Genomic DNA, 60,760 nt, shown 5'->3' on the forward strand with positions numbered 1-60,760 from the left:
GGTGATTGACGAGATGCTTGACGAGATCGGCCGGATCTCAACACTGAGCTTGCAACCTCAACGTGTCAGCGCTGACGATTTAAAAAAAAATAAAAATAATAATTCACAAATAAATTTAGTTTGGTCCTGTTAATGGCTACATTATCCCTTATAGGGGAACTAAAATTCAGCTTCCAACTCAAAGTGCTTAAACAGGACAGCACAACAAACAGATAAGCACTTGAAAGACTGACATTAAAAAGACCTAACTATATGCAAAGTTTGTAGAAACCTAATGTTAAAAGATCTGGGATAGTTGCTAAATAGTAGGTATCATGATTATATAAAAAAAAAAAAAAAAAAAAAAAAAAGTAACATGATCATTGTTGAAATAATAACATATTGGCAAATGAGACTCTATAACAGGTCTGTGTATGCTGCATTAAAAATCTTTTTTTTTGGTTTTGGAAAATGAAAAACAATGAAAATGATGAAATATCGATGTTTCAAAATGTTAAATATTTACAATAAGTCTCATTTAGAGTTTCGGGACAAGAATTCGGAAGTTATTTGGTTTTGTAGTACTCCTAAACAAAGTAAAAGTAAAAAACTGATTAACTACCAGCGCATAATCCATTGGTGGTTTCATCCACGAACTGTGAAGTTTATATGGATCACTGCATGCTTTTCAAAAGTAACAACAGAGTGACAGTAAATGGGAGTCCGAAACATGAGCTCTTCTTACAACAGTAGCTGTGCAAATAAAACCCTCGGACAATCATTGAAGAACATCCCCACCCTGCTCTACACCGCCCCGTCCCACCCTACCCACGTTCTACTACACTGTCTGTGCCTTCTGAGAATGTTGTTCTAGTTTGTCTCATGTTATTGATCATTTGTGCAAATGGCTCCAGAGTGGACATTTCTTCCTGAGAAAAGACCACCAATGAGATTCCCTTTTACTTTCAGTTAAGGATTATTACACTGAAAGTATTATGAACCTTTTTTCTATTGTGTGCATTGATCATATTTGGTAAATGTGAGATTATGATCACTACACTTTGTGGGATTAAACACAGAGAAATTAAGTCAATTTTCTGCTTTCAATATAAAATTAATAAAAAGGATGAAGGCATCGTAATTCACGATTTGTTTTTCAACTGCCAATCAAACAACAAATGAACACAATGTACACGAACTACGAACAAAAACATTGAACCTTTGCCCGCTGAACACATCGCTTCTTAAAAGGCTATTTTCAAGCTTTTTTTGTTGATCACAGAATGTAATGTTTAAAAATGGAAAAAAAACCATCATGCCTTAGCTGCACCCCCTTATGTATACATTCAAAACATGTGTGTTTGAACAAGCGCACACACGCAGACACACACGCACACACACACACACACACACAACCCTACAAGTTTTCACTCAGAGGTGAGACTTCTTTTGCAGGTTGTTAGTTTTCCTCCTCCTTTGCCTGGGCGATGGCTTTCTCTGCACTAGCTGAGCCCTCAAAGCGCTGTGAGGCGATGGCAGCTTGATGGGACATGCTCTTCCTCACAATGTCCCCCTTCCTCCATAACGTGATCTCCTGCACAACCAGGACAGAACACATCGAATTCAATTGAAATGGTCAATAAGTGTAAATTGATCAATCAGTAAACCAGATGCAGACATTATATTAATACATTTAAAAAGTCTGAAATTTGGAAACATGTTTAACATACACCACAAATGTACCCGATTTTTCATAACTACCATTATGTGGCATGTCATACACGCAATGTTACTGGCTTGTTGCCCTAATGAGTTTAAAATATGATCCAAAAGCAACAGTCATCTCAACTGTTTTGCAATATCTTCACTAACTCTGCATCTCCTCCAGGAGGAGAAAGACCACATGAGGATGATGTGTTTGTGGTTCTCGGATACATTTAAAACTGCATGTCAAATTGTAGCGAGGTTACAGTTAAAAAAAAAAAAAAAAACTCATGCCCAAGTGTTTAATTCCTTTTTAATGGCAAAAAGATACTTTTAAAAATAAAGAATGACATGTTTGGATTTAATGTTGAAAAGCATCTATAAAGCAAGATAGCTCCTGTTATGTGCTCACAGTAGAGTAGGTATGAACAGATATGATTGTTTTTTTTGTTTTTTTTTATTGATCATGTTTCAGAAAAATTGGTGTAATGCAATGACTTCCTTTTCACTAATAATAAAAACATAACCACCAACATCGACAAGCATACATTTCTCTTTTACATTAAGGGGTCTCAGATTTCAACAGTGCTGTGGTATACCTGTGTGTTACCTGTATGCTAGTGGGTACCTGAATGTTCACCAAATGGACATGACAAAAATGACATTTTTCTGAAGCTTCTCTTCAGTCCAGAAAAAGATTCTATATTCATCTTTTAGAGTATTAAAACAAATTAAACACAAAATAATTTATGATGCATCTGTCCCCAAATTAAACAGAGGTGAGAGGGTTCTGAATTCTTTACACAAGAATTTGAGTTGAAGTCCATATAAACCTTGATTTGTAAAACAATTTTGAGACATTGTAAAAGGTTTAGGCAATTATCAAGCACCGGAATCCAGAGCCCAGATCTAAAAACAACTTGTACCTGTTGTTTGAAGTAACGCCGCTCTTCTTCATCAATGAGCACCAGGTTGAGGTAATAGCGAACAGAGAACTTTTTGTTGATGTCTCTCATTGTGGGTGTCATTTCATAGCCGGCCAAGAAGAGTCGGATTGGAATTGATTCACCTGGAAATCAAAAAGTCATGAGAATCTTGAGAAAGAGAAGCTGTACAACACTTTTAAGGGGTAAATACTTTACTTATGAAAATAATAAGGCATTCAATTCTGGACTGATATTTATGCAAATGCACTCATTATAAACCCAATCATTTTGTTTTTATGTTATCAGACAGTATTCGATGTGGCACTCATTATCTTTTACATTTGGGAGTATTTTCTAGACCTTTAACTGGCAATAATCTTACACCCTGACAAATTACTCAATGACTTAACATTACTTATGTCATTTGTACATGTTGAACAATCTGCTATCTGGTACCTGAATAGGCTCTAAACACATGCTTGTGCCATGTTATCAGCTAAGACAAGTATTTAAAAGCACAACCTCACTAGGAACAAAACATAACTCTAAAATGAAATGTAACTGCAACAATGGCAACGAATATTTCTCAATCATTGCTTCTCTGTACCTCGGACTGGTGCTCCATCCATGATTTCATACTTTGCAATGGTGTCATTTTCATGGTAAACATTGGGCCCTGTTCCTGTCGTCTCTCTCTTGATGATGTCGATCTCCATATGCTTGATTTTAATCCGCACCAAAAGGAAATAGATTTTCCCAACTATCACATCTTTGAGATGGTACCTAAAAGACAAGTGGATGTGTGTATAATTACTTAGATTACATGTACCTTCTAACAAACTAGTCATCTTTTCATAACTTAAATGAGAAGCAATTTTTTTCCAATTGTGAACATCATACCTGTCTATCTAATGCCTATAAATGTCTATACAAATGTATAAAGATACTCTCTTAATCGTTAATAATCTCTTATTCCACTAGGGGGCATAAAAGAACAATGAACTTAACCCAATTAAGTGAAGTTAAAGCTAAATACCTAGGAACTCTAATATCTTTTATCTAATATATAAACTGTATTCATCCATTGTTTCATGGAATATGATAAAAATAAAAAAAAATAAAAACATTTAAATTCCAGATTGTATCACTCAATTGTGGGAAAGAAAAAACAATGCTGTTAATGCAAGCTCAATCTGTTTGCATGTTCATGATATACATTTCAGCACATGTGGTATAGATTAATAAACTTAAGGTATTGGTTAATACACTGGCTCTAGTTGACTTGACACTTGACACTTTTTTTGCAGTTGCTCCAAAATGAAATTACGTGCATGTCTACTAGACTTTCTTCGATGGTTGATTTCTGGGACGATCAAGTATCTGCAAAAATTTATACCGATAGTTTTTCCGGGTTTTGTTATAGAGTACGAGAGCGGCCTCTAATGGCAAATAACTGAAGCCATGTGCTGTTTATTTGAAGTGTCTTTGTTATTCATTTTAGATGCAACTCTTTATTAATTTGGACCATTAATTTTTAAATCAGTTTAAATGCATGTCCCTCCTTTTTTGCACATTATTCAGAGCTGTTTTTATTTATGTAATATTGTTTAGTACTATTTTATATGGAATGGTTTTTTTTTTTTTTTCCCCCAGTAATTATCCATCGCTTGATTAATTGGTTATTGGCAAGAATTACAAAAATCAATATAAAACTCTAAATCTTTACTTTTGATTAAATGACTATTTTTGTAGAACTGACTATTCGTTTAAAGAGATAATATAATTAACACATTAAGCAACCTGTGTATGTTCTTTTCCTTTAGTAAACTGGCTGTCAGATGAATTTTAGTTACTACAATTTTGATCTAAGCAGAAAAGCAGGATTAAAGCATTTCCTGTGTCAAAGGGTGAAGAACGAATACTGGTTCACTCTAGCTTTTTTCAAGAGAAGAAGTCTCTAACCTTTTGTATACCAAGGACCACTTTCTTGTTGAAAATGTGTGTGTATCAGTTCACACCATATGTAAATTTGGATAGTGGCTTTTAAAGTGCGAAATGCCCCAAGAAAAATTATACAATGTTATATGCTATAGACATTTTCCTCAAAACATGACCCAGTAGCAATTCTTCCACAAAATGGTAGTGGGTCATGACCTGGTGGGTGGGGACCTCTGAATTAGAGAAACTGTAACTGTTGGTTAAACAGTGAGCTCAATGTTTTGCAAAAGATCCTATTACAGGGTAGTTGTTTCCTCATTTTGTTCTGATTTCATAATTCATAATTCTAAGACTTACTTGGACTTGTTGTATTCAAACTCGATGTGCAGGCAGTCCTCAATCCCAACTTCCATCTTAATAGAGGAGTTCAGCTCTGGATATGTGCTGAGCGTGTGCACAACAATGTCCATCTCTTTGCTGATGTCATTTAGTCTTTTGCTCACAGTTGCTCGGAGGAAATAGCTTTGAAATAAAAAAATTAATAATAAAAAAATTATAAAACCAACTAAAGAGTAAGTGTCAGATTAAAGAGTGAGCTACAAACATCACAATCTAACCTCTATTCCAATAAAATACTTAAACATGACTAATCCTCTATGAAGATGGTGTTTATATGATATGGACACATTCATACCGGAGTTTGACGTTCTGGCCTGTGTACGACTCGTATGGTTTCTCCACATGTGTGAACTCAAAATCAAATGTCTGAGATTGGCTCATCTCACCCGGCCGAGCCAAGTCCTTCACCAGAGATACAAACTCATGATGGTTCCCTCGGTCATAGTACAACTCTGAAACACAAAATAGGGAGCAAGAGAAAATCAGCGATTTATGGAAGATTTGATATTAATTAGTGCATACGTCAGGAGCCATTTTCACATCAAATACTAAAGATGACTAAATCAAGCATCTAACTGTCTGATATACTGAGATATATATATATATATATATATATATATATATATATATATATATATATATATATATATATATATTGAGATATAGATATATATTAGCACACCTACCCCGCTGGTGTACGGAGGCAAAATGAGTTGTGGGTTACATAAAGTACTATGCAAAAGTCTTAAGCCATCATTATATTTGTTGTCTTAGGCCGCCATTGGCAATCATATAATGACTGTAGAGTTAGGCATTTAGGGTTGTTTGTGGTATTGAGACTGGAAGAAAATTTTCAAAATCTGATGAGAAGTTTCTCAGAATTTCTTCTTTGAGCAACCAGAATTCATCCAACAAGGGCCTGGAACAGCATCTGCAGTTTCACCGGGATGTCCCAAGGGGATCATGCCATTCCTTTAGAATTACATTAAATTACAAAAATCCTAAGAGGCTGTGCATACATATATATATATATATATATATCCTAAATGTCTGTAGGAGCGATACATAAGGTGTTTTCTCCCTGCTGCTATGAGACTTTACAATCTGCTCCCAGTAAACAGTTACCAACAATAACACTAATTTAAAGGTGAACAATATTACCCATGTATGTGCAACTACTTATTATCTACATATGTTTAAAAGTGCAACTACTAATTGGTTGTCTCTTTTTCTTTTGTCTTTATACACTGTAATGGAATTTTATTTGTACATTTGCACATTTCTTTTTCTTTGCTGCTGTAATATAGCACTCTGTTAACAACGGTTAATATCCATGATACTGCGAAGATGCCGAAGACACAGAAAAATTGTCGCAAGAAAATTAAGTTATGATCACAACAAAATAACATTTTTATGTTGAGAAAGAAAAACAACAAGAAAACAAGAACGAAAGGGAATAAAAAAAAAAAAAGCTGATAAAACACATATACCTGAGAATTACTTCAGAGAACTGGGGACAATCTCCCCAGAGTTTGAAACATGTTTAGTCCACTATATACTATATACGATTTTTTGTTTTTAATTTTGTGTACATATTTCCTGTATTTTCTGTTTGTATCTTTATAGAGACCAAAAAGTCAAATGGACAGTCAATACAACTTTACATAAACAACAAAGCTGGAGGGGCCCAAGACTTTTGCACAGTACTGTATGTACAGCGAATTTCAATATCATATTGGGGTGTCTGTGGAACACTGCTATGTCTAAGAAGGTTTTTGTTATTATTTAGTCAAAAGATTGGGGTCATTAGTTGCTGATACATGGGCTATTAATATTAGAAATGTCTAATTAGCACAAATGACTAATAGTTAAAACTACAACTGGGGTTTCCAGTATTATCTGATCTGGTCTATCAGTCTTTCTAGCAGTAAAAAGTAAGACAGGCAAACGGGAAATATGAAGAGGCCACCAAACACCAACAGTTAGCTTGACGATATTAAACACTATATGTAGTAAATAGTGTATTTGGACCTTGAAAAACATGATTGTATTAATGAGTAACAGAAACGTTGCTGCACTGAGGAAGAAGCAAGGCGTCACGTGACACAGGCCAAAGGCCGACTAATCATAGCGCGCTCTTTCTTTTCCCACCCGGATGTCACATGTCACGGGACAGCAGCAGGCATCTTACCAACATCTCAATGAATTCAATAAACCTCCATCTTCAATCCACCTGCCAACACAGCTCATATAACTTACCTACTACATAATCCATCCACATTTTGCCAAACTGTAGCGTTTTCTGTGCCACGTATATTAAAAAATGCTGCATTGCTGATTATGTTATGACATGCTTTATTATGCATATGATGTGCGCATGTTTACTCACCAATCTGCCCTATAAACTCAATCTTGATGCCCTGGTGCTCGAGTCTTTTGCCCGGGTTTTTGAGCGTGATGTTGACTTTGCCAGAAACCGTCTCTCCGTCGTAAAATAAGAAGTACTTATCTTTTTTTCCATCTTCGCTCTTGTGTTCTACTTTCTTCCGCGTTTCGGCGTCATTCAAAACTATGTCGATTTCAGCACTTTGACCAAAACCGAAAAAGCTCATTCCGGCACCGTGTCGATGGAAAAAAAAACCTTTAATGTCTTTATATCAGCACCTGATCCAACTCACCATGTAGACAGCACGTCCCGATGACTGAGCACCTACTCCGACTATTTTAAAACATACAGATTTCTAACTAACTATTATTGTTTTAAATAATGAACCCACATTAAAAAAGCCTATCCACCAGCACTATCGGCAACCCAGCTGAAGATTTTCTGCTACAAACACGGTGAAAAGAGGAACGTTAGGAAACCGACAAGAAGCTCCACCGGAAGTGATTGTTCATAAAATAAAAGTCTTTGGTTGTAAGTATGTCGGGGAGGTCGAATTAAATAGATCCAACAAAATGGCCTATTAAAAAATCCTATAAAATGACTATCAGTTATTTATAAATAAAACAAATATTTGTAAAGGTTTGACAAACTATTTAAATTATTTAAATATTCATGACTTAATTGTATAAGATATTTCGTGGGGGGATGTTGGTGTGTGTTTTTTTTTTTCGGGTTTTTTTTGTACATTTCTGACTTTTCCACTCAAAGAATACAACTGTGTTTAAAATAAAGTCACTATGTCCTTCCATTTACATGCATTAACGTTTTTCTTAGTTGCTTTGGAGCGTTTCTCAGATCAGAAATGTAATTCTCAAAACTACTTGTTCAACCTCCACATCATTTAGTCATTTGTGCTAATCATAAGAACATTTCTTGTTGTTTTGATACAATTGCGATTGCTTTGGTACATCATTTAATTGATTGTGTACAATTGTCTGCTATTTCCTACACAATCAGCTGTTTATGCCATGTTAATAAAAATATATTATACTGGTTTCACCTGAATAGTTTTATCCCCCAAAACATCTCAGCATCAGTTCATTGTATAAGTCGTTGAATGCAATTACTTATACAATGTCATGGTACATTTTGTCTTCCGGTGGAGCTTCTTGTCGGTTTCCTAACGTTTCCTAAAGTGTTAATTTAATAACACTTCCTTATTCCAGACTTTTACTGTCCCAACCCAGCTATTTTCAGACGTGTTGCAGCCATCAAATTAAAATATTTCCTTATTTTTTCCTTAAAATGGTACATTTTATGGTACACTTAAAATGGTTTGAACATTTGATATTTTCTTTCTGTTCTATTGTGAATAAAACATGAGTTCAATCAAATATTGGAATAATACTTCAACTAACAGATCTGTATCTACCCAAACTAACAGATTTACCCATTTAATACTAAGAGACCTTCTTACCTCAACTAACAGCTCCAGTTATCACAACTAAAAGCTCTAGTTATCACAAATAACAGCTCTAGTTATCACAACTAACAGCTCTAGTTATCACAAATAACAGCTCTAGTTATCACAACTAAAAGCTCCAGTTATCACAACTAACAGCTCTAGTTACTTCAACTAATAGACCTATTTACCTCAACTAACAGACCTTGCCATATCTCTCTCATCTGAACAAGTAAAATTTACGAAAAAAGGTAAATAGAAATTTTAGATGACAGATGATGAAACCGACAAGAAGCTCCACCGGAAGACAAAATGTACCAGTTCATTGTATAAGTCATTGAATGCAATGACTTATACAATGTCATGGTACATTTTGTCTTCCGGTGGAGCTTCTTGTCGGTTTCCTAACATTCCTCTTTTCACCAGTTGTCATCATCTGTCATCTAAAATTTCTATTTACCTTTTTTTTTTCGTAAATTTTACTTGTTCAGATGAGAGAGATATGGCAAGGTCTGTTAGTTGAGGTAAATAGGTCTATTAGTTGAAGTAACTAGAGCTGTTAGTTGTGATAACTGGAGCTTTTAGTTGTGATAACTGGAGCTGTTAGTTGTGATAACTGGAGCTGTTAGTTGAGGTAAGAAGGTCTCTTAGTATTAAATGGGTAAATCTGTTAGTTTGGGTAGATACAGATCTGTTAGTTGAAGTATTATTCCAATATTTGATTGAACTCATGTTTTATTCACAATAGAACAGAAAGAAAATATCAAATGTTCAAACCATTTTAAGTGTACCATAAAATGTACCATTTTAAGGAAAGAATAAGGAAATATTTTAATTTGATGGCTGCAACACGTCTGAAAATAGCTGGGTTGGGACAGTAAAAGTCTGGAATAAGGAAGTGTTATTAAATTCAACAGTTGGAGAAACATCTTGCAATTAAGTAGGGTTAATTAACAAGATTGGGGTTTAATTCGAGTATTCAGAGCTTCACCAATTTGTGAAAAACTGTGTCTACAAATTATGGAACAATCTTTAAATATGTTCCTCAACAAAAAAATCAAGACAGAAATCTCTGTGCACGATTTGACTCATTAACATCAGCATGGACTCATTAACACCTCCAGAAATCAGTTTCTGTGAACATAGTTTTCGGTGTCATTAATAAATGCAGATTAAATCTCTATCATTCAAAGAAAGCAGCATGCATGAACAGCTCATTTACTGGTTTTGACTTATGCTCGTTTATGCCCATTTGCTTTGTCCCTTGTGCTGAGTTTGAATGGCTGGTTTTAAATAAGAAAAAATACAATCATATAAAAAGAAAAGTAGTTCTATTAAATATTTTAAATTAAGAAAAGAAAATAGAAAGCAAGAGAGAGTTGAATATATTATTTGCATGCACAATTTAAATAGTTAATATTAGGTATTTTCCCATAATATTCCCTACACCCAGTGTTCAGATGGATGAGTGTTTCTTTTTACACATACACACACGCGCGCGCGTATCCTTGTCTCCCTCTATAGACTGACAAGAGGAACGATTTAAGGTGGTTTCCATGGCAACAGTATCAATACAAACCCAGGAACAACAATCAGTGTGCGCGTGAACCAAGCAACTGTGAGGATAAACTTCCTCATCGAGAAACAATTGACAAGTGTTTTTTTTATTGTATTTTTTTTACAAAGTTGACGAGTAGAACAACGTGCACGAGGCAATATGGGCAAAAAAACCAAAGAAAAGAAAGTTCAAATAGCCGAAGCTTTCATCCAGTTACAGTAAGTTAATAAACAATACATAAAATTAATATTTATTTGGAAATGTATTTAAAGCTTTAAATTGCCATACAAGTAAACTGATCATGATCACTTCTACTTAGAATTGAAGTTAAAATGAAAGAGATTGAAGAATTTGAAAATGAAATAAAGGAACTGGAAGCCAAGAAGCAACGCCTTGTTGAACTGGTAAGACTCCAGTGAAATGATTAAAACACAGCTCGGTCTTTGTATTCGTGCTGATTTAATCTTATTTAAAGATGATTAGGGATGGGTGATGCATCAAATATTAGCAATATTATCGTGATCATTTGGCTGAAGATGTAAAATTGTCGTAATATTTTAAATATCAAATAATATTGAAAACTAACTGCACTTTTCTAAACAGCAGATATAGTTCATGCACCAATTTACTGAAAAGGATTGTACACCATTTACATTTTCTTTACTTTATATTGATATATTTAAACACATGTTTGTTTCAAATGTCCCTTTTGTGTGCTCACTAGGTCTAGATAGTGTTTAAAATGTTGCATTAAATATTTTGTATGTGCTTTGTTACAACATCTATTGAATCCAAATCATGTTTTTTTTTTTTTTATCCAATTTTTAAATGGAAACAAAAAAAAAATCTTGAAACTATTCTAAACAAATGAAATAAATATCGAGATTTACATATTGAACAGTGGAAAGAAGAAGAAGACATATTGAATTGTCCATGTTATTTAATATTTTAATAGGATGTCAAATATTTTCAGTAATATCACCCAGCCCTACCTAGGATCATCAATGCTGCAGTGATTAGAAAATTAATACAGTATGTAAGAGATGTATAGTGAAGATGATGGTAATGTATTTCAGAGAGATCAGTTGCAAAAGGAGCAAAGGAAACACTTCTGTGTGCTAAATCAGGAAGTAAGGAAGCATGAGAAAGTGCTCAATGAGGAAGAAATAGCTAGTGAAAAACAAATAAAACAGGCACTTCGGCACAACCGAGAGCTCATGCATACCTACCAAGAAGAGCTGACAGGTACTAATCCACTCAGCCACATTTAGGAAGCTGGATATAAGCAGATTGATTTGTAAATCACTTGTAGAAATATAGTATTTTGTGTGTAAATGTACTCATTAGTAGATGAACTAATGCAAACCTCGAAAAAATCAGCTTCAGATTATTTCAGTTACTGTTTAGTTATTCAGTGTATATACTGTATATAGTAGTGTATAATGCTAATATCTTTGGTAAAATGTGGACCTGTATATTTCTGACTAGCATCAGCATTATTATAGCAAAGGAAGAGCTTATTCAGATTTTAGAGCATGAGTATGTGTACATTAGAGTTGAGCAGGCACCTGGAGAACATACAGGTCCGGGCTGTGGAACTGCAGGGGCAGAGAAAAGATTGGCAACATTATGAGAATGTGGAGAGAGTTGAGAAGCAACAGAAGATGCAAAATCTCAAGGCAGAACTCGACTGTATGCAGAGGAATTTTCAAGAAATGTCAGGTGAGCTTTGTTTGTCCGATTAGATTTATTTTACCTCAGATTTTAGCAAAAGATAGCTAAATCTTTTCCAGGCATTTACAGCAGCTAATTACAGTTTTTCTGAACGTAAAACGAATGCTCACTGGAGTTAAGGTTTGTTGACTGGCTTGGATATTATAAAAACTTTCCACTTTTTCCACCCTGATGAAGTCCTTTCTTGTGTTTTGCAATTTACAGTATTTCTTACAAAGTGCCATGATGCTACCTCCACCATATTTTACAGATAAACTTATTATCCAACACAGTCTCAAGGCATTTCGTGATATAGTCACATACTTTAATCTACTCATTCGTGTTTATGGACACGAATTTCCCTCTTTTTTGTGTCACTCAGCACAACTGCCTCAGTCTGGCTCGGTCTCCATAGCAATGGAGACAGAGGATCATGGGTAATGCTGGCAGAAATGCCAAAGATAATCAGAGAGTAAAGCAGAAAATATACGGTTAGGGTTATGGTAAGGGTTAGGGTTATACTGTAATAAATGTGTGTCTCTAAGAAACACAGTCTTCTTAATTAACTCTGAGAATATATTTACTGTATTTTGACTGGAAGAAACAACTGATGATGGTTTATAATAGCGAGTAGCTTACCGATTATAAAGCAATAAAAACAAGGATAAAATAAAAAGTCTTCCTCACAAGAAAAGAGGGAAATTCGTGTCTATGAACATGAATCAATAGATTACATTTCGTGTCTATTTCTCGAAATGCCGAGAAAGTATTATCTTTAAATTATTCCCAGATCCTCTCATTCTATACACTTTTTCCATTACTTTGGTATAGGTTAATCTTGGTGCCAGATCTTTTGTGGTTCATCGCTGTACTTATTCGTTAATTCCGGTTTTGCCTTTTGATTTTTACTGCTGATGAGTGATTTTCATCTTGTGATATGGTCTCAATATTTCTGCTCTTGAAGTCTTCTTTAAATGATTATTTGCAATAGTTTTACCCCTGCCCTGTGGCAATCGTGTTTTGGCTGCTGTTGTTTTTCTTGGAAGATTCTGTGTTTATTGCTCAATACACAAGTGGTTTCCAATGTACAACGTTCCAGATTGTTTTTTTGGCTATGTCCAGTGTTTGGGTAATACCTCTGATTTACACCTCAGCTTTAAAATGATTTGTTTACCTCCCATAGACAGCCCTCTGATATTCATGTTGGCTTATCCTTTGTCATCACAGATGGAACTTAAAGCTAAAATCAAGTGTCAACATTCAGAGCATTCATTTATTACTTGAGCTAGCAATCTAACGGGTCACACCTGAGTAACAGGAAACACCTGCTAGTCACATGTTCTAATATTTTGTTGCTTGCCTAAAAATTGGGTAGCCTGAGGTCAAATGCAACTACCTGGACAAAAGTATTTGTACGTCTGACTTTTACAGCCATATGTAGTTCTTTTTCTGACTCAGCACAAAGTTGGAGGCACACAATTGTATAGGGTGTCTTTGGATGTGGTTGCATTACATTTTACCCTTAACTGAGCTAGGAAACACAAACCCTTCTCCAGCATGACATTGCCCCTGTGCACAAAGCCAGTTCCATGAAGATATGGTTTCTGTAGGTTAGGATGAATTAAAATGCTAACTGCACTCCAGGCCTCCTTACCATACATCAGTAACTGACTTTAATGCCCTTGTGGTTGAATGAGCACAAATCTTTACAATGGACCATCTTTCCAGAGGAATGGAGATTATTATAAATGCAAATGGGGATTAAAGATAAAATTAGATAAAAAGCATATAAAATCTTATGGTAAAGTGTCCACATATTTTTGCCCATAGTGTATAGCTGTTGCCCTAAAAACGTCTCACATTCATCTTTTGATCTCAAACCCAAATCTTTTCAGTCTACATAAAAAATAAATAAATAAATAATAATAATAATAATAATAATAATAATAATAATAATAATAATAATAATAATAATAACTGAATTGACCTTGTCATTCCAAAATCGCAAATTTCAATCTTCTGCAATTCTTTGTATATTTCTATCTCTTTTCAGTATCTTTTATCTTGTATCAGTATTCCCTAAATAAATAAAAGTCTTTTTTTTTTAATCTATCACAGAAAGCCTCCTGTGCTTTGTGGAAGACGCCACTTGTAAGCTTGAGAAAGAAATCTCCCAGGTGATCGAACGAGTGAAGGAGCATGCAACAGAGGTAGAAACATATCAATCACAGATTTGTGCATATTAAATACAAATTATTTATTAATTGAATTGATATTATATTACTGTAAATTGCTACAGCACTCACACCCTGTTTTATTTTAGATTGCATTAAAAGAAGTTGACAAACACAGTCTTAAGGAGATTGAAAATAACCTTTGGTTGAAGACGGCGGTGAGACATTCATACAACATGTACAGACAGATCTTCTCTCTATTTGTCTGAATATACATACATATATATATATATATATATATATATATATATATATATATATATATATATATATATATATATATATATATGAAACTACACTATAGTACAAAACTATAACTATACTACAAAACATAGATATGTAGCAGTTACTGTATGTACTTTGTTATATATTTGTGTGTGTGTGTGTGTGTGTGTGTGTGTGTGTGTGTGTGTGTGTGTGTGTGTGTGTGTGTGTGTTTACTCCTGTCCCATGTCAGATTGCTACCTATAATAAGGAAGTCTCAGAACTGGAGGCAGACGTGAGAAACTTGCAGGAGGAGAACCTGGAGCACATGAAGTATCTGTCTGAGCGTCGCTATAATGATTTAAAAATGTCAAGGTGCTGTTTAAATATTTTTTACACAATTTCATTGCAAAAGACATTTTACAGACCCTTTCAGCAACAGATGTAGCATTTGATGTAGATGTTTTAGCAATAACATTTAGCCTAATATACCGTTTTTCCAGAGATATCAATCAATAGAACATATTAGGGTCCAAGTTGACAGTAGTCCTACTGTTTTGAGTTCTTCAAGCTTGGATTAATCTTATTTAATTCAGGTGATCAGTCAAACAGGTAAATAACTGTTACTTCGACAATGGTCGGTTGGCAACCCCCACATATGTAATAATAATAATGATAATAATAATAATAATAATAATAATAATAATAATAATAATAATAATAATAATAATAATAAAACACTAACAACACTACCACATGGACCCCTATGGCCTGGTCTCTGTTTTGAGAGCTACTGGTTTTTGCCATTGGCATTCGCCGTAGTTTCTTTATGACTCATATGACTTACTTTATTAAGACGACTATGTGCAACATTGATTTCTCAGTATTGTGATCGTAAATAACTGCATAAACTGTTCTGAATTCGAATACATCCCAAATTGTGTTGCAGGAACACGTTCCTGACAGAGACTGAAGACTTATTGGAGAACCTCAGCATTTCTGAAAGTGCAGGTGATTCTTCCACACAAAAGCTCAAACAGCTTTTCTTAAAATTTACTAACCACAAGAGGGCGCTTAGAGTGTAGAAACTGAGCAAGGCCTGATACTTTACTGACAAGGATCAAGTTTTTATTTTTTGACAATAGTATATGAAATTGTAGTTACATTTACAAAATTTGTGGCTTTTAGCAGACGCCTTAAATTAAATAAGATTAATCCAAGCTTGAAGAACTCAAAACACTACTGTCAACTTGGACCCTAATATGTTCTATTGATTGATATCTCAGGAAAAATGTTATATTAGGCTAAATAGTTACAACACTAGTATTATACTTTATGTAATAAATCTATTTTATTTTCCCTGAAAAAAAAAATATTAACACATTAGTCTTACAGTTTACTTGATGTGTGGCGGTTTCCAAAAAATCGTTCACATAATAAATTTGTATATGGTCTATAAACCTTAAAATATCCCTAAACTGATATTTGTGTCCTATGTACAGTCCATGACAATCACAATAAAGTTACAGCATTTTGAATTTTCTACCAACAAAAGTAAATAAAAGTAGGAAGAAGAAAGACAAGAAAATAATTCACTAGGTCTAATTGACTAAGTTTAAATCTGTTAGCTATATTTAGTTTTATTTAATAAGCCAAGGTTAGAAAGCAATATAAAAAAAAAAAACATTTCCATTTTTTTTAATATAAGGATAATGCCGGCAGAAATTGAAATTGTGATAAAAATCTATTATTTGGCTTTTTTTAAATTTATTTTAGCGGCCACATAACAAGCCACATATCTCATTTAAATGCATTGTTTAATCAAACAGAAATAGAAATCAAGTTGATCAAGACCCATGCACCAAAAATGTGTTTCCAGCAGCTGTTGAATAAAACTGTATTAATTGACAGATGAATATACAGATAACTAAGCAGCTCTCAGACTACTACTTTGTATAAGGTCACATAAAGTCACATCCTCTATATCAGTCCTGCTTAAGATAAATAACTATTAGTGAGAAAGAATCAGTGAATGTCAACATGTTGTAGCTGAACACTTCCTCGTGTGGATAAGCATCATTGTTGTGTCTTCTCGCAACATCTCCTCCGTCAATCCATGTGAATGTTCTCTGTCTCCCCCCCCCTTCCCCCCCCCCAAACACCACAGCGGAAATTGAGAAGAAACCGCACCAGCAGTCTAGGGAGTTGGAAGAAGATGAAATGGATCGCAGCTGCATGTCCTCCTCCTCTAGTGTGAATCTCCGTGAACTGCTGTATAGCAGCCAGAGCCAATCCGGGGTGAGTTCTTTTGGAACAGGGATATATTTTATTTTTGCATAGGAAAGCATGCATTCTTACCTTGAAAAAATTTCTTTGGACAGGTAAAATGTAAACCATTCTCTTTGTAGGTGCATCACTTTTCAGAATGTGAGGTTACTGCACTCTTATTGCTAATCCTTTAGATTTGATTACACTTTTGAGTTGGCAGGATTGTGGAAATAAAATCAGATTCTGACGTTATTTAGTCAGATATATTCAATGTACTAATACACTTTAGATTTTTATTGTAGCTGAGAGTGTGATGTGTCAGAGATGTGTGGAAACTCTAAATTTTCCTCATTGCCTGGCAGGAATATAGACGAGTCTGGCATTGCTCAGACACACTGACTCGCCTTGTTCCTGTGAGCAGAAAGTGAACACGTGTGAGTCTGTGTGTGTGTGTGTGTGTGTGTGTGTGTGTGTGTAGGAACTGCTGCACCTGGGTCCTTCAGACCAGAATCTGCTGAGTGTGGTTGGCCAGGCCATGCCCCTTCATTCTTTACCAACCGAGTTTGAGGATTTGGACACGTTAACACACCTAAGTCAGTTGCAGGCCGAAGATGGGACTCTCACAAGGAACATGGTTCGCCAAAAATTCCAGTAATTCGACAGTTCTACTCAACGCAACTGCTACAGCAGATTACAATTAAAAGTGTTTTCAAACTCTATAAAGCATAAATCATACATCTGCAGCAATAGACAAATCGACAATGTTGCATTTTTGTATGTACTTTTGCTATGTACACTTACACTAACTGCAATAACAAGCACTTGCAACTTGTTCTGAATTTGTACATTTATTAGAATTTGGATGTGCAAATAAATGAAAAATATTAATCATAGATAAAGACCTAGAGAGACTATATTTTCTTTAATCTTTCTTCTTAAACCAGTTAATGACAGGGATGTCAGATTGGCCTTGTTAAAAATACTAGCAAACTATTATTAAAAGGGCAACGTAAAAGCCGAAACAATGTATCTATGATGTAAAGATTCTATTATTTCTATTGTGAAAAATGTTAAAAGATTCAAAAAGGGTTTGGAACAGGCAATATCCAAACATCAATTGCTGAGAAATAGAAGGAACAATTCCCGCTTTTAAAACACTAAAGTTTTTGGGAGATGTAATCAGGGTGGAAAACGTACTGAAACCCATCAGCCCTGGTTATTAGCTCGAACGCAAACGGTCATTGACTACTGCAGGGGCAGGTAGCATTAGTCATGTATGAGAAGTGCTTGATTAATTTAATTTACGGCTTTAAGTTGTTTAATGGAATCCAGCACCAACAAAATCACTTGAGTTGCTGATTTAAATAAATTAATATTCAAAGGCAGAATTAGTTTTAGATATGTGGTATTATTGTTTATGTGCAAAATATTAACCCATGGTTTGTTGACTTTTTTTCCCCCACAAACATGACAGTAAAAAAACATGCATACACACCCACCCACACACTTTTTTTTATTTGTCTCATCATACACCTTAAAGTAATATGTTCCAATTTTAGCTTTTCAGATAAATAACCAGGAAAAATGAGATCATAGCAATTTCACTAACCTGCTTAGACTTTATTAGATATAATTTATTAATCCCGTGAGGGAAATTATTTAATTACTTCTGGGTTTGCTTATAGGTTTTGATACACTATATGAATAAAAGTATTGAGACCCCTCTTAATTTTTTAATTCGGGTGCTTCAATCAGGGCCATTCTGAACAACTCTGTGGGTTCAAGTTTAGTACTGTGTTAGGACGTCATCTTTGCAATAAGTCAGTTTGTGAAAATGTTGTTCCTGCTAGATATTTCACAAATCAACTGCAAGTGGAATTATTTAAAAGTGGAAGAGTTTATGATCCTGGCCCCAAAACAGAAGACAATGTTTTAAGAAATTCCCCCGGCATTAATATCAAACACCCACAGAAACACTCCAAAATGTAGTAACTTTTTTAAGAATAGTGGAAGCTGTTAAAGATGCAAAAGAAAGGGGTTACCAACTCTATAGTAATGTATTTATATTGTGGTGTCATCACGGTCCTTGTTGGTGTAATCTTCTGATTTGTCCACTTCTAATCTGTAACAATTCTGAAAATTTTATATGTAAATGAATAGCATCCAAAACTTGTGGAAGCTGCTCTTTTTTATTTGAAAATCAACCAAGTTCTGCTCACATACATTTCATATAGTTATAAACAAAAATAGAATCTGCAGGGACAATGAAGCAAGTATGCTTAATCAATGGAAAGAAATCACTTCATATTAGGACCATCTTTCACACGCTCCCCTATTGGACAGGGTCTGGGTTTATTTACACAAAGCACCGATCAACAGTGCATCTCTTTTCCCAAGTTCTACCGCTCCTACTGCTAATTTACAAAGACATTAACAACCCCACCCTGATGATGGCAACCTGTGACATATACACCCATTTCCCTGTGCTCCTGCTTCAGTGAAGGCCACCCCCTAGTGCCAGTGGAAGAAAGATGGCCCAAGCATGAAGGCTACTTTACACATTCAAGTTGGAAAGGCAGCTGTAGAATTGTCAATGTAAAATAATGACATGCCAAGCATAAAGCAAAACAGCTCCTCCCTTATGCAATTCTGCAGAATCACAAATGTGATACCAGTCTGATACATGTTCCCTGGAAAAAAAACAAACAAAACAAATTAAATTAAACAAAAAACTAGGCACAGAATTAGCCATGTGAAAAGTTGTGTACTCTCCTCCCATTTCCTTTACAAAACGCAGGGGGGTGAGTTTGTGTACTACAAATAATTGCATGAGAAAATGAAATGGGGTTCAACGAATACTTAATGCTCTGTGATTAACTTTACAGGTGGTTTGATTTTCTTTTTCCATGTTATACACACTCAAAATCGAATTCTGCATTCATACACATGAAAGCATATCCATTCTTACACACCACCCATTAAGAAACAGACTAATAAGGTCATTTATCATGTCATGTTTCCTGTCATGTCTTTAGTGGGTAAATCATAAATAAATACAAACAATACACAAGGAATGTCTACTGCAAATGTAATAATACCATGGGGAAAAAAAGCGATCAGGGAAAAGAAAAGAAAAATACAGAAACAAACAGAACAGAACACCAGCCCCACTCTGGTCTCTTATTCAAGTTAGAAATGTGTAATGATCCCATCCCACTTCCCTACCAAGTAAATTACCTGTGTGGCTTTACAGATACAAGTCATTTAGGAACAGTCTGCTCCAGGGTAAAACACCTGCAGCTGTGGTACTGTTACAAATACACCAACCCTTTACCCCAGAACCCACCCTCCTACCCAGCTTCCTGTCCGGTTCAGTACTGGGGCCACGCCCTTAGCGCAGAGATAAACAGTAAACCGGGGACAGATTAAAGGTTTGAGATTGGAGACTGATTCATCCTCAGGAGTCAACACTCACTTTAACTTCACATGAACTGCATCTGGAAAAGGCAAAAAAAACAACAATAAACACCATACACAAAGACATTATACATACAAACCTCATGATCTTTTGTTACATACTGACAATGAAATTAACTTTAATGTCCTGAAGCCACACAAAATAGCGACAAATTATGAAGGGGAAAACAACAACAACAACAAAGAAACCAACGTGTGACTTAGTTTTACAAAAATCCAAACAAAAACAGAATGAGACTGCATTTAAGCCTTTTGTTACTGGCACACAACATTATGAGGAGAAATCCAAAACTGTTCATCTACTGAAAACTCCATTCCAACACTGAAGCATGACTGGTAGGATCATGTTGTGGGGATGGTGCTTTTCAACAACAGGTACTAAAGAAACCTGCCGGGGCTGAAGGCTTGGATGGAGCCAAATATGCAGGGACAACCATAATATAAATATGTTCAATCTGTGAGTTAATTGAGAGTGGGGCAGAAAAACAGTGTCTAAGCAGTATATGGATGATCTGCAATTGTCTCCAGCCAACTTTAGAGTTTGAGCCATCTTGACAAGGGTTTGGCAAATATATTAGGAGTCAAATGACAGACTCCGTTAGGCCTTGAGTTACAGCCTTGCATCCCTTCCCTGGTGTAAAACTGATTCAAGGGAGGCCTGAGGAGGACAAAATGGTTTCTGAAAGTGAGTTGAGTCAAATTTTTAATAAGTGCCTTCAAATATGTTAGACATACTGTGTAGAGAAAAAAAAAAAAAAAAAAAAAAAAAACACCTTTCCAACTTGTAGCACTAAACAATGTAGAACAGAGTAAATATTTACCCATGATACTGTATAGAACACAAAGTTGTGAAAAGAGCATAGAACAACATATGGTAGTAGTAGTAATAATAAACGCCACAGAAATTAGGTGATCATGTTTGATTCGAGGTGGACAATGACTAATGCAATGAATCAAAAAGAAGAACACGACCAATGAAATGAGCAGCAGAAGCAGCAGCGCAGAACAAAAAACAGAGATGATCTGAAATTATGTTAAACTTGAAGCATGTTTTTATTTCTATAATAAGAAATGATCAGTAAAGTAAAAGCAAACCAGATGTAGATGTTAAGGCAGCTGTTAATAGAAGCAGACCCAGTGCTATAAACATGCAGCACTTACACACATGGCCCAAACTTGCTGTACCTAAAAGTGTCTCTAAAGGAACTCCTTGAGAGAAAGCTGTGCAAAGGGGTCCTGTCCTGGAGGCCTGAGAGGACTCTGACTGGAGGGACTAGAGGCAGCTGAGGGCTAGTTCAGAGAGAATGAGAAAGTATGAAGGAGGCCACCCACACCCATACCCACACACACACCCACAGGAGAAAGAAACAGAGCCAGAGTGGCTAGAAATTCAAAATGCAAGTCTTAGGATCAGAGGAAAGGTCTGCTTCTTTGAAGTATGCACACTAGCATACTACAGAGATGAGAAGGTGGTAATGATAGAAGCAGGATAAGCATTGTTTTTGTTTTTACAGATTGGAATGGAATGCATATCTGTAGCCATATCTCAATGCATCCATGCTTGTTCAGAAAAGTGCTGAAATGGAACAAGGAGGAGCATGGAATTCATTCAGGTGCTTTCTGAACAAAGCTTCAAATATTCCAAGGAGCAGATTAGACAACAGCGTCTCATGTTTCTCAGAGTAGACATTAGAAATCCAGTAATTTACTATATTTCTCTAATCTATTCTGGAAACCCACATCAGGACTTTCTATAACATTTGTGGCATGGCGCAATGGTTAACAGTCCAGAAGAGCTCCTTTGTTCCTACCTGTGCGCCTGAGATTGGGCCAAAAGGGTTAGCTGGCCTAATCACAGGCTGCGTGTACATCATGGTAGGTTGTGTCATCATGGCCACTGTACCCATCTGTGTTGGCTAGAAAAGAAAATGAACAAATCTGATATTGATCTTACAGCTTTATTCAAGATCCTGCTCCCAAAACACTTCACTAGGTTGATAAGTTATGTTCATGTAGTTAATATAAAACCTATATACAGCAGTGGCAGGAAGTCAGGGCCAGCAAAGCCTTCTCAACTGGCCCATTTCCTTTTTTCAGGAACATGCATTGAATTATTCCCAAAAATGTATTCTCTGCATCTGCACTGCACTGCGCTTCTGTCTGGAGTGCAAGTTTAGGTTTCAAGCTTCTATCTAATCATATTTCAGCCATCATATTTCTAATCATATTTCAGCAATCATATGGTGCCAGGGTCAAAATCTGCCTTCAGAAATCAGCAGTGCATAAGATTTCAGGTTGGTCCCTCTGGGGCCATCTAGCAGGTGAGCAAATAATGTTGCTATTTTCCAGTCCTTTTATTGGGCGGTCAGAACACACACTAGTCAGTGCTTTCAAACCGCATCTGCGGCAAAAGTGCCACTGTGAAGCAGCGCTCTGTTAAACTTCCCGTCTGTATAATCTTGCTGGGTTCTATAGCCCAGGCACCATAATGATGGTATTAAGAGGTGAACTGATCCAGGTAGGACACCACTGAAGGCCTAGGTGTGAAATGCACAGCCCGCCACTGCTATACAACGTGAAGAGATGCGCATCATCATTCTAGAGTACTTGTGTTCCATTAGTGGCGATACTTTCTGAATTAAATTGCAAAAGGAGTCATGAATAAAACTTTTAATAATTACATAACACACCCCTGGCTCAAACATCACAAATATAAAATTGGCTTTACAGTTATCATTTACAACACTCAACATCCGTTATGCTCACCTACACCATCCTGTTTTATGTGGGTTGACATACTTAAAGAAAAGAGATGTTTCATAGAGCTGTAGCTGAAGTGAGCTGTTTTCTTGCTTTCACTTGCCTTTAGTTACTAGTCAAGTGCCACTCATAACAGACCACACAGGTGCAGGAAATAAAAGGGCAACACAGAATTTCCCTCTGGAATAGTCCACTATGTCAACACCAAATCTTATGATCAATCTGAACAGATTCCTACCTACTCAATGCAATGAATGGAGATGAAAGATTTAACTTTTACCCTGTGCCGCCATTCATTGCCCATTTTTACCAGTCAGCCCCATAATAATTGATACACTTCTTAAATATATAGTGGTAAGATTTATGAAAACAGTTTTTGTAGTTATTAGCTTAACGCAACACTGGGAAATAAGAGCCATCCAACTTTCATTCTTAAATAAATAGAGACCAACTGATATAGATTTTTAAGTCACAATTATTGGCACTCCTGCAGCCTCTATTTGACCAAATAACAGCATTATTTCATAATCCTAATAGGGTTATTAAGTTCAGAGAGTCTTGTGAACTTTCCTGTAGACTCCCCTTTTTAGCATTGGATGGCCATGTTAAAAGCTTTTTTCATGCGTGAATGAACATATGCTTTGAATCATTTGCCGGCTGGAAGATCCATGACCCAGTTATAGCTTTTTGGCAGAGACAAACAGATAGATCTGCATATAAAATCGCTTTGCTCTTTGTGTAGTTTGTGAGGACAAGATGGTTCTTGGGGCATTTGGTAGAAAAACTAACTACAGTATCACATTCTCCATCAAATGCTATTCAATTATGTACTTTTTGATTTTTTTTTTTTTTTATATATATAAAACACTGGCTTTAAGTTCTCAATTTTTTTTTTTTTTACCTCTGAGGAGGAAACTCTTAAGGAAAACAGATTTTCCTATTTAAAAAGATTTGTGTGAAAAAAGAAAAAAAAAGACAATTATTTATAAAACTATACTAAACGCAATAAAAAACAAAACAAAAAAGAGAAAACAAAAACCTTCCATCAAGAACAGGAACAGTGAATTGGCCTGCCACAAATAGAATACACTAGAAACACAACTGACCCTAAAACAATTAGCGTGAGCGCGTGTAAAATGGAGAAATGAATCACAAAGCCGAGGTTACATAAGTGAAGATGCGGAGCCACTAATTAGCATTTTGCCAACGCTACTCTCTCTCTGTTAAAGATTAGCTCGAACATGTGGGTCACACTGGAAAACTCAGAACTTATCTTTGTAATCTTTAAACTTTACTGAGAAACACTGTTCGATCACACAAAAGAACGAGAAAATGGAATAGGTTACTTTGCAAAATGCAAAGCACTTGACTTTGAATTGGACTCAATCCACAAACACCCACATGTTCCTATTTAATTCATTGTATAAACCAGTGCAAACACGCGAGGTGCAAGAAAAGTGCGAACCATTTAATGTATCAAAGAACAAAAGCAGTAATGTATCAACAGTAGATGGAGTGTCAGTATGAAGAGGTGCTTTAATTTCGAAGCATTTTCTGCACCTTTCGTGCCTCCGCACTGCTATTGCTGCGACTAAGGGGGAGAGCAGCAGCTAATCAATATGCAGGCAGACGAGCATTGCAATTATCCAGCAATGCTTTTAATTAATTAACTATTTGTTCAGCTACTTATTTTGCATTATACTAGGCTGTTACCTGACTGCAAAATACCTGCTGTCATTAAAGGAGAGTGAGAACAAGGTTGTATACCGTCTCTAGAACTTGTTTTTACAAGGATTCTCATTTATAAGAGATCCTGCAGCCAAAACCACCATCACATTAGGCAAAGGCATGGCCAGCTGCCCTCAAGGGTAAACACTAATTGTAAAAGGAGATAATGGCAGTTGCAGAACTTTTGGATTTATAACCAATACACTATCCTCTGTAGTCACTCTAGGCAAACAAGGAGAAAATAAGAAGAGCAGGACTAAAAATGAAACGCTCTAGATCATCTGTCTAATTCTGTTTACGTCCAAGATGCCTGATGCTACTCACCATTGCATATCCAATCATGCCTGTGGGCGTCGTGGCAGGGAAAGCCATGACGGACGGCGCCTGGGAGGAACACAGTCAAGAATTAGAAATGGTGGCAGTAGAGAATGCACTACTCAGAAAGCTGACAGAGTGCCATTCAGCTCAACACCTCCAGCATCAGAAATTCCACTCAAAGGAGCACGCCAAGACCACAAGAAGTCTTTCACCTCCCACCCTTACACACACACGTGCAGGAAAACACAGTTTATAATAAAAACTTTGTGCAGATGGATCAACAGATTTATTTTTTTTCTTTGGTTTTTATTGCTATTCAGACACACTGGAGAACATTTGCAATGACTAGACAGGCCCAAATGGGGAAATTAGTACATGTAGATCAGAGAGAGTGTGAGACACTGAGTCTGTGTGTGTCTGTGTTGGACCAAATGTGTCCTCAATGGTAGTGTGACTGCTACTAGCAGGTGCAGATCTTGATTCAAAGAGGAGTTCTTTGTAAGAGAGCCGTGAGATTCTCAAAGAGGCTGAGCTCATGACAGAAACACTTTTGTTTTCACGTTCGGCCTATTTGAATGTGAGAAAGGACCTTCTCAGCAAACGGTTATCAGACTATTCATTTTACTCAGAGGATTGGGTTCAAATGAAAAATATATAGAATAAAAATATGCTACAAATGGCTGCTCATTCCCGTTTAAAATCAAATAGTTACAAGCTTTTCATCTATACTTTTTGAAGAATCAGTTTAACATTAAATGATCAAGAATAATAAAATGCAGAGTGCCAGCATCACAATACCTTGCTGCAGAGAGGACCTACCAAAGAGACATTGGTGTGCTAATGCACGATCTTAATTTAGCCTTAAAGCATATGTTAATATATCTATTTAATGGCTTCATCTCACATTAACCAAATATTTTAATGCAATCAGAGCATTGTTAAATAAATTAATGATTGCAGCAAACTGAAGAAAGAGAGACAGGAGATAAGAGAAGATAAAACAGGTGGTGGTCATGCTGTAGAAGCTCTCGGTTAGTTCAGCTGGTCACAATGAGTACAGAGGCTTCAGTGTGACTCTGGTCACTGTGTGTGCATTGGTATGCAAACACCCACTCTAATAAAGTACGATGAGACATGCACTCACACACACACGTGCATCCACACACGGTACTGCGACCACAGTAGAAGCTGTGAGGTTAATAATATACTCATGCGTCTCAAAACAGTTCAATCACTGGACTTACGTATTGTGGGAAATGCATGCCATTCTGTTTATTCCCCCAGATGATACATTTCACAATGCAACAGACAGTTAGAGGACACAAAGTCATAACACTGTAGCTCAAACAGTAAGAATATTTTTAATGCATACTACAGGATTGTTCACTGATATCTTTTTACTCAGAGATGTGCCTTAATATATCTGTCTGCGTAAAGGATTGAAAAACCTAGTGGTTCTCACCATGCTGGCAGGGTTCCATGTTGTGGTGGGAGCCATCTTTGGTTGCCAGTTGGTTCCACCAGTAAGCTTCTTCTCACCAGGCTGACTCCAGTGGATGTCACTTTATACAGACAAAATAAATAAAAAGTTAGCTTCATGTTTGCACACACTTCACTGTACTTCTTTCTGTACATCTGATATTTATACATACTTCTTCGTTGTGCCATTTCCAAAACCCAAATCTGCAAAGAACAGAATATGCTAATTTAGTTCTATGCTTTAGATCAAAATCAAAATTTTTAATGAACTATTAGATGCATGGTCAAAAGCATATGGACACGACCATCACACCTGTATGTGTTCATTCCAAAAAAATGGGAATTTACATGGAGTTCACTAGACTTTGGAATGTGGCTGTGGGGTTGTGTCAGCAATGCCAGACAGTGAGGTAAAGTAAAAACCAGTACCGTAATTTCTGGACTATAAAGCGCACCCATATATAAGCCGCACCCACTGAATTTGACACAGATCTTTTTTTTAAAACATAAATAAGCCGCCCCTATCTATAAGCCGCGTCCACATTGAAACTAATGAACTTTACACAGGCTTTAGCGAAAGACAGTGTCTGTTACACGGTGTAACAGGTGAAATATGTTGCGCTTCCTTTAAGAGCAGAGCGGCATAATGAGAATAGCCTGCCGCCGCATTTTTTCCGGTATTACTGCATGTGTGCAAGACTGAAGATTATGTCCTTATTATTTTCTGGTGCTCAGTTTCTTTGACTAACCCGTAACGCTGTTGCCAAGAAAAATAAAAAAGCATGAGTTTTGGAAACCTGTCTGTGCTTATATGATTTCTGTTGCAACTGGAGTTAGAGAGCTTCTCCTGGAGCCGTCCAGCTCAGAACACAGGTGAGGTGTGTTTTTTCGTTTCCGTTCGGAAATTTCATTGGTCTAATTTTATGGGGTCTAGTTTTTTGGCTTGAAGTTTGTGAAACCGGGAAAAACCCAGGAAAAATTAATAAATAAGCTGCCTTGTTGTTTAAGCCGCAGGGCTCAAAACGTGGAAAAAAATAGCGGCTTATAGTCCGAAAAATACGGTACATACCAAAGATGTTCAGTGTCTGTTTAGGTCAGGGCTCTGTACAGGCCACTCGATTCTTCACCTGCCTTGGCAAAGCATGTCTTCATGAACATGCCTTTGTGCACAGGGGTAATGGTCATGACGATACAGCATACAAAGAGACATCATTTATACATGTATATATATCAAACTTTGCAGCAAAAGCTTGGAGAAGGCCCACAAGTGACTGAGATGGTCAGGTGTCCACATACATTTGACCCTATTGTGCACCATGCAGAATGTAATGTACACAAATGACAGACATACTGCCCACAAGGTTGGCCAGGGAGGAGTCGAGGTCATCAGACACCAGCTTGCCAGATTGCTGGCCAATAGGTGGCATGCACTGGCTTGGAGAAGCTACTGTGGGTTTCAGGATACCACCTAAAACATCATCTTTGCAAAAATGCACACAGAGAGAGAGAGAGAGAGAGAGAGAGAGAGAGAGAGAGAGAGAGAGAGAGAGAGAGAGAGACAGAGAGAGAAAGAAAAAAAGAGTAAAAGAAAGACAAAAAGAGCAGAGGATAAAAGAAAACATTTAGTGTAGATGGAGTGAAAGCTTATTAAAATGTAAATAAACTCAACAACATGAATTTTGTTGAGAGTCAGCATCAACTCACCAAAGTCATGCATGCCATGCAAAGCCAAGGCCCAGAGTTAATCAACACAGCACAGGGAAAGACAGAAACAGGGAATACATCAGTATAACATTCCTGATTCAATTAGCTTGGAAACAGTAACACAAACTGACTAAAATAACTTCTTAGGTGTACTCAGAGAGGAAAGTACGTTTTGTACAGAAATGTCCTGTGTGTGCAAAAAACAAGCTGTGCACTGTGAAAAGCTGTGCTGTATTGTTATACTGACTGTAAATAGAAAAGTGCATCACTTACTCATGCTGTATCTGGGAAGGCACTCAAATCAGACAAATGCAAAAACTACAACCATACATGCTGAACATCCCCATTTCACACATATTTAGAGATGTGCATGGGACCTCAGGTACAATGCAACTCCCCATCCCACATTTTTCCAGCTGTTAGAGGAGAAGTGATGGAGGAGGCTCGCTCTCCTAGCAACCATTACAATGTGCACAAGGAAGAAGAAAGGCGAGCGTAGTGAAAAAGTAATAAACATTCTTACCAGCAGCGTCTGTGCTGTTAGCAGTGGATTTATTGCCGAACACAGAGTCAAAGTCAACGTTAAGGCCAGAAGAGCTGCCTGGTTGAGGGATGGGAGATGCTGAAAATTCTGAAAAGCACAAATGAGAAGGTGACCCGAGTTAGATATTAAAGCCAGGGGGCAAACCTGCCATCAAATCATTATCCACCATTGTGTGCAGCATGCATGGATCAGTTCACTTTTATACCTCTCACTTCCTGAGAAACACAGCTGTTAAAGCCAGTGGAACTGGGGGCATTTTACATTAACACAATTCTAGGAACAACTGGGATTTCGGCCACACCCTACGCTACTCAGCAAAGAACAAAAGGTCACCGTTACATATGAACCAATAAAATATTAACATTTTGTTCTGCAATCTACAGAGCACCAAAACCTTTGGCCGGCACATGCCATTTTATCTCTACCGTCTGTTAAATAGAGGAAGGAGGGTAAAAAATCAAAAGACAAAGAAAGACCAGATATGAAAGAGGGGAAAAAAAAAGTGAGACAAGGGAAACAACAAACAAGATAAAAAAAAAAAGACTTTTAGAGAAAGGCAGGCAGGACTCTTCACCTACCTCCAAATAGTCCAGCTACAGCGGAAGGCTCCGAGTGGAACAGTGGGGTGTTAGAGTAGGGGGCTGAAGAACAGAATGAGTCTGCCACAGCAAAAGGAGTGCAGAAGAGGAAAGCCAGAGGTGCAATATTAATAAAGTAACACAATAGGCGAAAAGAAAAATGGCTTTTCTGCGACGCAGACATCCGTATTTTTTTTTTATTTATTTAAATGATTTAAACAAAAAGGATGGTCTGATTCAATACCTGTGTCCAGAAAGGCAACCAAAAACCATTTAATTAAAGTCTTAGATACTACTTTGAGCAACAAAAACAGAATTAGGAGCCATTTTACAACAAACAGCAAGCCACTGAAGTAAACTAATCCAAGAGGAAGGAGGGGTTTGCTACAGGAAGCTCAAAGCCTGCAAAACATTAAAAGCACACAGGAAAACCTGTGGTGTGGAGCCATGTTTTCAGAACCCAGCATCTTTACCTGTGAGATAGCCCTCTATCCGAGCATAGGGCTCATGAGTGCAGGCAATAGCAGAGCTTGAATCAAGAAAGGTATGTAAAAATAAACAGATTCACATTCTGTAAAACGTAAGAGACTTTAAATGAGGGGTATGCAGTCTAAGCAAATTGGGGGCATGTGACTTCAGAAATAAAACTGTACAACTCCGTTACATGTTACACTGTTCATATTTAGGGATTATTTACACTACAGGATTAGATAAAAAATGTAAATGTGTTTATTTGTATAACTATATAAATAGCAGATAAATGTGTGTAAACATCATAAAAAACAAACAAACCAACAAACACCCTTACTAAATTCTACTTTAAAAACATTCTATGCTATATAGACAAAAGTTTGTGGACACCCGACACCTGCTGATAAACAATTTCCACTATTCTAGGTAATTTCCACTATTGCTAGGCTACTCAAGATCTTTCACTCCAACCCATGTAGACCATATCTTAATAAAGCTTTTTGCACACAGGTGCATTCTCATACTGGAACAGATTTGGGTCTTCTAGTTCAAGTGAAAGGGAGATTTCAGGCTACTGCACCCAAAGACATCCCTATACAATTGTGTGCTTCCAACTTTGTGGAAGAACCAGAAAAGGGGAAGAAAAGTCAGGTGTCGATATTTGTGTCCATATCCAGGCCAGTATATCTGAGGTTTTATACAATGCTAAGGTTGGTAATTGCATAATAAACCTGCATTGCAATGTGTTACTTTTACCATCTACACCAATTTAGATTTCTCGGTTCTTCTTCTTTCGGCTGCCGTCTCCATATCCCTGTCCTCTATGTCTGCCTCTTTCAAACCAACTACCTGCATGTCTTCCCTCACTACATCCATAAACCTCCTCCCCGGCCTTTTCCTCCATCCTCAGCATTCTTCTACCGATATACCCATGTCCCTCCTCTGCACATGTCCAATGCTCCTCCCTCACCCTGTCTCCAAAACATGTGCTGCTCCTCTAATAAACTTGTTTCTAACCCTGTCCATCGTCGTCACTCCCAATGAAAATCTCAACATCTTCAGCTCTGCTACCTCCAGCTCCACCTCCTGTCTTTAACTCAATGCCACTGTCCCTAAACGATACAACATCGCAGGTCTCACCACAGTCCTATAAACTTTCCCTTTCACTCTTGCAGATACCCTTCCATCACAAAATCACTCCTGCCCCTCTTCTCCACCCACTCCACCCTGTCTGCACTCTTTTCTTCACTTCTCTAACACACTCTCCATTACTTTACACTGTTGACCCCAGGTACCTGAACTCCTCCACCTTCTCCACCTCTACTTCCTGCAACTGCACCACTCCACTGCGCTCTCTCTCATCACACATGTACTTTGTCTCACTCCTACTGACTTTCATTCCCTTTCTCTTCTGCGCATACCTCCACCTCTCCAGGCTCTTCTCAACCTGCTCACTACTCTCACCACAAATCCCAATATCATCCGCAAACATCATAGTCCAGGATTATGCGGATTTCTTAGTAATGATCTTAAACATTGCTTAAAAGGCAACCATGACACCCGAACATTGTCTAATCTGTAATCGCTTTCTGCTACTGCATGCCATTTGTAAGTGCACATTGAATTTAGCCATAGACTGGTTTCTCTGTAATATTGCATTTTGTTTTAGTCTAAGTCAGATTAATCAGTGTCCAGAAAACCAACAGCAAAGGAACCTAAATAAGCTGCAGCCAGTTTAAGCTCCAGTTAGACGTAAGGCTGGAACAGAGCATCAGGATAATAAGCAAAACATAGAACAGTAAACAGTCTTGCTACATTACAGCTGCAAACATGCAAGCATTTTAGCATAAAACATATCTGTTAGCGTTCAAACACTATTCCATTTATGCAATAAAAGAAAAGACTAGCTAACTAATATCAGCTCACTGAAGCAATGCACACACACCTAAATCATTGATTTTTCTACACAATAAATGGTTGAGGATGATGAATAATGATACGTGTATTAAGAAAGCAATGAGAGAGAAAACAAAATAAAAAAATCACAAAGAGCAGCCCACAAAAACATTATAATAATTAAGTGATGCTGTGAAGGGAAGGGCAAAAGTAAATCTGTTTACCACTAAACATTTCATGACTGGGAGTCCTAGAAGAAAAACTAACAGCATCTGAAGACAGAGGAGATGGAGGAACAGCATCGACAGGTTTGGAAAGGAAAGGATTTAAGTTTGGAATGGAGTCATCGACACTCTCTGAAGAAGTGAAAGGATCTACACAGCCGTCAGAAACAGAAAACATCAAAAAGAAATGTTAGAGAAATCACGAGAAACAGCATGCAGATTAAGGTGCACCGAAAAAAGTGAATACCACAAGCTGGTTGGTACCAAAATTGTCTAGGCTCAAGTTTCAGGTTTTTCGCATAAAAAAAGTGAGAGGGGTAAATACAAAGTCCTGAAAACTTGCCAATGGATAATAATCTTTAAATACTTAGGCAGCAACATAATGAGTTAGTCGAATAAATGAAGGTGCTGCCACTAGCCAGGGAAGGAAGACAGAAAGAAGCTGGCAGATGGTAAAGAAAGCAAATGTACTTTGTTAATCAGAAAATATTTAAAACTTAGACAATTTTATAGTGTGCTGAGAAACTCTAAACCATTCCTGAAAGAATTCTCTCTATATTTTTCTTTCCATCTTAATAAAATAATTTTAAATAAAGCTTTGTACTTTATTGACGAATGATGTGTGAAAGAGAGCTAACGCCTCAGGCTGTACGTCATTATTTAAACACACTCTGCTAGTTTAGAGCCTGATCGATGGAACATACCAGCTCCAAGAATCAGACCCAGGCTTGTTATTGGATTCTACTGAGGCTGAACTTGAACATGGCAAAAACCAAAAAAACACTACAAACACTGCTTTTCACATCCTTCATTCATCTTCCGTCACGCTATAAGAAGCTTCCATTATGCATGCTCCTATTCCAACTCATTCCAATAAAATTATTTTAGCTGACCTGCCAGTTTTGACTAGAGTTCATTTTAAAACTAATCAGAATTTACAATGTAGCTGAAAATATGATTTGTAGTCTGTGAACTGATCTCCATTTTGCTGCATAAATAATAGCCTAAAAATGTCCTGAAATTTTTTTGGTAAAAATAAATAAATGATAAAAACTAGTTGAGCATGTAAGTAACTGATGTAGGGCTGCTGCTATCGATTATTTTAGTAATCGAGTATTCTAACAATTATTCCATCGATTAATTGAATAAGAAGTACTTTTTCTTTATTAAAAACAACACTAAATAAAGAGAAAATAGGGCAGGCCTCCTAAATAAAGTTTTGCTTTTCTTTTTAGAGAAAAAAAAATTGCATACAAATGCCTTTAATTGTGGCCATGTAGAGTAAGTTATGGGAAAATATTTGTTAAGTCAAACTCAATTATTCTTACTCGTATTTATTTATTAAATCTCACACAGTATCACTATATGGTTTTTCCACGCACTAAATCTGTGTATTTTATCGCCAGTGCCCCAAATGTGCTCCACTACCTACCTAAGCGAATTACTCGAGGAATAGTTACAGCCCTAAACTGGTGTTTTAGTGAATTCAACAGCCATGAAAAAGGAAAAAAGTTATAGGAAATTTTATATTTATGTTCAGCTGCATGGAATCATGTTCATATATCCGCAGTTTATCTGTGACTTTGCACAAAAGTGTCACAAACTGTTTCTAAGATTTAACAGCACCTGTTAAATCTTAAAAAAAAAATCCCAACAACTCACAGAGATGCACAACTACAAAATCAAAACAAGCCAACAACATTTAAATGCAATGTTGAAGCCAACATTATGCCTGTATTTAAAATTTGTTATAAAAAGATAGGTGACTGTAGTGTGTGTATATATATATATATATATACACACACACACACACACACACACACACACACACCCCACATACATATTTTTATATATATATATATATATATATATATATATATATATATATATATATATATATATGACATGCACATACAAATTAAAAATGAAAATAAAGCATAATCACCATGTAACATGATTGACATTTTATGCTCACTTGGATATAACTAAACCATGTGCAGGTGATAATGAAATGTATTAAGTGTGAGAATTGCTCATATGGACAACACTTACCTCCCCATGTGTTAGCTACAGGAAGAGCAGTAGGGAGAGCTAGAGATGGCTGGAATGCTGGCTGGAGATCCAGCAGATCATTTGGCACCTTTGAAGAACTGGAGTAAAGAAAGCAAACAAAATTAACAACTGGGAAGGTCAAGTATCTCACATACACACACAAATCCAAACATTGCAGGTTGATTCAAGATTATTTGACTATAGACTAAAGACTGTAGCACAGTCACAAGTGCAGTTCCTTACTGCTGCAAGAACATGGGGATAGAGTCCAGTTTAAGGACAGTTGAATTAGGTATTCAAAGTGAAAAATGTGAGCGAGCCTTTCCTGTGCTCTGCAGTTCTACTACGCCTCTCAACACGACTGTCTTAATAGAATAATTACTGGCTTAAATGCCATTAGCTGGTGCAGTGAACGTTGCTCAATGAGCTGTTGGCAGAATTAAGTGAAAGTGAAGATGTAATGGAAGATCAGATGGTAGGATGCTACATCAAGGCCAGATTTAGTTGGATCTGGTGAACCTGTTCTTCTAAACAAAGGCACCATCCCTACAGTAAAACACAGCTGCACTATAATTTGTGCACAAATAAAAAAGCTGAAATGTAATAATCCCATTATTTCCCCTTACCTGTTGGAGCTGGGAGTGGAGAACAGGTCAATTGCTGGTGCAGTGATGATGCTTCCAGATGCTGTGGATACTGGAGAGGCAGCTGTGGTTGAGGATGTGGAAGGCTTTTTGGAGAGTTCTTTCAGGCGCTGCTCCTGCAGGGGAAATAAAATTCGCTGAAAACAAAGACAAACATGTCTTACGATGACAAAAAGCACAAAATTCGACTCTCAGCATGCACAACTAATCCTGGGCCAACATAAAGTGTATATTTGAACAGTTTACTACTAGGTGTATGGAGTGCACTTGTATCATTTAATGGTCAGTATAACATGGTTGTTGTGTGCTCCTGTTAAACGCTATCAAAAGTTACATTACGCACCTTAAGTGTTTTTAAACGAGTTTGTTCCTCCTCTAGTGCTGCCTGTTTTTCCCGCTCATCCACTTTGGTGAAAGATATGCCCGTGTTTGCCAAAGAGGACACAGCGTTGGACAGAGTGCTGGCCCTAAAAAAAAAAGAAAGAAAAAAAGTTGCACAATGAGAAAACATTTTTCAGTTTAGTAAAGGTTCAGTTCAGTATCAGTTGCTGTGTTAATGGAAATGCTCTTCCCTGACCCATAGCACAAAAACAGATCAAGATTGCATCAAGATCAAGGTTTCCCCCCTCAGCAGTGATCTTTGACCCAGGCTTTCCTTCAAAATGTCAAAGCTAGCAAAGCTAGCCAGTTTATTCTGTTGCGCAAATTGCAACTCGTCAGATTCCACTTCTGAAGACGTCATTTGCAAGGGAAAAGGCCAGAAATCTATCCACATTTGCAGTGACCTAGATCAGTACCGAACACTTTGCTGTGTGAGCATGCAAAACCACAAAGGGCTATCAGTTGCCCCAAAACACACCAGGGACATCTGCGTTCTACATCCAAACTCATTCAACAGCTCAATAAAACTTGGCTCTGTGACAGGATCAGAGCTCTCCTACCCACCACACACGCGCCAATCCAGAAAATCTCACACATGCATGCTAAATTTGGTACCTGGACACAACAGCCTGGCAGGGAACTGAAAAGCGAAGTTACTCATGTAGGTCAATGTACCTGCTGGCTGCCGTCGAGTCCTTCACCTTTTTCCCCTCTAGTGATGCCAAGTGCTGCTCCAGTGCATCCAGGAGACTACTAGGGGCCTGGAAAGAGAAAGAGCAATCATTTTAGTGATACTCTCTCTAAAACATGTACATATATTTACTCTCTCTCACATATACACTTCAGTGGGCATGCATGAAAAAAAAAAAAAATAAAAATAAACACAAAGACAACAAGAGAGTATCAATCAGAAGAAAAATAGAGGGAGGTGCGAATACTTACACAGACCGTAAACTGAAAACGGAAAGATAAGGAAAGATACAGAATATAAAGGTGGTAGTTTGAAAGGATTTAAGTGTATTACATAGAGAACGAAAGACATTGCAATGATTCAAACCCACCAGTGAACTTAATTTGAACTGTACACTTAACTCTACATGGGTATGGCTTTTGAAAGCAGCTAAATCAGTCACCCAAACAGTCACCTAAAAGGGTCTCTATTCATGTAGACTGGGTTTATCGATTTCTCTGTGTACACACAACAACATCTGGTAGTTCTTCGACTGGACATTATTTTGAATTTTATAAAAAAGTGAATTTCATTAGGTTTTATGAAAAACAGTAGCAAGTTAGCTGTGGAAAAAATTTTTACCATGATTTTGCAAAAACAAAAGACCATGTGTTTAGTGCTGTAAAGAAACCAGTACCACGCATTTTACCGTCAGGCATTGCACCCACTGGGCGGAGAGTGCTTGCACGGAGAATGGACAAGATTGGTTAACAGGCATGAATGTGGAGAGTGGGGTTGTGTGTTTGGTTTCAGACTGCACGAGTTACAGGAGGTTCAAGAGTTTAAAGACCACACGCAGCACAAACCGTCAGTATCTCTACGCTAGAGTTGATCGTGTTGCAGAATTGCAATCTTACCTGAGACAAGTCTGGTATATCGCCTCGGTCGATGCCCACTTGCTGCGGCGAGATCAGAGAGGCATTTGTCATATTCAGCAGTCAGCACAATAAAACCAAACTGACATTATGCTTTTAGAATTTCAGAAATATTTTTGTAGTTAACAAAAGTAAATAAATACACACAAAATAAAAACAATGGCAATACCATAACCCACTAACCCAAATCTGCCATGATCATAGATAAGATTCTAAATATAGAAAGTACACTTACCTCAGCAACCTTTAGAAACTCTGAGATTCTCGTCATGCGAGTGAGGAATTTCTTATAGATGTCAAGTCCTTCTTTACACTGGGGTTTCTTCATATCAAAGTACTTCTCTGTGCAGTACAGAACAAGTAATGTGATTAAAATTTACATATTTTTTTAATCATTTGCATGTATTTAAATTACTACATTCAGACCACTGAGGTATTCCCACAGTCCAGGTATTTTTTGTGACAATTGTCATTAGGCTATGATCTAAAGCATGCCTCACTCATCTGCCACGGTCTACAAACTACCAACTTAAATCACATTTATTTATGGAAAACACTCTGCAGGCCTGTGTGACTGCTTATCTAGCCAACATAAGCACGCTTTTACATCTCCAAAAATCACAAAGTGGCTGACACTACCAAATTCTCAACATTAAGGCTTTTTCCTAATAAACTAAAAACCTGCACATACGTCACACAAAATTAATGCTTAATCCAATACTTAATAAAGTAAAGGAATTACAGATCATTCAAATAACCCAGGGTTATAACTGCTATAATGTGAATTACTATCAAGAGAGGTGTAATTATGGGTGGCTGTTGTAAAGTGGAGCTTTTTTCATGCCCGGCCTCAGGCGCCAAAGTAGTACGGTGACTCAAAATGTACTGCTAAACTGAATTGCCTGCGTCGCACCAGGGCTCAAAGGTTTCTTTACCAGGAACAACGAAGCAGGCACATAGGACAAAGTCACAACACAAAGGCCAGCATAGTACAAGCGAGTTCCTTTAGGGCAGAAACAGCTCACCAAGCAAGTTGATGATCCCTTCGTTGTAGGCGGCAAACAGCCGGATGGCATCTTTAAACAAGAGCATGAAGGCGGCATTAATAACTCCATTCGTGAGCTCGTTCGCATTTACCTGTTAGGGGACACACGATTTGGACTGGAGTGAATTGATCTGATTTGGTTAAACAACATCTTATCAATAAATAAATAAATAAGCAAACAAACAACTCACATTAAAGTCCAGAAGCGAGTCCATCTGATTCTGGACGATGGGGAGGGTCTTCAAAAGTTTTTCTGTGTTCATGGTTCTCATAACACCGTCTGCCCTAGGAGTAAATTAACACACAATGTTCCACAACTTAAGATCATACCAGTAGTAGCGACATATCACCTTAATAATCAGGGGATTTTGACAGTAATATGGTAGCTACCCCAAACTTTACCAGAATCTAAACTTTTACTGCTTAGATGTACATGCAAAATGTACTTACCCCCTCTTCACTTTTGTGAAGTCAAAAGCAACCTGTCTGTAGGACACAGCCTTTTCATTAAGATAACGGCTATAACGCCGGATGAATGTAGACATATCATAGCCTAAAAACAGAAGGAGGAAATAATGGTAAAACCTAATCCCAAGCGTTACAAGCCTTGGTCAAAAATAAATGGCACCAGATATACTGATCATGTTCCAGTCTATTAGTTTACTACAAGAACAAATTCTGATGGTATATCAGGCATCTGGGTGACATCTAAAAAGACTTTATGCAAGACGTTTATACAAGCTAGACCCAGAACTGCTCTAGAGCATTCAATCTAAATGAGTGCTGACTGCCAGCCAACCCTATAACATGGGAAAAGCCTTGAGTAAATAAATCCATGAGAGCTTTATTTAAGCTAAAACTTAGTCCTTCCGCTTAACATGCCACATAAGGGAGTGAGGAAGCAAAAATTCATAGTGTGAAAGTGAGTCCTTACTTATTGCATTAGTGGGATTCCCCCCCCTAATGTTTTTAAAAGAAATCGATGTGTGCCACTCGAATGTGCATTTCTGAATAACACCGAGTATTTTGAAATTGGAGCAGCTTAATGATTATCTACAAACAGGGAAATTGGAACACCCTCTTTCATTTGCTCCTTAACCTCAATCAAAATGTATTTTGAGTCTTTTTATTCCCCCTGCATTTCTGGTGTTTAGCTTATGCATATGCACGAATACTAAAATATACATAAAATGGGATGTAAACTCTATTAATGATTTAAATACTGAGCACAAGAGCACTTACCCTGTAAGCCACTTTTGTCCAAAAAATTACTGAGGTTGAATAATGTGTTCCTGGAAGCCAGGTACTGAATAAATCTCTGTGTATATATAAACGTGAAATATTATTAGTTATTCATTCTTGAAAAGGTCATATACGTCGTAAAAACAAATCGAATTTATAATGAATTATGAGAAAGAATTATATGAATTATATGAATTATAACCCTAACCCTGAACTACAGCAGTTTAATGATTTAAAAGGGCAACAATGCAGTACATTATGGGATCAGCCAACATTGAAGGAAATAGCCTTTACTGTAATCCTGTGAGCCAAAACTAATCCTAAAGCATAAATTCATAACAAACCTGTTTTTAAATGCTGTACATGCTAAGCCTTTTTAATTGATTATATCCTGCAGTTTTAATGGTGTGTGTGTTTTAACTGACCTCGTTGCCATAAACCATGAGGTGGTGTGTGGTGATGAGGGATTTGAACACGACCACCCAGCTGGTGTTGGTGGTGCGTTCGAACAGCGTGTCCGCCAGCTGAGGGATGTTCACATTCATCTCATTTGTGCACTGAATCAGATCTAAAGAGAAAGAGATACAGACGTTTCAAAAGGTGGTTTTGCTCATATACAAGGAAAAATTCACATGCCCACAATATACTGTTTTTCCATCAGGTAAAAAATACAAAAAACATTTTATTTATTAATCTGTCCTATGAGAGAGAGCACGAGAGAGAGAGAAAGCGAGAGATAAGTGCAGCTCCAGTCAGTCATGTTCACCTGCCATTCTGTGATGTGTGAAAAAAGTTGCTGACTATTTATACTCACTTTACATTGTGCCCACAACACCTCGTTCTCGCCATTTAAATAATGAGTAATAGTTTGAAAATGCATTTCAATGTAGCAATGCCTTTAATTATCAAGCCGTTTCATATCAATTTATTGTAGTCTGTGATACAACACAAAAAGGATTTGTAAATCATGTATGTCTGTTTTATCACCAGTTTGGCTTATAAATTAGAAACATTTAGAATATGACCTAGACCGTATCATGGTTTGGAATTTTTTTTTTTAATATACATTTATTAAAAAAAATACTTTTTTATTGAATTTTCTTTAGTAGCATTGCCAGCTCTCCAACTTGAAGAGAAAACAAAAAAGTGTTATAATTTGTGAGCTGTGAAAATGAGCACCGAATTTCAGCAGTGTAATTTTGTTTATTTATTTATTTATTTTTGTTATCACTAATAAGCTGTAAACAGTAAAAAAAAAAACATCATTGTGAAATTAAGTGGCCATTTATTTGTTAAAGTAACTGCCTTTTTTAGTGTACAGAGGCACTGAGCTTGTGCGAGAAACAGAGAGCGAATAAAAGGTCTGCTTCATGAACAGCGGGTGGGAGGGACACACACACACCACAATAGTACTTGCATCCTATACTGCTCTGTTCATTAATTCATTTAAGTGAGGTTATTACAAGGTGTGCACCTCTTGCATCATGGCCGTTACTTCTGATTTATTCATTATGGGAATTTACAGACCTTTTTAGTGCGTGCGATTTGACACCTTGATGGGTGGACAAAGATTGATGTGTAATGGACTGGACTTTGTAAGTCATTGGATCATGCATGACTCGGGTAAAAGAATGACATGGAGCACTCTAATCAATAGAGAAGCTCCTCTTACTCAGCTTACCATTCTACCCACATGCTCTGGTTTTATTTATGATTTAACTCCTAAATGGGTAATTCAAGCACTAGTACTACATGCAGAAACACTCACATGCAGCATCTATTTAAAAGGAGGTTTTTAAAAAGTCTGCAAAACCATAGCAGGGTTATCTGAAGAAATAAAAACAACAACTTTGAATGCTTTACGATGAAAGTTTGTTCAAATGACTGAACGTGTACGTGTGTTTATTTGGGATGGGAGGATAAGGGCGAGCCACAGAGCACCTTTTCCTTTTCCTTTATAAGCCACATTTACTATTTAAAGCCACACAAAGCAGAAACTATAAGAAAACAAAAGCCCTTCGAGAGCCAACAGGACCCTCCGGGAAAGCAAGCACACATCCACAGACTTCTATTACAGATCAAAGCGAGAAAATCTAAAACGAAGAGAAACATGCAGACATAGCTAAAAGGAGAGCTGTCAATCAATCAATAAACTGACCGATGACTGTGTCCATTACAAAAAATTAAAAAAAATTATTTATAGAAAATAAAAAAATAAAGTGCAAACAATTCACTACTAGCATTATACTATTAGCATTATTACTGACGCACCACCCGCTAAACTTTGGAGCGCTCTGGAGACATAAACACAGAAGATGCTGCAGAATAAAAACTAAAATAAAAATTGGAGGAATGAGGAGAAAACAGCGAGGGGCGAGGAGAAGATTAATATGGAAGCCAGTTTCCTCCACACAAGTTTTTTCTTGCAATTCTTATTTATAATTTTTTTTTTTTTTAGCCCTTTGTAGTGCCAGAAATATTTACACATTGATAGTGAAATGGTCTACAATCAATAGAATCGCATGGAATAAAACTAAGCCTCTGATGGCTGGAGAGAACTCTGTCCAACAATCAGCTCTGGAGGAGACGGAACAAGATGGATGAAGCAGGGGAGGCCTTGTTCATACACCTACAATTTTGCTGATTGCAGGAAATGCTGACATGCTCGTCCGATGTACACCAACATTACACCACATCAGATCCTACTTTAAGGTCACTAAAATCTGGTGGCCACACAGTCTGTGATAGCCCATGTAATCATCACATGACTAAGCTTGCTTCTGAGTCAGGTGACCCACCCCCTACTTGGCAGTGTGGACAGACATGGCTCCATTGATCCACATCTCAGCCTAATTTCCATTAGTGAACCAGACAGACAGTGTAAGGTTTCCGTTAATCATTCTTTAATTCTTTGCTTTCCGATCAAAAAGATGCTGGGCCTCATTTTAAAAGAATAAAGCGTGTCTACGTACTGCAGGTGAAGTTATAGAACACAATATATTAATAATACCAACATAAACATCAATATTTATACCTGTAAAAAAACAGATCACTGCAGAACTGCACTTTCTTTCTGCTTCTCCCATTGGTGGTCGCCACAGCGGATCATCCGCATGTTTGATTTGGCACGTTTTTACGCTGGATGCCCTTCCTAACGCAACCCTCCCCATTTATCCGGGCTTGGGACCGGCACTAAGGTTTGTGCAACCCTAATGGCTGGGGTTGGTTCCCTGACTGGGGAACAAATCCGGGCCGCAGCGGTGAGAGCGCCGCATCCTAACCACTAGACCACCAGGAGACCCTAATGCAGAGCTGCACTACCATTTAAAAAAAAATCGAGGATACATATAAAATTCTTTCAAAATGTATGAACAGCAATGTTTAATGTAATGCTCTTGTAATTTCACAAGGACTGTATATAAAAATAGAAGTAAAATATTTTGCATCATGTAATAAAGAGTTACATTTTAGAACAATGCACCAGAATGCGAACGACCATTGAAACTATTCCAGACATTTGATGACCTCCTTTGGAAAAATCGGTTAATCTGCTGGTTACAGTGATAATTCCATAAACATACAAAAAAAATGTATATCTATATATGCATACACAATAAATAAATACAATTAAATAAATAGGTCCTTTAATTCATCAAAATAAATCACAATTAACATCTGTATGATAAAGAGAGAGGAAACTATTGATGAAAAACTATTCTCAAACAATTTATCAGGAGCACTATTCTTATACTTGGTAGGACCTTAAATCTTCATTCCATGGATTCCACAGGATGCTGCACACGAGTATCTGGTTCATGCTGATATGATAATTAAAGTCTTGTACGGGTGCACTTGTGTCCATGGCAGCTTCAGCATTTTGTTCTTGGCTGACAGAAGTGGAACCTAACGTGTTTTTTTGCTGTTGTAGCCTATCCACCTCAAGGTTTGATTAGCTGTGCTTTCCTGCTCACCACAACTAAACAGAGTGGTTAGCTCGAACCAGTGCGGCTGGCGTCCTTTGACCGCCCTTATCAAAAAGGCGGTTTTGTCCACAGTTACTGGATTTTTTTTTTTATTTTTTTTTTTTACTTTGTGGCACCATTTAAAGTAAACTCTAAATAAGGTAATGCATGAAGCTCCATGGAGATCAGCAGTTACAGAAACACTCAAACCGGCTCATCTGATAAGAACTATTATGGCACAGTCAAATTCACAGAGATCACATTTTCCCCTTTGTAATGGTTCTTGGTGTCAACATTTTCCAAAGCTGTTAAAAAGCAACTGAGATTATAAATGTAGGATTATTAATCATATTTCCTAATTCTAGAGTATTTCACTTAAATGTATGAAAATGTCTGTGTATATCGAACTACATGCAATAGAGAACAGCACAGTGTTTTTTATTAGGCATGGTTTACTAGTCTGTTCATGCTGTGTCCCTGAATTTGATCTCACAAATAGAGATGATACATGCAGGTGAGACCAAACTGAAGGTTGTTTTTGACGGAAACAAAATATAGCATAATTGTTTTGTTACCATTACGATGTGTTTTGTTTTTAGGGAGAACCCAGAGAAGGAGCATGATCAAAAGGTTTATCAGCTACTTGTAAGGAAATGGATTGACATATTTGGCTGAGCTCTTGTAAGCCTTGTTATTAACGACGGGAAAGTTTCCTATAACTCATGACAGGAAACTATATTGTCCATAAACACTAAAAATTACTCCATAAAAAAAATGGGGAAATTGCAGAAAGAAAGAAAAAAAAAATACCCCCATCTGGTTTATATTCCTCCAGAGAGAATACAGAGAGACAGAGGAAAAAAAAAAATACTGTATTCACATTAAGCTTCTGTTATATGTTTTATCTTTTGTGCACAGTCCAGAGTATAGATTAGACATTACAGTGTTACTTTGGTTTCAAATGTATTTTAATTTGTACATAAAAATATCTAATTTAAATAGTTTCCTTATATGCCTCAAATACAACAAAAGAAATTGCAAATATTTAGTTTGTATTAAGTCCATTCCAAAGCTATTCCTAATCCAAATTTTTGAAAGAGTAGTGCAACCAAAAAGGGAAAAAAAAAACCCACCACAATGACTACATTTGTTTGGCATTCCCCTCTTGAAGAAACAAATGAAGGACAAAAAATGATAATAAAAGACAGCAAGTCTGGGTACAGTTATTTCCTAAACTAATACAAGCACATCCCTAAAAATAAATCAAACCGTTTACTGTTCTATCTACCAATCAATTGGAAGCAGTAATGTATGACTAAGCTTGCATGTGTTTTTTGGTTTGTGACCAGGAAAAAAAAACATTTGTGTTAAGAACCTCGTCGAGCAACAATATAAAATTGTACTGTGTGCTTATCGCTTTACATGGAAAATCATCATCACTAATACACAAAAAAAAGATTTACTTGTCTGAATACCTCTCATTGGCTGAAGTATAAAAAAGTCAAATTCAGTGTCGAGAACATTCACAGCCAATCGCCAGAAAATCAGAACTCAAAGCGAGATATCCATGTGGCACCATCATTTCTGTACAGACTCCCTTTTCCAAATCTGGCCAGGGCAAGCAAGTATTAAAACATTGTACCCCCCGGGCTAAGCAACATCATGGAGGGTTGAAACCGGATAACAAAGATGACTTACTCTGCCCCAACTACACTCTAGTGTGGGGAGCTAGGGATATGCTTGTTATAATACAGCCTAGACCCAAGTCATGACCTTTCTATTTGAGTACTATTCATCTGTATGCAAACCTCTGGCACAATGTAATGTACAGTGAGCTTTCTGGCGCAATGACGTAAGGTGGAAAAGCTATAAATGCACAAGCTTGTAATGAGAAAAGGAAGATAAAAATGCAGCTCATACTGGCAAAAGCAAGCCACAGGAAGAGTGAACGTTCCAAAAAATAAAAATAAAAACCAATGCATACAATCAAGCATTTGATACTCAGCTATATCCATTTACTGGACTCCAAGTAGTACACAAGGTACTACAGTAAACACAGTACAGCAATGCCAAGAGTTAATATTCTGCTTTATTAGGCAAACAGCAGCAGGATCGTAGTATTTTGCTACAGTAGTCGGCTTTTTAATTTCCCCGTGGAAGCTCATTAAACATTAAAGCCCGTTCGGCACGTTATTAAACACAATGAATTTTATTACTACAGAAATGAGAGGGACTCTGCGTTAAAGTCTTTCTGAGAGCAGACCAAAGCATACTTTAGAAGGCTTTTGGTCTTTTCAGAACCGTCTGAGAAATGTGGACATCTACGAAACACAGCGATGGCAATTATAAGCAAGGCCAATTATGTGAGCTCGCCAATTAATTGTGTTTAAATAAAATAAAATAAAGGCATACTGCTTCGAGTAGGATCGGGATGTCGACAGTTTCGCTTTAACCTCATCCAAAAATCTGTGCATCACCCAATAGAAAACATTTTATTGAAACACGATTTAAAGATTTCACGTACTGTCTGAATGAAGCTCAACAATAATTTGACCATATTACGATAAACCGAGGTGAGTTTCTAGCAAATTAGATTTCTTACGCTTATGTCACAAATGTTAAATTCAGACTGATTCCAGAATACACACAAATGTACAAAATATACTGCAGACCCCTTCTCTTTTGGTTGGCTTCAATTTCTTTTCAGATTAATAGGCTATGGGGACCCAGTGATGTGAAACACTTTTCCAAAGCATTCATTTTGTGATTTTCCACACACTCTGATGCACAGAACTACCCTGCAAAAGAGGCAACATCTGCTTGTAAAGTCACAGACGTCCTCCCAGATGTGTGATGATAAAACTGTCAGACCACCCTTGAGTAAGTTGGCCTTTTTTGAGACCGAAAAAAAAAAAGAGATACCTGGTGATCTGGACAGACTCAAACGTCATAGAAGCTGCTGTAAATAACTGAAATGATGCTAGCGCTGTTATTCTATCCCAGTCCACCTCATTGACGCACCACAATGCAAGACCAGCGGACATGGACATTTCCTTATTAAGGCATTCTCGTGACCGTTTCCCCGGTTTCCTGCAAAAACTATGTTGTACGAAACGGTGCATTTTCAAAGCCGACAGCAGATCTTTCCTGCTTTAGACTGATCTTAATGCCAGTGCATCCTATAATCACTACTATCTCATCTTTAATCAAGCCCGACATTTTTTTTTCGTGGTTTAAGTAATAACTTCCTTTCGGGTGTTTACATTTAGAAAAGTTGACAAAAGAATGCAGGAAGCCCTTTCCCCCCCCCAGTCAAGTTTACTGGGTGCATCACAGACTCCCGTTTACTGCTTTTTACTTCACAGAAGAGGTGCTAAGAGTGCTAATCTAGGAAGGAGTAGATACTCCCCCAAGCTGTAGGAACAGAGTAAATGGGAGGGAGGTGAAAACTAATTGAAAAATGTGTTAAGAAAAATATGACCTTAAACCCCTTCATGCTTCATTGCAATCACAAGTCAGTAGGTAGTTGGAGTAGCTCAAGGCCTCCAAGTTTCTGTCTGCCTCAGATATCTTAGCAGATCTAATACAAGTATGGAGCAACTCCTAACGAGTCAATAACTTCACATTTATGGCCCATTTCTCAGCGTTATCGCCGAGCAGAGGCAGTCAAGTAGGACACCATAACCTTATCTCTCTGCAGCTTTTCAAGTTTGTGTGATCTGGGGAATCGCTCAGTGAGATTTGTGCCTTGCCTTCTAAACACAGAGCACAAATAGTTGTGCTGTCCAGCGTGTCACCACTGGAAGCACAAGCCCACTGTGGATCACAATTTTGTATGATGATGAGTCCAGGCTTCTGAACATAGAGAAGTGGAATTCCTAGATCTTCCACAAGTATGTATTTGCAGAGCTAAACAAGATCATTTCTCAACACAACCCTGTTTGACTGATACAGTCGTGGAGCACAGCAGATGTAGAGCAGTGCAGACGACGGACTGTAAACGCTCACTATGGTCATGTTATCGGAAACATTCATACACCTGCACATGCAACGATCTGAACAGCCAATCAGGTGGCAGATAAAAAGCTTTAATCAGTTAATGTTCACATTAGAAAGGGGGGGAAAATGTGATCACTGTGACCATGGCGTGACTGTTGGTAGACATACTTGTCAGAGTATTTCAGAAACTGCTGAAAAGGATTTTCACACACAGCAGACTCTAGAATGTACATAGATATTGTGTGTGTGTGTGTGTCTCACAAATATAATCAACCTTTAACTGCCCTTGTTTAAATAATGTTTATTAAATCAAGCTGTAATAAACAAATCTAGGTTTTTAATTTAGAAAAAAAAAAAGAAGGGTAAACTGTAAATTTTTCCCTTAGACCAATTAATGTTTTTCAACTGCAGGCACCAACATGACCATGTACAGCCATGCCTGACGACTTCCCCTCTCCTGGTTTGAATTATTCAAATGTGTGGTTCAGAAAAGCCGACACTCACTGCACTGCACAAACAAGCAAAAGGTTTCAGCCTGCCTCATATCGGCAGGAAGAATATTTTGTGATTTTGTATTGACATTGTTGTGCACAAACAATAAATGTAATATGCAGAATGATGCAACACATAGCACAGGAACTTGATTATGTATAGTCCATAAGTAAAGCAGATTTACAGCAATCGATCAAACACAGTATTCTTCTCAATCGCCCGAAAATACCAGACGGCTACCAGAAGTACCATGATTAAACATGGCTAACTCGTAATGCAACCTGTCAGGCGGCATAAACACAATGCTGTGAATCTGTAAATTGTACAATAATGTAACATTAAAAATTATCCTCGGAGTGTGCAAAGGCTAACCAGAAAGAAGCATGATGACCAAGATTTAAATTAGCCACAGAAATCCAATAGTGCATTACACAGGCTTACTTATGATCTGTAGTCACTGGTCTGATCAGCTCATGTGTAATCTCCCACATAGTATTTTTACAGCCAAGAAAGCTATAATAATGACTGAGCAATTAACTGGAGAGAATTTCAGGACTAAGCATTGCTGGTGGTAAATTTGCTTTACTGTGCAAAAAAAAAAAAACCTAACAAAACAGCACATTTGCTCTATTATGCTAAAGCAAACGTCATTAGCCATTTTTATTTATGCCTAAACTGACTGCTTGAAAGTTTAACATGATATACACATTTTGAAACTTAATTTTCTCAAAGTGTCTCTCAAAAACATGAATGCAAGCTTACAGAAGATATAATTATCTACTGTGATGGTCATTCCTTTAGGTTTATAAGTGTGTGACAGAGCAAGTGACAGCGAGTAAAGATATTCGAAAGTAAGGCATTAAGAATTTAACAACTTGGGTTGGGCTATGCAATATATCATGAAGTGTTATGAAGGCATAATATTTGAGCAGGAAAACAAAAAATTTGAAATAATAAAAAATACAATAAAATAAAAAAAACTCAGGAAGCTGCATTAATCGTTTCTTTTTAGTGTTCCGGTTCGGCTGTGACTGCATTCACGCCATGGCTCTCAAAATATCAAAACACAACCTCAACTGTGTCTCCATTTACAGTAAGATAAACAAGTCATATTTTTTACACTTCCATCGTCTTACACTCTCCTGAATGAATGCTGGCACTCATCCATCACAATGGGGGTGAACTACTTTGCAAGCAGGCAAATTGTAAACAAGCAGGCAAATTGTATTTATTGCTTCTGTTAGAACTGTAATATGATTTTATCTTTCGTGGCTATCATGAGAGCAATGTTTGTCATGTCAACATTAAACGGAGATAAAGCTTATTTAACGAGATAAACTGAAAAGATTGTGCGCCTAAGATAAGTTCAGCTTGAAATGTGAAACTGTTTGCTAGTGCAAGTCACAAACAAGCAACAAAAGCATCATATGCATATTGTTGTGATGGTGACAAAAGGTGATCTTCAGAACTAAAGCATGTCAGCTCATTGAATGATGCATATAATAGGGACACTTTATATTTCAAACTGCGTTAAAAAAAGAAACAAGTTTGCATGAAGAATATCCAAGTAACCTAAAACATACATCCTTTGATGAGCCAAACAGGCTTTCCGTTAAATTATATAATAATAATAATAATAAGACAAATATTTGCACTCGTGTCCTTGTTCAGGTGAGACCCCTGCCCATATTCCTTACAAATTCCTCACAAAAACAGATGCCACCTGTCTGACGGGAGGGCAGAACAAGGGACAAAGAAGTGTACTGTGGAAAAATGTGGGTGTTGCAGGACACCGGGACAAAGTCATTCACTGCACGCCTGGTATTTCAGTACACTCTGACGCTCATGTGTACTTTATTTCCTTCTGCACAATCAGAGACCATATATACCCCACCCCAATGCAGCCATGATCTAAGACAGAGAAGGATTTCTAGGCCAACCACCTTCAAAACAATAAAAGCAAAACAGGAAATACATGATTTGATTGCATTAGAGATTAGGTGAAATAAAACAAGATTGTATGGTGCACCTTGAACGACCTCGAAATAACCATCTTTCTAATCACCTGATCGGGTCCGAAGTCCCCCATGGTTCTGCTGACACGCCTAACTCATTAACTAAAAGTATACATGGAGTGAGTAGACCTTATTTATTCGAAGTGCTCAGGTTAAATAAACGTTTACAGTGTAATAGTGTGTGTGTGATGGCAGAGATGATAAATGTTTCAGGAAGAAAGAAAGAAAAAAATAACAATTGTTGGGCATTTCTGCGCAGTCATTTAGGGAATAAGGGTAAGCCGATAGGAATGTTCTCTCTACCCCGGAAACCCAACCCAAATCAAAAGGATCAGGGGAGGAAGACTTAGCCATATCTAACGAACAAATCAACCAGGGAAGGGGCGAGACACATTGCTATTTCTGTCCCAAAGGAAACTCCGGCACAGAACACACCACTTGAAATAATTGTGTGTCACCTTCCTGCAACACCACCAGTCACTCAAAGCAACCGAACTGTTCAGAAGTCGCACCATGACCCGGGATCTCTGACTACATTTCAGACTGACGGAAATCAAAGTCGGTTTGTCTATTTGGATTGTAGAAATGTGTTTTTTTTTCCCTGCAGTCTAAAACAAGCAAATAAACAAAAAAATGTAATCCAATTACTTTTAATTGCGGTCAAATCTCTTTTTTAATTTGGATCCCCTGTGATATAACAGATATTTAAACCATAAAAGACAAACTTTTGCTGGTCGAACATTTAAATGTGGAGAAACGAATCAGGTTTTCCAGAACTGCGCTGCGCTGATTACCTGAGTTTCAACTGAGCTAGTGATAATTTGCTGTGTTGTACATGAAAGCATGAAATGCAGTCCACTTACTTGATGTGCAAAAGAAAAAATAATACACATCAATGCTATTCAATTACCATATGTGCCATAGCTTACTATAAAGAAAAGGCTACAAATGATCTTCGGTCAAATAAACAATATTTTCATGAGAGGGCCAAATGTTTAGTGGACTTTTTTCATTTTATAGCTCAGAATAAATTTTTTCCCATCCATTAAAAAAATAAAACAAAAAATACAAGACATGGCAATAGAAGCTTCCATCTAGTCTTTCTATAATTATTTTTAAGGTCTATTGTTAAACAGACATCTCAGCTTACCAAAAAAAAAGGAAGGGGAGGTATTAGGTGGTTGGTTGCTGGGGACCTGTTAAAGCCTCGTTACAAATTATCTACAGACCTGAGGAGTGTGGTTGGAAAACTTTTCTGACCATAAAGTGGCTACATAAGCAGACAGAGTGAAGAAAAAAATAAAAATAATCAGGCACTGGGGACTTATGTAAAAATATCATCAATAACATGTCAAGGTGTTGTGACACACAATGAGATGAAGCAACCAACCCAAATTATGAATTATTCACGTATGACCATGGTCTGGTGTGTCATTCTGCTCAGGGTACTACAATTGGCCAGGGATTACAGTGTTTATTTTATTCATGAACAATTGTAATGGTTCAATTTTAATGAGACAGAAACTAATTTCTCATTAAAATTGACCACCTTCTCTCTCTCGATATATATATATATATATATATATATATATATATATATATATATATATATATATATATATATATATATATATATATATATCTGATCATTATAGCACTTTGCTGAATTTCCCAAGACAAGAAAAAGGTATTTTGGTTAAAAGAAATAAATAAATGGTGGGTGTTTTTTTTTTGTTTTGTTTTTTTATAATTTTGTATATATATATATATATATATATATATACAAAATTATAAAAAAAAAAAAAAAGAAAAAAAAGTGCTATAATTCATAGAAAAGCTCAAACACTTGAAACTCCTTCCTTTAAACAAAAGGTCTTAAAAAAAATAAATAAAAAAAACCTCCGCCATCCTTTTTTTTCCTTTTGCTAAACAAATGAAATCTATTTTTATCATGCTGAGTATCCACAGCTTGTACGAACAAATGTGAAAGGGTTTTTCCATTTAAAAACAATAACTCATTTTTAAGCAAAAAGATATTCAACTTCAACTACCCAAGTTGTTTTGGCAAGACAAAAATAATGTGCACCGATTCTGACCAAACTTCAGAACACAACCAAGCTGGAGTATATGTGCTTCTTAAACTTCTCACATCATAATTTTTTTTATTAGCTAAGCCACTGTCAAATATGCTATGATACGAGACAAACAATCGCATATGCTACTGTGCGGTGACTGTACTTGGCCATCCAACCTCCAAAAAAAGTACCAATATGAAATCAAATAACCACCCACAAGCACCAAGAAAGGTGTTAATTTCCCCAAAAATATTGTAACAACCATTCCAGACACACAATAAAACCTACATACCCTCTGTGGTTTATAAGCAGTGTTTGGAGCAAACAATCATTATTAGTAATTAATCACTGAGCTGACCACACGGGAGCACAAACAGTCAAATGTCAATGTGTGTTTAACAGGGAGACTATGCGAACTTGACCCTTACATTTTCTCCCACGGCAGTTCATACAACCCCAGAGTGCGTGGGAGCCTTTTTAAAGACGCCATGGACGAAATACCTACAGGAGACGACGAACAATGCTGAAGCCGAAGCTTTAAAGAGAACACAGAATTAAAGACAGCATCCCTGACATCAGATAGTAGTCAAGTAGATGGTAGGCATTTATTCCTGGCAGCTAAAACACAACCGGAACACAATTTAAAGCATTTCATTTATGTGCCATACACTGCTCAGAGTACCAAAACATGAACTCTCAACGAGTGTAGATATAATGCTCAGTATCTCGCCACATATTCTAAATTATGACTGATATGACACAATCTGTCCGAGGAATGTTGGGCTTGTGCAAAAATTGCTATTACCGAATATTTATTTTCCAAACCAGGTTTAATAATGTGTTTTTTTTCTAAGATGTTATAATTCATAAACATGGCTTTGTATGCCAGACACATCTGGATTGCCAACAAGTAATCATTAACGTGGTTAAAGTTACAAGTGGTTATTGGTGATAAGCGGATTATGGGATAGCTGCTAAGAGGCAAAAAGCATTCCCCCCAAATCACCTGGAAAGAATTCCAATGATGCCACAGCTTCCCATGGCTTAGAGTCCAAGAGCAAGATGAAGTGCTCTCACACAGGGAGGGGTGACACGCCCACATATCGATCACACCAACATTAGCCAATCACTGGTGTCTGTAAGCTCATGCATGCGGAAGTGGGCTTACAGACCCCCACGATGAAAAGATGCGATCGGCTGGCTTCAAATTCCTCAGAGGCAGCATGTGATAACATTTACTTTTCCTGGTTATTAGCCATCATTGGAGAGATGCCTGATGGGTAAGAATTGACCATGACTATATTAGGAATTTGGATTCTGTAGAACTTTTTGTCTGCAGTATCAGCGCTTAGTCAGAGATAAAGCTTACAAACACAGTCTTCAGTGTGGAGGGCTTTGCATTTTTCTGGGAGGGCAATGCTCAGAATCGCTGATCTGGTCTTAAAACACATCTCAACTTGCCTGTTCGAGAGATCCCACCTCACCTCAGTCCTGATTCCTGCTTTCCCATTGAAAATAAATACAAGATCTAGCCATTGTGATTGTCACTATTTTCTATGGGGAAGGAAGGGAAGGGTGCACGTCAACTTTGTTGTTAAGAAGCAGGCAGGAAGGCTTCTGTTCTGCAAGGAAAGTTGGAAGTACAGTGCAAAATTCAATCATCTCAAGCTTGTTTTCAGCTTTGATGTTCAAAACTATTTGAGAATGACATGCCAAATACGTCCTTATGAAAGCAGGATTATTGCTCTTACGTTTTTTCCTTACACTCCTACACAAAGAAATGCAATGTCAGAACAGGATTCAGGGATCTGCTGCACATGATCGCACCCGATCTTCCTCAGTGCTACACCCTCATAGATTGGTTCACAATCTCCGATTGCATCAACATTCTTTAAAACATCAGAGACCACACACTGTCTAAACATATTGCATTAAACCATGCAGACAGAGCATGAACTGAGTCTGGAACTTAATTTGGGACTATTGACCTGCCATTGACTATATTCCTACAACTGCATAATCTTGCATATGTGTAGCTCCTTGCTCAAATCACATTCAGAAAAAGACTACAAGAGATATTGTGATCTGTTCTTCTTATTCGTGATTAAGGCTCTCCATATTTAGTTGGTTTGATAATGTGATGAAAGCTTATAAAATAGGTGTACGTGTTTGCCTTTGAAATTAATAGTTACAGCAGCCAGTTCATAGACATAAAACAAAGTACAAGTCAACAAGAAGTAGAACATCAAGGTTTCAAACGTCACAATGAGAAAAATGGTCAAATTGATATTGAGAAAAAAAAAAAAATTAGACCCTATGATACACAGTTCACAAGAGTGCAGTCAGCTGGGAATCTGAAAACTGCACATTAAATTGCATTAACAAGGTAAAAACGTTGCAAAATTACAATATGCCATATGTACATGCTGATTTTTTTTTTATACTAATGGGAACTAAAGTAACTGTACATAAGGTGCACCAGCAGGTTGTAATAATAAAAAGAGAGAAAAGAAAGTACATGATCATATCAGTGCCTAGGATACTGTAGATTGAGGTGTATTGAAGGGATCTAAACAAAAACATTATGATGAATAAATACAGAAAAAAAAAACAAATGTCCCTATTTCGAGACAAGGAGATCCCTATCCTGACAGGAGCAACAGGAGTTAATGTAGTCAGTGAAATGGTGGACTAATGAAACCCCTGATCATCTGTACTATAATTCTGGCTCTGTGTGACAGATGTGAAGGAGCAGTGTGTGAAGGATATCTGCATCAGAAAGCACATAGTTCTCTATTGAGTGTGGTTAATTATTGGTAGACGAACACGGCATCCAGGAGTCTGTGCTCATCGTGCTAGTTATCGGTTTTCACGCCTTATCGCCAACTCTGAGCAAAAGAAGACGGACCTTAATCAAGGATTAGCTCAGAGACAGAACTGAGAAGGTGAGACAGAGACGAGACAAGTGCTAGCTGTATTAGTTGGATATTTGTACAATGTTAGCTAAATGACTATTAGGCCTCGGGTCCTAAAACCACCCAACTAGAACACCCACTGAGTCCCCTTTTACTAATTCAGTGTAACTGTAGGACCAAGTGCTGTTTTGTGGTGAATACTTACAGTCCAAATGTTTCTTTTTGGGCCCCATGACTTCATGCGTGGTCGCTTTGCACACCGTTTTGGACACCGCCGAGCCGGTGACACTGTGCTGCGCTGCGGTTATCCTGTCCGTTATGCTTTGGCCAGACATTTTTAGCAGTTAGGTACAAAAAGAAAAAGCACCAAAAACAAACTCTGGGTTTGATCCAACGCTGATGTTCTCGTCCCTCAGGTGTGTTCACTTTTTTTCGCCTCAATAAAAAAAAAAAAAAAGGTAAAAACCGAGAAGAGGAGAAAAGAATGACCCTGATGGAGAAACACTATGGGAGCTAGCTACCTAGCTAACGCTCTGGGGCAGCTGTACAGCTTCAACCGCGTTCAATGGAAGTTCGCGCTGTATGGTTGCGCTTCACAAGTCTTACTACCGACAAACCTTCACTTTACTACATACCAGAGGTTTCCTTTTTTTTTATTACAAAAACAGTCCCCTATACAACCCCTGCTCTCTCCCTCTCGCTGTCCCTGTCTCTCCCTGTGTCTCTTTCGCTCTCGCTGTCCCTGTCTCTCCCTGTGTCTCTTTCTCTCTCCCTCCCTCTTTCCTTATAACTTCCCCCTCTTCTCTCTGACTGCTTCCTCTCCACCTCGACGCCCCTTGCTGGCTTTTAAACCGGCTGGAGCCTCGCAAAAAAATGGCGGCTTTGTTTCCTCCTTCTCACCCGATCATCCCCAAGCTTCAGCGGTCCACGGAACCACAGATAAAAATACCTCAATGCTGCATTCCCTGTTTAGTCTTATTTTATATGGAACACATCAGTGGCTGAGGGAGATCCGCCATCTTGTGGCCATATTCGAGTACAGGTCGAAGAGGATCATAAGGATCACACACATTTATATATATATATATATATATATATATATATATATATATATATATATATATATATATATATATATATATATATATATATATAATGAGTTATAATGAGTTATAATAGAATAGAATTGAAAAGCATTCATTATAATGATTGTGGTAAAATCAAAACGTTTTCAATGGACTAAATTATTTGTTGAATCACTTTCCCATACCCTAACACTAAGAAATGGAATTAGCCTTATAGGGGTGTCTGTGTAACTGTGTATTATTTTAACCATTTGTTTATTGCATTTGGTTGAAACAAAAGCAGGACATTTACTCTTTTGTTTACATGTTTTTGTCTATAAAGGAAAAACGAAATTTAGGGCTAAAAAGTGACCTATTCATTATAAAGAATAAATTACCCACACCGGTTGATATTTGGTTTGGATGAGTAGGCGGGTGCGAATATTAACATGGTTCTGGAGTCTCATTGGTTAACCTGCAAACCTCTAGGCTGGGGTGTGTGTGTGTGTGTGTGTGTGTGTGTGTGTGTGTGTGTGTGTGTGTGTGAGTGAGAGAGAGAGAGAGAGAGAGAGAGAGAGAGAGAGAGAGAGAGGCAGGTAGGTGTGGGGTGATATATATTTTAGTCATATCTGGTAATTATAATAATAATACATAACAACAACCATAATAATAATAATAATAATAATAATAATAATAATAATAATAATATTATCAATAGATAATCATATCTATAAACTTAATAAAATATATAACTAAAATATATATACTTATATCGACAGCTACATGTATTAACTATAGTTTAGTAAATGTTTCTTCTTCTTCTTCTTCTTCTTCTTCTTCTTCTTCTTCTTCTTCTTCTTCTTTCGGCTTCTCCCATTAGGGGTTTACCACAGCAAATCATCCGTCTCCATACCCCCTGTCCTCTACATCTACCTCTTTCAAACCAACTACCTGCATGTCTTCCCTCACCACATCCATAAACCTTCTCCTCCATCCTGGTGGCTCTATTCTCAGCATTCTTCTACCGATGTACCCCATGTCCCTTCTCTGCACATGTCCAAACCATCTCAATCTCGTCGCCATCACCTTCTCCAAAACGTCCTACATGTGCTGTCCCTCTAATAAACTCATTTCTAATCCTGTCCATCCTCGTCCCTCCCAATGAAAACCTCAACATCTTCAGCTCTGCTACCTCCAGCTCCACCTCCTGTCTTTAACTCAATGCCCCTGTCTCTAAACCATACAACATTGCAGGTTTTACCACAGTCCTATAAACTTTCCCTTTCACTCTCGTAGATACCCTTCCATCACAAATCACTCCTGCCACTCTCCTCCACCCACTCCACTCTGCCTGCACTCTTTTCTTCACTTCTCTAACACACTCTCTATTCACTCTTCTATTACTTTGCACTGTTGGACTCCAGGTACCTGAACTTCTCTACCTTCTCCACTTCTTCTCCCTGCAACTGCACCACTCAACTGCCACTCAAATTCACACACATGTACTCTGTCATACTCCTACTGACTTTCATTTCCCTTCTCTCCAGCACATACCTCCACCTATCCAGGCTCTTCTCAACCTGCTCTCTACTCTCACCACAAATCACAATATAATCGGCAAACATTATAGTGGAGACTCTTGTCTGACCTCGTCCGTCAACCTGTCTATCACCACTGCAAACAGGAAAGGGCTCAGAGCCGATCCTTGATGCAGTCCAACCTTCACCTTGAACCAATCTGTCGTTCCTACTGCACACTTCACTGCTGTCACACTGTCCTCATACATGTCCTGCACCACCCTCACATACTGTTTTGACACACCTGACTTTCTCATACAATACCACAACTTCTCTCTTGGCACCCTGTCAGAGCGACATACAAAAGTGCTTTGAGTCTCTAGCAATGAATAAATCTACACCGGTACGCAAGATTACAAACTTGGAAAGTGCTAATTTAGGTGTTTTAGGAAGAGGTAGGTCTTCAATCGTCGATTAAAGATAGCCAGGGACTCCGCTGTACGGACATCTAGGGAAAGTTCATTCCACCACCTCGGTGCCAGAACAGAGAAGAGCCTTTGCGAGGTGTGATGAGGTCTCTAAGGTAAGATGGTACTAGTCCATTTTTGGCCTTGTAGGCGAGCATCAGTGTTTGAAATCTGATACGTGCAGCTACTGGAAGCGGTAAAGGGAGCGCAGCAGTGGGGTGGTGTGGGAGAACTTGGGCAGATTGAACACAAGTAGTGCAGCTGCGTTTTGGATCATTTGCAGTGGACAAATAGCGTTCAGAGGAAGACCTTCCAGCAGAGAGTTGCAGTAGTCCAGTCTCGAAATGACAAAAGACTGAACAAGTGCCTGGGCAGCCTGGTGGACAGAAATGGTCAAATCCTTTTGGATGTTGTAGAGAAGAAATCGACAGGAACGAGCCACATTAGAGACATGTGAGAAGAAGGACAGTTCATTGTCCATAGTTCCCCCAAGGTTACGAGCAGTGGCTGAAGGGGAGAGCAGAGAGTCATGAAGAGTTATTCAGACATCTTGACCTGGAGATGAATGACCTGGGATGACCAGCAGTTCTGTTTTGCTGGGGTTGAGTTTTAGTTAATGAGCACTCATCCACTATCTTGCTATCTTGCTGAAATGCTATCTTGTGGCCATCACATTCAATATTACCTTCTTTTATCTTTAAAACGTTTATTATCTGTATATAAATCTGTTATTATTTACATTCTACACAACGCCCCAACTTTTTTGGAATTGGAGTTGTGCATATTATATGCATCAGCGTTATTACATTGACAAAATTTACTAAGCAATCAAACTTTGTGAATTTTATGTGGTCATTTACCGCCACCTTGTGGCCCAAAACAGCTGCATATGCGGTTATATGTATAAGCCACGCACAAAGGCTGCACTCAGCCTACATAATTACACTCACTTTCTCAACAGAGAAGAGTGTGTTTGCGGAGCTTACCTAAAATCTGACCTTGTTTAAAAAAAAAAAGAAAAAAAAAAAAAAAAAAGGATTTGACTGCTTATCAATGTTTTATAAACTTAGTTCACAGCCTCATATTGAGTGATTTTAGAATATATTTAACTTTTTCACCAAAACGAATATTAACATCTATTTTTTTTAGAATAAAATAAATTGAAAAGCAATATTGAAACCTAGAAACCATCAATATTATACAAAAACACAGTATAACAGCATTGCACCACAGACAGGTATTTAACGCAGAGATATGAATGTTGTTACTAAAGCAAGAAACCCAATGAACACAGTTCAACAAGTCTCCTTTCAGTGCAGTCACAGCTGCATCGACCGCATTCATCATCTCTAGCAGATGCATCAATATTAACCTCATCAAATTACACTTTCTTTGCATTTGCGTTACAGTTTTCCTGGGGATTTTAAATTGAGGGAATTTGGTGAAAATTCTACAGAGAAGAGAAAAGTATAAAATGTTTCATAAAAAAAGCATACAAATTGTTTTCAACTCTTTTGGCTGACCTTTGCTTACAATGTCCAAGAAGGTCTTGAAATTGACCTTCACTGTCAGCAATTGTGAAATAATAATAATAATAATAATAATAATAATAATAATAATAATAATAATAATAATAATAAAAAGCAGCTACTTAAATCACAAAAAAAGAGAGAAAAACTAACCTCAATATACACTACAAGAAGCAGTGCAAGAGAGAGAAATGCTACGAAATGAAGATAATAGACTATTGGGATATATTCTATACTTATTAATAGAAAAAATGAAAACACAAGTCTTATTCTGATATTGTTTAGGGCCAGTAGGGAAGGTCTTACTGTCCCTGATTACCCACTACTAATATATACAATATATCATACATTTCCATGGTCATTCTGGCAGAAATATTTTAGATACATCCAATTATAAGGGTACAGTTTGCTTCAGGTCCTTCCACAGTTTTTCAGTAGCCGTCAGGTCTAGAGTCTTTTTGTGATTAAGCAATTTTGTTGAATTGGTTGCATGCTTTTCGGTTGTTATCATGCTGAATTACCTTTTTTTATCTTCTGCTTTATAGTAGACACTTAAAGGTTTTGCTCTAAAATAGACTGGTACATGTAGTAATTCATAATTGACTACATTTTCATAAAAGCCCTAATTCTAGCTAAAGAAATCCAGCCCTACAGCATGCTGACAATTAGCATCCTTCACCATAGATATAGTGTTCTTTTTAGTAATTTTTCTTTCTGGTGTGAGTGAAAATTTCTTTTAAATTATGAAATTAATTATACCTTTGAGAGTTGGATTTATCAGACAATAACATGTTTTGCGACATGGTTTGGGGTGGTTTAGTTAAGCCCGGATGTTTTTTGTGAGGGCGGACCTTCTGAGCCGCTGCCCTACACCACAGTTTCACAGAGACTGAAGTCACGTGCGGAGACTAATCAGTAATAGTCAGATATTTTTGCATCACTTGTAATATTGTTTTTATCTTGTAAATGGTGGAGGGACATCCTGTTCTTGGTCTGATCTACTGATCTCTGTAGTGCTCCATTTTCTTTGTTTGTTGTTGATGGCCTTCCCACTGTTCCACGGTTCATCGAATGTTTTGGAAATTCTTTTACATCCATTTTTGAGCAATACTCTCTGACAGTGTATATATGGTCGATGCAATATGCAAACTGACTTTCTGTAACATGACATAGCAGTCTTTGGGAAAGCAGATAGCAACAAGCTAAGCATTGTAATTTGCTACAACCCAAGCTGAGACAAAGCACAGAAAATGGCACCTTGTTTTGTAAGTGAGAGTGACATGAGGTAAAAAACACTGCATATGAGATAATAGACTAAAGCATCATGCAGAATTATTATTTCTAAAAAGGACTATGGCTACATGGATCACTATGATGTGATATATATGAAAATCTCTTCACAGAAACACTTTGTGCCTCAATAAACATCTACACTAGGGGGCAATATGTTGCTATTGCATCTGACTAATGCTTTACAAACAACTGGTTTTGTGGAAGACCATTCATTTACAGTATATGCATAAAAACATAAAACTAGTCAAGATGGTGCTAATGTTTTTGCTATCTCTAGTTCTTATGTATTTTGGATACTTGACTGTCTCTTTAGATTGGCCATTTGTAAAACAAGGCAATGACAGCACAATGTGTTTGGGAAGTCTACTGCAAAAGTCGATTGTGCACTTTAGAAGGCAGATGCTATCATGAAGAAGGAGCATAAACTAGAAATACTAAATCATTTGATTTAGGTTTTAACAATTAAAAGACAATACACTGTAGTTTTCTGACTCACAAAAAAAAATTATGTAG

The 60,760-nt window shown here is 37.3% G+C and overlaps 3 protein-coding genes across 53 annotated transcripts in view; 1 reads left to right on the forward strand and 2 right to left on the reverse strand.

Moving 5' to 3' along the window:
• Positions 1-7,856, reverse strand: part of vps26bl (vacuolar protein sorting 26 homolog B, like) — an 8,946-nt gene extending 1,090 nt beyond the window's left edge. Inside the window, exons 1-6 of the mRNA XM_083568950.1 lie at positions 7,336-7,856; positions 5,242-5,398; positions 4,905-5,069; positions 3,217-3,392; positions 2,610-2,752; positions 1-1,573 (exon numbers count right to left, since the gene is read on the reverse strand). The exon at positions 1-1,573 is cut by the window's left edge and continues 1,090 nt beyond it. Coding sequence (XP_083425076.1) covers positions 1,439-1,573; positions 2,610-2,752; positions 3,217-3,392; positions 4,905-5,069; positions 5,242-5,398; positions 7,336-7,558 — 999 coding nt within the window. The 5' untranslated portion in view covers positions 7,559-7,856 and the 3' untranslated portion in view covers positions 1-1,438. The remainder of the gene's footprint in view (positions 1,574-2,609; positions 2,753-3,216; positions 3,393-4,904; positions 5,070-5,241; positions 5,399-7,335) is intronic.
• Positions 7,857-10,369: 2,513 nt separating this feature from the next.
• Positions 10,370-18,159, forward strand: ccdc83 (coiled-coil domain containing 83). 2 transcript variants are annotated; one of them, XM_083567648.1, is made up of 10 exons: positions 10,370-10,570; positions 10,672-10,756; positions 11,429-11,597; positions 11,907-12,074; positions 14,184-14,275; positions 14,389-14,457; positions 14,757-14,878; positions 15,453-15,514; positions 16,671-16,801; positions 17,250-18,159. In XM_083567648.1, exons 1-10 carry the CDS (start codon positions 10,512-10,514, stop codon positions 17,424-17,426), a joined length of 1,134 nt encoding a protein of 377 aa, XP_083423774.1. In that variant the 5' UTR covers positions 10,370-10,511; the 3' UTR covers positions 17,427-18,159. The 2 variants fall into 2 exon arrangements, with proteins under 2 accessions (XP_083423774.1, XP_083423775.1); XM_083567649.1 differs by lacking the exon at positions 11,907-12,074 and having other exon boundaries at positions 10,387-10,570.
• A 782-nt stretch (positions 18,160-18,941) lies between these two features.
• Positions 18,942-55,430, reverse strand: picalma (phosphatidylinositol binding clathrin assembly protein a). 50 transcript variants are annotated; one of them, XM_083567617.1, is made up of 24 exons: positions 54,583-55,430; positions 39,345-39,487; positions 38,920-38,995; positions 38,128-38,230; positions 37,869-37,962; positions 37,658-37,769; positions 36,868-36,974; positions 36,615-36,656; positions 35,703-35,788; positions 34,990-35,113; positions 34,629-34,762; positions 34,003-34,100; positions 31,951-32,100; positions 29,833-29,916; positions 29,360-29,440; positions 28,761-28,868; positions 27,885-28,013; positions 26,707-26,737; positions 26,517-26,616; positions 26,299-26,322; positions 25,061-25,120; positions 22,060-22,164; positions 21,434-21,538; positions 18,942-20,268 (listed from the first exon to the last, which is right to left on the reverse strand). In XM_083567617.1, exons 1-23 carry the CDS (start codon positions 54,710-54,712, stop codon positions 21,446-21,448), a joined length of 2,214 nt encoding a protein of 737 aa, XP_083423743.1. In that variant the 5' UTR covers positions 54,713-55,430; the 3' UTR covers positions 18,942-20,268; positions 21,434-21,445. The 50 variants fall into 50 exon arrangements, with proteins under 50 accessions (XP_083423743.1, XP_083423744.1, XP_083423709.1 ...); XM_083567618.1 differs by lacking the exon at positions 29,833-29,916 and having other exon boundaries at positions 27,885-27,980; positions 34,629-34,783; XM_083567583.1 differs by lacking the exon at positions 29,833-29,916 and having other exon boundaries at positions 27,885-28,001; positions 34,629-34,783.
• Positions 55,431-60,760: the final 5,330 nt, after the last annotated feature.

This window comes from Silurus aristotelis (genome assembly GCF_946808225.1).
Source record: "Silurus aristotelis genome assembly, chromosome: 18".
Lineage (NCBI taxonomy): Eukaryota > Metazoa > Chordata > Actinopteri > Siluriformes > Siluridae > Silurus > Silurus aristotelis.

What these genes read in the sequence shown, in the direction of transcription:
- ccdc83 (XM_083567648.1), top strand. Translation starts at nt 10,512, where the DNA reads ATGGGCAAAAAAACCAAAGAAAAGAAAGTTCAAATAGCCGAAGCTTTC. An exon ending in CTACCAAGAAGAGCTGACAG is followed by an intron (nt 11,598 to 11,906) that starts GTACTAATCCAC and finishes TGTGTACATTAG; the next exon opens with AGTTGAGCAGGCACCTGGAG. An exon ending in GAATTTTCAAGAAATGTCAG is followed by an intron (nt 12,075 to 14,183) that starts GTGAGCTTTGTT and finishes AATCTATCACAG; the next exon opens with AAAGCCTCCTGTGCTTTGTG.
- picalma (XM_083567617.1), bottom strand. Translation starts at nt 54,712, where the DNA reads ATGTCTGGCCAAAGCATAACGGACAGGATAACCGCAGCGCAGCACAGT. An exon ending in ATATACCAGACTTGTCTCAG is followed by an intron (nt 35,789 to 36,614) that starts GTAAGATTGCAA and finishes TTCTCTTTCCAG; the next exon opens with GCCCCTAGTAGTCTCCTGGA. An exon ending in TAACAGCACAGACGCTGCTG is followed by an intron (nt 28,014 to 28,760) that starts GTAAGAATGTTT and finishes ATTTTTGCAAAG; the next exon opens with ATGATGTTTTAGGTGGTATC.